Source organism: Bos indicus x Bos taurus, chromosome 21 (assembly GCF_003369695.1).
Source record: "Bos indicus x Bos taurus breed Angus x Brahman F1 hybrid chromosome 21, Bos_hybrid_MaternalHap_v2.0, whole genome shotgun sequence".
Classification (NCBI taxonomy): Eukaryota; Metazoa; Chordata; class Mammalia; order Artiodactyla; family Bovidae; genus Bos; species Bos indicus x Bos taurus.
The window spans coordinates 66224400-66295613 of record NC_040096.1 but is presented as its reverse complement, the minus strand read 5'-3'; the positions used below and the strand labels follow the sequence as shown (position 1 = coordinate 66295613).

Here is a 71214-nt window from a genome sequence, read left to right as displayed (position 1 = left end):
AGCACTGCAGTAATACAAATAATAATCAATCCACCGTTTATGGGGCTGCTGCTGGACGTGAGTGGCTGAAATTTGCATGGACTGTCTCATCCATCCAGTCCTCGCCACCACCTGGTGTGTGAGGCACTATCATCGCGTCTGTTTTATAGGTGACAACACAGAGGCTCTGAGAAAGAGCCACAGGGACCCAGAGCACACAGAGCACTCCTGGGGGGACCGGAGGGGCCTCAGAGGAGGTGCTGCTGCAATGGGACCTGCAGGATGTGGTAGATCCGGTGGCCAACGGGGGAGGTGAGGCTCTCCAGGCAGAGGGGAGGAAAGAGTGGGATCTGGCTGGACCTCAGGATGCTCAGGCCTGTGGGGGATGGGGGAGCTGCTGGAAATCAGGTAAGGGGATAGCTGGGGCCTGGAGTGCCAGCCTGGGAGAGGCGCCGCATGACCGGGGCCAGCTCGCCGTGCAGATTGGCCAAAGCTGAGGCTGCAGCTGACCCTGGGGCAGGGTGGGGGGGTCGGGTGCCACGCCCCCCTGCCCAGATGTCTCTTGAGGCAGAGGCGAGGCAAGACCACAATCGGAGCCCTTGGCCTGTGGCCACGGCAAACAACTTGTCCTCATTGTCATTGAGTAACTGCAGTTGGGCCCTTTGGTCCGGGCCATTTCAGGACAGCGGGCTGCTGGCAGCTCGGGCGGGGTGGCCGGGGACCCCCTGGCTCACCAGCCCGGGGCCAAGCCCCCTGTGGCTGTGGGCCAAAACCTGCTCCTGGAGGGGAGGCCCGTGGGCCAGCTGGGCCAGGAAGGCTGAGTCTGGACGATGGCTATTCCAGGGAGCCCTGGTTGTCACTCAGCGGGGGGAGGGTGGACATGGAGCTTACGGGGCAGCCACTGGTTAAGGGGGTGCGGGGGAAGGAGCCCTGGGTCGGGGCGGGTGAACCTTAAGGCCAGGGTGACCACTTCTGCCGCTGGCTGGATGGCAGCAGGAGACCCTCATCCTGGAGGATGGTGGCCGGACCCATGAGAAAGGACTGAGGGGGAAAGCTGGGTGGTCAGACAGCCACCCCCTACCCTCGGGGTGAGCTCTCAGGCGGAACCCGCCCTGCCTCAGTTTCCCCATCCATCAAATGGGTACAGTGTTCTCCATCCTTTGGGGGAACCGTGAGAATTAAGAGAGGATTCGTGCAGAGTCCCAGGCCCGCGGATTTCGCAAACAATTAAAATTTCAAAAATCAACTTTAGTTCCTGTTGTCGGGTGCCAGCTTCATATTTTGCCAAATGAGAACACTGAAAACAAAAACAGAACATCAGCTACCATCTACTGTGACCAGCACTTCCCAAAAGAAGCGGCATTTGGACACGGAAAGGGTTGGAAGCCTCTGCAAGGAGAGGGAGGGCCCGGAAGTCCTCGGCCACGTCCTTATTTTTTCCCTGCACACCTGGGACCAGGTGCTGGCGGCCCCAGCGCCGGCCTGGGGCTCAGTGGGTGCGTTCTTGGTGGAGCTGGGTCTCTCCCCACCTCCTCACCAGCCACTTCCAGCTCAAAACTGGAGAACTTACCGTCTTTCAGGAGGAGTCTCTCTGATCAAAGGGCCCCCCCCAGACCCCCTTGTGTAGTTAGTCCCACCAAGACTCGCCCTGTGCTTCCTCCCAAATTTTCTCAGCAGATGAGGTGCTTTGGGGAAGAAGAACCTGGCCACACCAGGTCCACTGCAGGAGACGCTAGACTGAACACTCAGACCCCTGAGGTCGGGTGCCTGCCAACCCCTTAGTGCCCTGGGGCTGGGATGACACCCGGAGGGTGGGAGACCCGGGCTCACAGAGGCGCTGAGTGGCACAGCTGAGGTCCCCCCACCACCCGCCAGGCAGGTTCCTGAGGCAGGTGATGGAAACCCAGGTGGAGAGCCCTCCCTCCCCTGCAGAATCCAAGTTGCCGACGAAGGTGGGCATTAGCCCTTTGCTTCCTCCCAAGGTCACTGGCTCTGGGCTCTCCTTCCTTCCTGGAGGATCTCCAGGGTTCTGTGGGGCTTGGGAGGCTAAGCCTGGCAGGGACCTGTGGTGTGGGCCTCCACGTGGCTAGTGTTACAGCTGGACGCAGGCACGCGCGCGTGCGTGCGCGCGCACACACACATGCACACACTTCCTCTTCAAAGCCCCCTCCCCTGGGTCGGGGTCTGCACACCCATGGCACTGCCTTCCTTGGGGGGCCCTTTGGCTACGCTGCAAGGAGAGAGAGAGAACTAATTTCAGGGAGAGAACTCGGACAGACCTGGGTTTGAGACGCATGCCTTTCCAAGTCTGCAGGCATTTCTCGGGGCCCTGGAGCAGGACGCCAGGCCCCCGCCGATTACAGGTGGGTCACAGATGCTGGGTGAGTCCTGAGCGGTTGTGCAGCTTCAGGACACCTGTCCACCACGAAGCGGGGGAGGGGGGCGGGGGTGTCACGTCAGCTCACCGCTGCAGCGAAGGACCCTCGGCGGCTCACACACACAGGGGTTTACCTGCTCGTGTCTCAGTCCATGCAGGTGTGCAGAGATGGGGCTGAGCTCCTGGGTCACTCAGGATCCCGGGTCGACTCCCATCGGTGGCTTCATGGACAAGAAGGATTTTCGGAAGTGGGCTGGAGGGGCGTACTTGGGGAAGGGAGGTGGGGGAAGCGGGAGGGGGCAGAGTTCAGCCAAGCCCAGCCACGTTGAAGCCTCCGCAAGTCCTCCGCCCACCCGACTGGGAGCTCCGGGGCGGGTGGGCCCTTCCGCGGGTCCTGAGTTTGCAGGAGGATGGCAGACCTTTCCTCTCACGCTGGCCACTCCCTGGTGTGAGGGGTCCTGCGGGAGAGGGGTGACCCTGGGCAGCTCTCTTCAGGTCACGTGTTCTCAAAGGGCTGGAAATTGAGGCCTGTCTTTGGTGGACAAGGTCCTGCGGGGGCATCCGGGCAGCGCCCCGCGGTCCCAGGGCGGGCGGCCCCGTGCATGGCTCAGGCCCTCCTGAGTTCTGGGAGGAGTCGCTTCCTCTGGGCTCCGCGGCTCTCTCTCCCTAACAGAAGTCAAAGGAGGACAGTTCCTGGACAAACAACCGCCCCGGCCGCCGCTGCTGCTGCGGGCCTTCAGGCGGCAGTGCCACTCGTCACCTCCTTTCTCTGCTCACAGTTCTAGGCTGCCGGCGTCCTCTGGCGGACCACGTCTGCTCAGCACCTGGGGGTTAACTTGGGGCTCAGCCGGACCATCATCCCTGGAGTATCTAAGCCCCGGGTCACCAAGTCTGCTTGACTGTGGCGGCTGCACCTCTGCATTTTACTGTTAACGCTAGGTAAAGGGGGTGCCAAGGCGTGGCCCGTGGCACCCCCTGTGAGATCCCCTGAGACCCAGCCAGACTACTCCTCATCTCCACCAAGGAGCAGCAATTCTAGTTCCTGCTACTGAGGCTCCATCCACCCTGCTTGGATAATGATGCCCCTTCTCTCTGCAGGTCCCTTGGCACAAGAGGCCAAAGTGCCCGGCATCCTCTGTGGCTTGGAGGTCAGTGAAACTCTTACTGTGTCCCCGGTGGAAGCTCTAACAGAGCCCCGGCCTGCAGGGACAGGAAGCACGAGCCCCCAGCGGTCACCAAGCGACGTGGTAAACGTGACCACTCCTGCTTCTACCCAGCGGGGACAGAGAAATGCTACTGACTGAGGTGTGCACTGAATCCTGGGGACGTCACCCCATCCTGGCAGGGAACTGCCTTGAGCGGCCCTTCACTCTGCCTTGGACAGGCCATCCCGTCACACCATCAGGCCGGCAGCCCCTGGGTGGTGTGGTCCACGATCTGACAGTGGACTCTACGATGGTCATAGGCGCAGGCCAGCACCCCACTTCCTACAAAGTGGGTCTGTGGTTTGATGTGATGGTCCATGGGCCTCACGCCAAGGGACTTTACATTCTGTGAGCTCGAAGATGGTGATGCCGACTGAGGCCCTGTGGAAAGAAAAGGTAACCTGCATCTCTTATACTGTTTCTTGATTCCTCATTGCCTCTTCCAGGATGGAAGAAGGCCAGGGTAGTTAACTTGCTTCTAAGAGGCTGGTGGGATTCCTTTAGGAATGAGGCCCTACTAGGGTCTCAGCATGGGGCCCTGTTGCTGGAAGGTTGGACAGACAGCGTGGCACAAGCTAGACCACAGGGGCTGGCTGCGGTCCGAAGGCTGTCTCTCTCTTTGTTGTTGCTATTCAATTGCTAACTCATGTCTGACTCCTTGCGACCCCATGGATTGCAGCTCCCAGGCTTTCCTGTCCTTCATTATCTCCCGGAGTTTGCTCAAACTCATGTCCATTGTGTCGATGATGCCATCCAGTCATCTCATCCTCTATCGTCCCCTTCTCCTCTTGCCTTCAGTCTTTCCCGGCATCAGGGTCTTTCCTAATGAGTCATCTCTTCGCATCAGGTGGCCAAAGTATTGGAGCTTCAGCATCAGTCCTTCCAATGAATATCCAGAGTTGATTTCCTTTAGGATTGATTGGTTTGATCTTTTTGCAGTCCAAGGGACTCTCGAGAGTCTTATCCAGCACCACAATTCGAAAGCATCAATTCTTCAGTGCTCGGCTTTCTTTATGGTCCAACTCTCACATCTGTACATGACTACTGGAAAATACACAGCTTTGACTATACAGATCTTTGTCAGCAAAGTGATGTCTCTGCGTTTTAATAAGCTGTCTAGGTTTGTCTTAGCTTTCCTTCTAACAAGAAAGCATCTTTTAATTTCATGGCTACAGTTACTGTTTGTGGTGATTTTGGAGTCCAAGAAAATAAAATCTGTCACTGTTTCCAGTTTTCCCCCATCTTTTTGCCATGAATTGATACTGGATGCCGTGATCTTAGTTTTTTGAATGTTGAATTTTAAGCCAGCCTTTTCACTCTCCTCTTTCACCCTCATCAAGAGGCTCTTTAGTTCCTCTTCACTTTCTGCCATTAGAGTGGTATCATCTGCATATCTGAGGTTGTTGACATTTCTCCCGGCAATCTGGATTCCAGCTTGTGGTTCATCCACCCCAGCATTTCACCTGATGTACTCTGCATAGAAGTTAAGTAAGCAAGGTGACATACAGTCTTGACGTACTCCTTTCCCAATTTGGAACCAGTCCGTTGTGCCATGTCCAGTTCTAACTGTTGCTTCTTGACCTGCATACTTTTCAGGGTGATCCTGGACTGGGTGTTTTCTAGTGGATATTTTTTTAAATCATTAAATCATTATGTATTGGGCTGCGCTGGGTCCTAGCTGTGGCATGCGAGATCTCTGGTTGTAGCGTGTGGACGCTGGCTGCAGCGTGAGGGATTGAACCCAGGCCCCTGCGTTGCGAGTGTGGAGTCTTAGCCACTGGACCATCAGGGAAGTCCCTCTGGTGGGTATTAACATATAATACCTGATGTTTTCTCCACATATGTCCACTCCATCCACACACTTCCACCCCAGAATCCCTGATCTTCTATTTCTACTCCCAGGCCTCTGGCCAGGTGACCGAGCTGTTTGTCACTGCCCACGAATCCAGCTATACTCTAACTTTGGGCTGCTTCTCCTTCCACACAGAGTGGACGACTGCCCCGCGTCTTGCAGCTTTATTTGGAAGATTCTCCCTTTCTGTTATTTTCAAGGCCATTACAAGTGGTTTGAAACAGCCAACGTCCGTTTTCAGTTTGCATCCATTTCCTGAACCATCACTGTAATCACCATATACTATTCCCTCCACGAGCCAAGCTCAGACTGTGCTCCATCAGTTGGTCATAAAAGTTTCATGTGGTTATAAGTGTGAGCTGGAGGAGAGGAAGCTGCATCATCTAGTCCTTAACTGCTGCTGCTGCTAAGTCGCTTCAGTCGTGTCCGACTCTGGGCGACCCCATAGACGGCAGCCCACCAGGCTTCCCCGTCCCTGGGATTCTCCAGGCAAGAACACTGGAGCGGGTTGCCATTTCCTTCTCCAATGCATGAAAGTGAAAAGTGAAAGTGAAGTCGCTCAGTTGTGTCCGACTCTAGTGACCCCATGGACTGCAGCCCACCAGGCTCCTCCGTCCACGGGATTTTCCAGGCAAAAGTACTGGAGTGGGGTGCCATTGCCTTCTCCGAGTCCTTAACTAAACTGTGCTTAATCTGAGACGTGGCACTCAGGTGCTTTATGTTGGAATACTGCTGGGCTTTCCCATTCTACTGTTTTCCTCTATTTCTTTGCATGTTCACTTAAGAAGGCTTTCTTATCTCTCTTTGCTATTCTCTAGAACCGTACATTCAGTTGGGCATAACTTTCCCTTTCCCCTTTGCCTTCACTTCTCTTTTCTCAGCTATCTGTAAGACAAATATGGGGAAAAAGTGGAAACAGTGACAGATTTTTTGGGGGTGGGGACTCCAGTCACCGTGGATGTTGACTGGAGCCATGAAATTAAAAGATGCTTGCTCCTTGGAAGAAAACCTATGACAAACCTAGACAGTATATGAAAAAGCAGAGACATTGCTTTGCCAACAAAGGTCGATCTAGTCAAAGCTATGGTTTTTTCAGTAGTCATGTACAGATGTGAGAGTTGGACAATAAAGAAATCTGAGGGCAGAAGAATTGATGCTTTGGGACTGTGGTGTTGGAGTAGACTCTTGAAACTTGGACCCTTGGACTGCAGGGGGATCAAACCAGTCAGTCCTAAAGGAAATCAACCCTGAATTTTCATCGGAAGGACTGATACTGAAGCTGAAGCTCCAGTACTTTGGCCACCTGATGTGAAGAGATAGTTGAATGGCATCATCGACTCAATGGATATGAGTCTGAGCAAACTCTGGGAGATAGTGAAGGACAGGGAAGCCTGGTGTGCTGCAGTCCATGGGGGTCACACAGAGTCGGATGCGACTTAGCACCAGAACAAGAGCAGCAACTGCTGGACTTAACTGACCTTATGTCTTGGTAGGTCTGACAGAACCCATTTCATGATAGCAAATTCCGACCACATGGCCACTTGGTTTCCCATGGCTGAGCACTGTCTCTAGGAGGGTCCACACCGTGAGCTATTTATTGAAAGATATATAATTCTCCATTGTCGACGCCATGGGCTTGATCCAGAAATGGAAGCATTTGATTTGAGATTTTCCCAGTGGGGTTTGCTGTAAAATCTTGGTGTCTTTTCCTACTGCTGGTAACCTCTAAGATCATAACATAAGGCAGATCATATGGTCAGGGGGCAAGGATGCTTGCTCTGCAGCCTGAACCTGCTGCAGAGCCTCTTCCTGCTTCCAGGTCCCACTAGAGTTAGCATTCTCTTGGGCCAGCAGGTATGGGTGAATATTGTCGTTGTTCAGTCACTCAGTCGTGTCTGACTCTTTGCGACCCCATGGACTGCAGCACATCAGGCTACCCTGTCCTTCACCATCTCCTGGGGTTTACTCAAATTCATGTGCATTGAATTGGTGATGCCATCCAACCATCTCATCCTCTCTCGCCCCCTTCTCTTCCTGCCCTCAGTCTTTCCCAGTATCAGGGTCTTTTCTAATGAGCTGGCTCTTCTCACCAAATGGCCAAAGTATTGGAGCTTCAGCCTCAGCATCAGTCCTTCCCATGAATATTCAGGGTTGATTTCATTTAGAATTGACTGGTGTGATCTCCCTGCAGTCCAAGGGACTCTGAAGAAGATTTTTGAGAGTGAATCCAGAAAAGTATTCCCAGGTGTGGAACATGCTGCCTCGAGAACTCAGAGACCTTCCGTGCTTCGTGTTTCCCTCCACATGGAGCAGGTGGAGGAGGGGTGCACGATGCAATGATTGGTCCTTTGCTTTTGAACAGATCCTGAGAGCACTGCCCTAGACCACTGGATCGCTAACACTTGCTGATCCAGCAGGCATGTGAATCTTCACAGGGTTTATCTCTCACCCTCTGGAAACGAGGCCTCCACTGTGTCCATCCAGCTTGTGTTGCATGGTATCCCCTTGGGAGTGGACCAGTGTGATGTTCTGTGGGGTGTCCAGCCAGGAATGTGATGGGGACTTCGGACTGTAATGTGTCAGGGATGAGAGAGAGAGCAGCCCTAGTGCAAGACTAGACGTGTACTATTGTCCTTTCCGAGTCCATGAGAACTGTTTTGTACCCTCATTTCTTATGGGGATGAAAAGAACACAGTGATCCTATGCCTGTGCCCAGGCCACATTCATCGGTGCTAACAAAGACCACATCTGCTACAGGGGTTGCGGCTGGGGCAGCTACTGGCTTGAGTTAGTGGTAATTCGTCACCACCGTGCAAGATCCTTCGGGTTTTCGGGGGGCTGACAGGCAGATGAAATGGAAATATGACGGGGACCGCCACTCTGCGTCATTTACCTCTTGAAAGGTGGCATTGGTTTGTGCCCTTCTCTGGTGTGTGATTTTGTTTGTGGTCTACTCTCTTGGCCCAAGTAGGGGAAGGCAGTTTCAGATAAGGCGAAGGTGGGGGTGGTACCAACCGCCAAACAGGTCTGTCCGAATTGTTCATTCCAGCTCCAGGGAAGTGACCGCTGGACCACAGACCTGGGGCCTCACAGGAAGCCACACCAGGGTCAGGACTCTGTCGGCTCCATCGGTCTCATTCTATCAGGGTCATTTGGTCTCTGGTATCATCATCAACTTGAATCCTGTGTCCAACAGCCTTTGGGGTGTCTGGGCATCCTCCTTTCTCAGTCTAAAGATGCTCAAGGCGCTCAAATCAGTAGCCTCACCCTCATGTGTGGAAGGACTGGGGCGTTACCGCCATGGATACTTGTGGTGGCCCAGGGCCCTTCCTCCTGGAGAAGTGTCCGCCGGATTCCTGGTCTGAAAACTAGCTCCAGAAGGAAGCCAGGAGGGGAGCTGAGACTTTTTATTGGGGCAGCTACCATCAGCATCCTGATCAGTCATTCTTGATTTTCATTGCTGTGCAGATTGCACTTTGCCCTCCATGGCTGCCCAGCTGTTCTGCCCCCTGCTCCAATAACCAGGTTAACAATTTCCAGAGCCCCCTGACTGCCACTGTGATCCTGTTGCTCATTAGACTGGTTATTGTTGTTGTTTAGTCACCAAGCTGTGTCTGACTCTTTGCGACCCCATAGACTATAGCCCACCAGCCTCCCCTGTCCACCCAAGAATACTGGAGTGGGTTGCCATTTCCTTCTCCAGAGATCTTCCCAACCCAGGGATTGAACCTGAGTCTCCTGCATTGCAGGCGGATTCTCTGCCACTGATCCCCCTGGGAATCTCCATCACAGTGGTTCTTCTGTCTAGTTTCCTACAGCTCCACGTTGCCCCCCTGCCTCTCCCACGTTGCCCCCTTGCAGCCAGGGAGCCTGGTTCTGCAGGGTTAGCCCTGGCTGTCACTAGCCCCGGATCTGGAGGACAGACATCACTGTGGTGTTCAAACTTGCCTTCCATTCCTTCCTACTTTGGTGAACGGTGTACTTTTCAGGTCTCTGGATTCATTGTCAACCTGAATCCTGTCCAACCGCCTTCCACACGTCTGGGCGGCACTTCACGGAGTCTATGCCTATTGTACTGGTTTCACCACTCTCAGAGCCCTGGGCCTCTTCCTGGGTCTCCCTCATCTGAGCAGCAGGCAAGGGGACCGCGGGTGTAGGACAGGTGAGACTTTGCTGTGGAGGGGTGAGTCTCACATTGCATTGGGCACAATTCAGCATCGGGAGAGGGGAATGATTCAATAACTACCCAGCTCGTCCCTGCCACCCATCTCCAAGGTATGCCGGGCAAAAGAAGTGAGCTGGCCTTCAGTGGGCTGAACTAGGGGGCCTCACAGTCGGGCCCCCCAGGACACCCTGCCAGCCTTCCCTGAGAACCTGCCTGCTTGAGGGCTTGGGATCCAGCGGGGCCCCAGCCTGGTTGGGAGGTTGACTCCTGAGTAGAGGATGGTCACCCTGGGGCACGGCTGAGCCCCTGCCAGAACAATCTGAAGGAGCAGTAAAGCCTTCCAGGGGAGGGGTGGACGGGGAGCATGCCAGGACGGGCACTCTGGCTGTCCCTGGGCACAGGTCCCACAGGCAGACGGCGAAGCAGGGCACACACAGAGGGAGCAGCTTAGGCAAAGGTTCAGGGAACTGCGGCGACTCCGAGAGGCCGGGAGGCTGGGGAGGGGGCCGGTGGGGAGGGCTGGGAGCACTCTGCTGAGGATCCAGAGGGGACACTCCCTGGTTCCCTGGCGCTGGCCTCCCTTTTGCCACCCTACGCCTTGAGCGCATCAGAGTCAATTTTCCAAAACAAACCTGGGCTGTGTCATGGCGGGATCGAAGCCCTCCCCGGCTCCCACCCCTCCAGAGCCCACACTCCTTCACTGGCACAGACTCCCCATCCGGGCTGAGTCCGCCCAACACGGTTCCTGGACCCACCTCTCCATGGGGTTCCCAGCGGCTCTGGCCCTTATGTGGGTGTTCTGTTGTGGCTCAGCTCGTGGGGCCCTTCTGCTCCCCACTCGAGGCCTTTGCTCCTCTGTTCCCATCTGCTGGGATGCTCATTCCCCATTGGTTTTCTAGTTAGTTCCTACTTGGCCCTCAGGAGCCGCCGCCTCCAGGAAGTCTTCTCTGATTCCCTCCCTAGCACAGTGCCTGGCCCATTTGGTCATCTTGAAAGATGGCTGCCGTCGTTGGCCAGGACCATCTCCTGCTCCAGGTGGAGACTCTGCAGGCAAGGCCAGGGGCCACGCTGGACTCCTCTCCAGGGTCCCAGCCTGCAGCCTGCAACCCAAAGCTGAGCAGCCCACAGGCTGAATGAGAAGAAAGCGAGGAGATGACGCCCTTAAGCTCTGCAAAGACATTTTCCCAAGCAGCTGGCAAGGCCCCCACCCGCTCTGGGGGATTTTCCAATCTGCTCCAAAAAGGCCCAGCTCTGAGCATACTGGGATCATTCCGGGACACGGCGAGGCCCACTTCGCTAGCCCTGGCCACGGGCAGAGCATGTCTGAAGGTCCTTTCTCCTGCTTTTCCTTTTCCCCCCTTTTCCCTCCTGCTTTTCCTGGCAGTGGGGCAATTGGAGATGAGGCGAGATGAGCCTCCCAGAGCCCTTCTCTCCTTGGCAGCCTCTGGCCCCATCCCAGACCTCATCCCAGCACAGGCAGCATCCTTGTGTGGCATAGAGGCGAGCACAACCTGTGTGACTCTCAGCGCCAGGGACCTGCAGAGACGATGCTGGCAAGGGGTGGGGGGTGCGACTGAATCTCGGAGGGTGGGTGCCAGGGAACCCGGGCTGCCTGCCCTGCTCCCCTCTGTTTCGTGTTCCTGGGCCTGTGTGTTGGGGACGGGGGTTGCTGAGAGCTGGCTGCTGGCAGCTGGGGTGTTCCTACTGGCCCAGGGGTGGAGGGGGAGGCTACGGGTGGCCAGGAGCAGGGAGTGGGCGGAGGCAGAGGGAAGAAGGGACCAGGTCAGCTGTGCCAACGTGACGGGCATCTCCTGGGATTTCCAGAGACCGAGCGGAAACTCTTTGCAGAGGGGCTTGTTCCTCGCTCTGTCTGGCACCGCCTGGGACCTTCTGGGAGTTGTTTTGCTCGTGGTAATTGGTGAGAAGTTTGTTTCTAAAAGTCTGCCCAGAACCCCAAAGTGGAAGCAGGCGGAGGGCCAGAATGAGTGGAGAATGTTCTTTTCAAACACATTTTTATAAGAATGTGTTCAGGTCTGCTCTTTGGACTTTGCGAGTTTAGAATTTGGAGTTAGTTTAAACAGGGCTGGGTGGGGGCTCACCTTTGCCCCCTGAGGCCCCAGAGGACAGAGAGGGTGTCCCTGACCCTGGGGAACGGGCTGCCCTGGGGAAAATGACCACATGCTTATCACAGGCACTTCTTATCTGTGCGGGGGAGCCCACCCCTCAGGGTGTCACTGCCTTGGTGTGGGTCCTGCTGCTGAGAGTAAGGGGGAGGGGATCTGCCTGGCCTCCTCTGTGGTCAGAATCCAGTGCCCTTTGCCAAGTGCTCAGCCCGGGTAGAAAGGCAGGAGTCTGCCCATCGCAATCCCGGCCCTGACTCTGAACTCAGCTGGTTTCTGCTGTTCAGACAGCTGCCACCCAGCCAGACTGCCCGACCTTCACGGAGTAGGCTGTTAAATGCAGAGAGAGAGAAATGAGACCCCACGTCTTCTTTGCAACAGGGTACAACCTGGGAAGAGAAGTCCCCAGGAAAGTGATTTTTTGAACCTGAGGCAGCAAGGCAAGCCATCAATTTCTGCCCTGCTGGGTGATGGCATTCAGTGTCTTGCCCTACTGGGCCTCAGTTTCCCCATCTGTCAAATGGGGGGAGAGTGTCAGAAGGGGTGACTTTTCGAGTTCCATCCTCCTTAAAATATTGTCCTGTGATGCCCCCTGCGTCAGTTGCCCACCTGTGAAAGGAGGCAATTTGGGAAACAACTTCAGAAAAGAAGCGTGATACTTGATTGGCAGGTCCTGGTAGCTTGGAGAGAACCAAATGTAAAAAATGGTGAAAAATAGGAGAGATGGTGTGTTTCCAGCCTTCACCCGGGGAATGAGGGCCGCCTCTGTGCCAAGCTGTTTACCCCCGGATGGGCAGGGCCCAGCCACCGTCTAGAGCATCCTTTTTTGGGAGGTCCTCAAAGCAGCTGGATGTCACCCGGGATAGGATTGGCACACACAGGGTCTTCCTCTGCCTGTGTTTGGCAAGGAGGCTCTGAAGCTCGTGGTGTGTAATACATTCCTGAGTCTAGCCAGAGAGAGGCGGGCTGGACACGGGCACCCTGGTGTCCTGAGGGATCACAGCCTGCCCCGATCTTAATGACCCAGTCATGATACCTACTCCTGTGTCTGGCAGTTGTTCGGTTAACCCAGTGCTGTCTCCTGTGGGCTCTGGATCATCGCCTCCATTCTCACCCCCAGCTTGAGACAGAGCGTTGTCTCCATTCGAGGAGGTGGAAACCTGAGCTCGGAGAACCTCCGTCACTTACCTGAGGTCACTCCGCTAGTGACAGGTGAAGCCCCAGGGTCACTGGACTCACAGGACTGCCCCTGTGTCCCGTCCTCCACCCCAGTTAAAAAAAGGTGGTAGGCCCAGTGGGTTCCGAGACCGTGTTAGAGGCGTGCGGATGGATTTTTACATACTTGTGTATTACAAACAAATTATGCCATCAAACCTGTGGTTTCAGTGAGAATATTGCCTAGGAGAAAATCAAGGTTTAAGAAGCGAGATTATTTAGGATTGAATTTAAGAACAATTGCTGTTGTTCAGTTGCTCAGTCGTGTCCAACTCTTTGCAAACCCATGGACTGCAGCACATCAGGCTTCCCTGTCCTTCACCATCTCCCTGAGTTTGCTCAAACTCATGTCCATTGAGTCAGTGATGCCATCCAACCAATCCATCCTCTATCACCTGCTTCTCTTCCTGCCCTCAATCTTTCCCAGCATCAGAGTCTCTTCCAATGAGTTGGCTCTTCACATCAGGTGGCCAAAGTATTGGAGCTTCAGCTTCAGCATCAGTCCTTCCAATGAATATTCAGGACTGATTTCCTTTAGAATGGACTGGTTTGATCCCCTTGCAGTCCAAGGGACTCTCAAGAGTCTTCTCCCACACCAAAGTTCAAAAGCATCAGTTCTTCTGTGCTCAGCCTTCTTTCTGGTCCAACTATCACATTCATACATGACCACTGGAAAGGAAGTACAAATTTGGTCTAGACTGCAGCATGGCAAAAAGTCAGGGACTTGGGATAAAACCCAGTGCTGTATAAGTCACACAGTCAGCCCGCCTCCCTCCTGACCCTCAGCTTCCATCTGCAGCCCGAGTGCCTTGATGCTCCCTCTCAAATCCCTCTCCCTTGGACCTCAACCTCGGGCCAGCTCCCCACACCCCATTCTGTTTCAGAAATGCCTGTAAAGAATGACCTCCACCATATGTCCCTCTCTTGAACCCTCTGCACTCTGAACTCTGCTTCCTGCCCCCGTTGAGGCTGCCGTCTTCGTGGTCCAGTGGCCTCCTTTGGAATGACCGTCGGTGGCCCTGATGCGGGTGGCGCCTCTCTCTCAGGACTTCTGGACCCCACGCTCCTGTGGCTTCCCCCCTTTTCTCTGGATCCTTGCCCCCAGGCTCCTCTGAGGATCTGCACTTCCACTCACCTTGGAATTCTGTTCCTTAGACCCATTTGGATGCCCTCCTTGCTCCCTGCTTAGCTGGTTCACTCCCTCCCTTGGCTTTAATATCAACCATGAACTGATAACCCCCCTGCTTACATCTGCACGCCATCTCCTGAAATCCCGACCTGCCTGCTGGGCGTCTCCCCTCGGGCCGCTCACAGGCTCCTCCCACTCGACTGCCTGAGCTAAACCCTGGACCACTCCCACCCCCCTGCCTGAGCTGGCTCTTCCACCCACAGTCTCACTGGCAGATGAATATTGGGGCTCCACGTGTCTGGCCTCCTCTCGCCTCGGGAATGTGTCTGGGATCTAACCTCTTCTCTCTCCTCCCCACCACCTTCCTACTCAAAGCATGGTCTTCTCGCATACTTCAGGGACCAAACTGCTCGCTTCAATCTGCTTGGATAGTAACAGCCGGACCTTTTGAAAGACACAACTGGAGTCAAATCACCCCCTGCTTAGAGTCATCTCCTCCACTCTCATCCCGTCCCCTTGGGATACAATCCAGACCCCTCAGCATTTACAAGGCTCCCACGGAAACAGCTGCAGCAACGAACCTCTGTGGCCAGAAGCTAGTTGCAGAGGGTGGGGGCCGGTCCCCTTTTTACCCGCTGCTGAAGCAGACACGTTCGGGCGCTCGTGGCCGCTCCTCGGTGTCAGCAGCCCAGGCCCCTTCCGCCTTGTGGCTCTGCTGGTCTCGTGGGTCCAAGGCGACTGTTCGAGGTCCTGTCATTCCATGGGGCAGGGGAGGAAGGGAGGGAGAGAACAAGCAGCAAGTCGGATGCGGTCCTGCTCACATCCACGGACCAAGCTGCATCATGTGGCCACGCCTGGCTGCCAAGGAGGCTGGGAAATATTGTGTTTGGCTGGGTGGTCATGTGCCCAGCCAACTCTTCTCTTACGACAGAGGAAGGGGAGAAGGAAGTGGGAGGACGGCTGAAATTCCTTCTCAGGAAAGGACAGTTTGCCCCTATCCTGGGGAACCTCTCTGAGTCTCGGTGCCTGTATGTAAAACGGGTAGGGGGCTGCGGGGATGCCCTGAGATGGTAAATGGCGAATGAGCGCGCTGAACCCTGTCAGGGTGCTTCTCCACTGTCGTCTTTCTCCTTCCATCCCTGCCCCCGGGGCCTGGGATTTGGCATCCGTGGCTCGTGAACCTTGGGTACTGTGACTGAACCGGCACTTAGTAGGGCCAAAGAAAAACAGCCCTGCAGCATCTGCCTTGTTGCCTTGTCTGTGCCGAGGTTTTGGCACAGGCGGGGCTGGGGGGAGGGCTGGGGGCCTCAGGAGGCGAGGCTGGCAGGGCAGGCGCAGTTGGTGCGTGGCAAACCGAACCTGTCAATTCCAGAAGCTTTTGGCACGCTGTGGAAGCACTAGATGACTTTGAGAAGTGTCTGTGTGTTTTTTCCCCAAGTGCAGTTATTTTTGCCGCTGTGAAATGTTCTGAAATCTGACAGTTTTGTTTTGAGTCTTAGCCCGATGGGAAGATGGAAAGGAACACTGCCTCCCAGTTCTGTGGCACTCGCTTCTCGGGGTCTCCTGAGGACACCCAGATCCTGGCAGAAGTGGCCAAGGAGAAGCCAGGCAACCAAGATCTCCTGGGGACGGGCGCACAGTGGGTCAGGCGTGCAGTGGGTCATGACCAGGAGCTCTCAGACCCACTCAGGGCATGAGACCCAAGGGCTGACTTGGCCGATGTAAAAGCACCTACTGTGAGTCAGGCCCTCCCCCACCAAACATTTGTTGAGCACCTACTGTGTCTTCACATGTCAGATGTAGACTGTGCACCTACTGTGTGCCAGGCCCTCACCCACCAGGCATTTCCTGAGCACCCACCATTGGTGCGGGGGCATGAGAGGGCTCTTGGTGGACAAGTGGGTGGTGGTGGGGGCGGAGATGGATGGGGATGATGCTGAAGGATGTAGACCCCAGAAGACAGAGAGATGACTCAGATGCAGACCCTGGTCATCTGAAATCCATGGGGGTCCTGCCAGGCTGCAGGGAGGATGGGGGGAGGTCTGAGTGCACCAGGGGACTGGGCGTATCCTGGTCTCATTGCTGCCCCCATCCCTTGTCTGTCTCCTCCTCTTCCCAAGGTCACGGCTCTCCAGGCCTGGGCCAGACACCTCTGCTCTTCCCGCCCGCCTGCCCTCTAGCTGATCTCAGATGCATCTTCACAGATGGCATCCTCACTGCCAGGTATGCCATGTGCTTCTCCACTCTGGCATCTTCAGGCCCCTCTTGTTGGGTCCAGTCACCCGTGGGCACCTCCAGTCATTTCTCCCTGCGTGTGGTTGTCATGAGCTTGTCACGTGCGCCCTAACTGCCCAGGCTCTGTTTCGGTGCCCATCACAGGCACTGGCCCCACTGTTTCTGGATCAGCAGCATCTCAGCTGCCTTCTGACCTCGGGAGTCCCAGGATCCCGGCACATGGATTGTAATGCAGTCGGTGACTTCCCTGAGCACCTGCTGAATGCCAGGCATGGAGCCAAGGGCTTTACCTGCACCAGAATCCCAACAACAGCCCTGGGTGGCAGCAACCACTGTGATCTCCATCTTCACAGATGACAAAACCAAGACCCAGATGAACAGATTACCGGATGACGCAGAGTGCATCCAGTATTTCCCAAAAAAGCCAGTCGTTGACTTAACCCCGGATGATAGCTGGGGGAGTGGAAATTAAGCTATAACAACAGTGATCTCGTACACGTGTACAAATGGTTTTATGTTTACAAAGTACTTTTCTACATTGCTATGGAGACTGAGGATGTAGCCTTTCCCTCTGAGAGGTAGACACAGAAGTAACTGACAATCACACTACAGTGTGTTTCTGGTTAAAAAGGCAAGCAAAAACAGGGCAAGGTTCCTGCCCTCTCTCCCCAGCCTTCACTTTGGGACCTTCATGGAGAGACACTGCTGCTCTGTTAGTTACAGGACTGGCGGCCTTAACAAAGATGCTGTCACAGTGAGCAAAATCAGAATGTTTCCTTTTCTTCCTTTCAATATAAGCTGTGCAGGGCTGATACTGCAACTTCCTGGCTCCTGGGGCACAGGCTCCTCCCACCCCAATTCTTCCACTTTCAAGTACCTTTCACTTTGTAGCTCAGGAAGGTCGTGCCTACAACCAACCACACGATGCAGCCCAAGAAAGAGGAGGCAGAGTGCAGAGTGCATGGCTCTTTCCTTAAGGAGCTGCATGTGCTGCTTCTGCTTGCATCCCACTCACTGCAAGTTGCTCACATGGCCTCATCTAGCTGCAAGGGAGGCAGGAAACATTGTCTTGGGGGGCGGCTCTGTTCCTAGCTCAAACTTAAAGGGCTCTGTTTTTAAGGAACAAGGGGGCAAATGGACATTGGGGAACAACTAACAGTCTTGGCCATGGTCCACCCCTGTGGGCCCCCTGATTTCCATGCAGGCTGTCCCTTCCAGCCCCTGGACACATTCAATCCCTTCTCTTGAGATCAGTCCTGAAGTCCTGCCCAGGCATTGCATCCAGCCATGTCCAGGGTCCAAAGGGAACGTGCAGACCTCTTATCAAGACCAGATGTGAAGGCTCATGGACAGGGAAACTATTAATGAAAAAGACAGTGGTTTATAGCCGCCCTTAGGTGATGATGGGGCAAGAACAGCAGAACTGCGGTAAACTTGCTTTTGGAACAGATGAGCATGGACAACACAGCTGCTGTTGTCCAGGATGACGACTGAATCTGGTTGGGCAGGCGTCACCACCACTCTGCTGCAGCTGACCCCTTTGGTGACCCAGCCTCTGCTTCTTGGAGGAGTGCATTGTCCACCATCTCCCGCTGGCCTTGCTGGGTCCTCTGAGAGCACTCTCCTTTCCCACCCCTGTCTCCAAATCCACCCTAGTAGTGGGCGTGGCTGACTACGCCCTTCCTGGTGGCCACCAAACCTCCACAGCATATTTCTGGCTGTGTCTACATTTCAGGAGTGTCTAGGGATCTCTTTGGGGCGGGAGTGTCAAAAAGTAACAAGCTTCGGGAAGCTGGGCTGTGGTTTATTTGGCAACACAATTCCGTCCCAAACTTAGTAGGTCTATTTGCATCTGGCTATTCAATATTGCATGTAACCCCACTTAAGGTCTTGTCCAGGTCTTGCTTTTTACTCTGATGAAGCTGCTCTTTCGTTTCCAGGCCTCCGTTTTCAGTTCATTTCACAGCAGCTACTTTGATGTTATCTGAACCACAGGCTTGAATGGGGAGACGGAACCACATTCAGACCGTGGCCCCCAGGACAGCTGCCCTTGCCTGTTTGAGAACTCTTTATGGGAGGAGCTGGGAAGGGATGGGGTCATCTCTTTCTCCACCAGGACTGCACCTCCAAATCCATCTTCATAATTTTCCTGTATTACTTCCTAAAGGCAGCGCGCCACAGCCAGCACACCTGCACTGAGTCTCAAGCCAGTTTTATATTATCAGGGGCCATCACGATGTATTCAACCTTCCAGACATCTCAGGGAGCATTTTTATGACAGGCTTTCGGCAGCACCGGGGCCGATAGCTTTCCCGTTCACAAAATCTGAATCCTAGACTCTGGAGGCCAACTTTGGAAGTCTGGGTTTGTTGTAGCAATGCCCCAGCCCCAGTACGTTTGTGTAGCCAAATCCGTTAATAGTCAACATATTGGCTTGACTGCTAGAACAAATACCTAACCCTGAGCCCCCCGAAGTGGCTTAAACATGATGGGAGTTAATTTTTTTCTTATGTTACAATCCAAGTGGTTCAGGATGACATGGTGACAGCAGAACCTCAGGAACCTAGACACGTGTAGCCTGCTGCTCTACTGGCCTCAAAAGAAACTTTGAGTTCACGGTCTAAGATGGCTGCTGCAGCTCCATCCATCCCATCTGCATTCTGGCCAGGGCCGAGCAGAGAAGAGGAAGAAGACGACATGCCCTGCCCCTTCCTCTCAAGCCGGGGCCTGGAACATGCACATGTCAGCCTACTCATATCCCGTGGCGAAAAGGGATCTGAGGTTCAGGGCACTGAGTCGCCCGTGCGCCTGAGTGTTTGTGTGTGTGTGTGTATGTATGAGCTAGTGTATTGCCCAGGCCTCTCTCCCTCTTCATCCAGCGCTCTTTCTTTAAGCAGCGACACTGGAAAGAAGCAGGCCTGGGAGAGAAATGAGATCCTTTGTTCCAACTGCGAAATGCCTGTGCTTGGAATTGGGAACCTGGGGAACAGAATGAATAGCTTGTGCATTGTGGTCATGTACTCTCAAGGCCCAGGATGCCCGCTGGCTGGGCAGCCATGAGCCAGCCGGCTTGTGGGTGAGTGGTGCCTACTGCAGTCCTGGCAGGGCCCGAGCCCCACCTTCCTGCCCGTCTGGCTCTGATGTTGCCGGCTGTGCCCGTCTCAGGTTTTTCGCCTGTTGTTCAGTCACTCAGTCTTGTTCGACCCTTTGAAACCCCATGAACTGCAGCACGCCAGGCCTTCCTTGTCCTTCACTATCTTCTGGAGTTTGCTCAGACTCGTGTCCATTGAGTCGGTGCTGTTGTCCCACCGTTTTCACCTGTAAGATGGACTTAATGCTTTTGTCCTGTTACATCCCACATTGTTTTCGGACCTCAGACGGGAGACTGGAGGCCAACAGGCCATCAGCTGGAACGTTGCGAGTGGTTGAACAGGGGCCCCCAAAGGGACTCTGCAGATGAGATGAAGCTCAGGATCCTGAGGTGGGAAAATGGTCGTGGATCACCCAGAGCGGGGCATGTAACCTGGAGGGTCCTTAGGGAAAGCGGGAGATGGTGGGATCAGAGAAAAGAGGATGTGATGATGGAAGCAGAGGCCATAGTAATGTAGTTGGCAGAGAGAAGGGCCACGAGCCCAGGTGTTGGAGGGCTAGGAGACTTCTCCCCAGAGCCTGCAGGAAGAACCGCCCCAGGTCACGCCTTGGTTTTAGCCAGGTGAGACCACTTGGACTCCTCAGCCGAAAGTACAAGGGTTTGTGTGGTTTTCGGCTGCAGAGTTGGTGAGGTCTTGTTACAGCAGCAACAGGAGTCAGATATGTGAAGGCCTGGGGTGTTGGGACCCTGTAGGATTGCAGCTGGCAGGATGGGAAGCAGTGGGTGGAAGGAGACTTGAAAGGCCCAGAAGGACAGGCAGGCTCTTTGCTGGATGGTGAGCGGCCTCTGGGACCAGCGTGTGGGGGTCTGGGAGGGGCTCCCAGGGAGGCCAGCCAGGAATGCCCTGAACCCGCCTTCCACCCCCATCGAGGGGGCTGTACTTAATCTCGAGGAAGAGAGACCCACAAGGGTGGTGTGGGGGCCCATGGAGATGCCTCCGGGCCAGGAAATGACTGGCCTGTAGGAAGGCAACCGGAAACGGCCTCAGCCGGAGTGCTTGCGGTCGCGGTGTTGTGCAAAGTTCTGGAAGCCGGTGCGTCTCAAGAAGTACCCGGGTGTGCAGGGCCGCGGAACGAATCTTGGATCAGCCAGATCAGAGCCCCAACAGCACAGGGAAACCAGAGGCAAAGACCCGGAGCTTTTTATTGAGAGTGCTTTCAGAGACACCCTACACAATCCAGGGTCCAGCGACCTCTGGCTCTCGGGGGAGGGGCTGTCGAAGTGCAAAAATGCTCTGCAAGCGGAGCCCAGGAGGGTCCCTGGGAATTGGAAGCGTGGCTCAGCCAAGGCGCACAATGAAAAGAAATGTGTGACCATGAAAGAGACACATTCAAAATCGCATGTTTTTCGTCTTCAGTGTTCACGGAAACATGCCCATTAGCGGGGGTGGGCGCAGTGTGGGTGGGGGAGGCCCGGCGGAACGCGGCAAAGGGCTCCAGGGAACAGGATTTCTGTGCGCGGCGAAGACGCCACCCTGGAAAGCCACGTGTAGACGCGTGCGTCCAACAGCCCCACGGATGGTTTCAGATCCTGCAGGGAAGAGAGAAAAAAACATTCTGAACATTGCCAGAATGGTATTTGAGTAAACAGTGTGGACAGCTGCTCCTCGCTGTCGGAGCCAAAGAAATTCTGCTGTCCTCCAGGAGGAAAACGCGTTTGACCAGGGACCCATTAACTGGGGGCTGATCTGCCTGGCAGGATTGGCGCTCCTGCCAGGGGCACTCCGGGGGTCTCTGGACTCCACCTCGAGCACCCTCTTTTCAGCTGACTGTGGGTTCCCTGACTTGCAGATGCGTTTTCCCCCCTTCCTAGAGAAAGTGTTAATTGTGCGTGGGAGGGGGAGGCGGCCCCCTCTGGGGGCTGCAGCCTGGCTTGAACCCCAGGTGGAGATGTGGGAGGTGCTGGGAGAGCCGGGTGCCCCCCAAAGTGGCAGGTGGGGGAGGCAGGGAGGCCCGGGGAGGCCATGCCAAGGCCTGTCCGGCCCAAAGGTCAGAGGCACACAAAGGATGCTGGAGTTCGCCCTCTCCCCCGGGAATGACCCAGTGTGAGAGCCGAGCTGCTCCTCCAGCAAAGCGCCTGGGGATTAATTAGTTTAATTGGTCCCTGCTTTAGGCCAAATAGTCAGTGTCAAAAGAGAAAAGTAAAAGATACTTTCCCATTTGGGAAGACAAAAACGGCCCCTGGCAATGGCGGAGGGTGGTAATAACAACAAAAAGCCTTTGCGGGAGTTGACTTGAATGGCCTGGGAAGGCGGCTGGACCCCAGCTCGGACCCCCCTCGCATACCAAGCAGAGATGGGAGCCCTCTGGGAAAGGCCGGCCCAGGAACTTGTTCTGGCCAAGGCGCCACCCCCAGCCTCGGGCAGAAACATCTCGGGGTGGGGGGCCATTGAGCCTCGTTATCAGGATTTCTACCCCTGGCCACGAATGCCCCCAACTTTCCCCAACCTCATTTGCAAGAGGAAACCGGGTCCCCAGAGGACTGGTTGGTCCTGGCTGCGCCACGCTTGGGGCGGTGGACTCTGGTTTTCATGCAGTAATTGTTGTGGGGCTGGGGAGCCTGGTGGGGAGAGAGGCTTGAAGCAGGTCCGTGGGTGTTGTTAAGATGCGCAAAGACCTGTCTTATGTCTTAGAGGGTGGAGGTGTTGGGGGGGGGGCAGGGCCAGAGCCCACAGCCCAAGGTTAGGCTAGCTGTGTGACCTTGGACAAGTCACTTGGCCCCTCTGGGCTCCTGTCCCCATGCCTCAGGTGGAGATCATGCACGTGCCCTGATGCAGCGCCGGTGTGCGTTGTTAGGATGGTGAGCACAGACGCCAAGGGCATCTCTTGCACGAGGACGGTGTGCAGCCCCAGGGGAGCTGGGACAGGTGAGGGAATCACGGCCGAGGCTGGAGGAGCGGCCCCAGGTGCATTTTCCCAAGTAAAGAAGGTTGAAAGAGTCGGTCGCGACTGAGCGCGCACGCTCGCAAGACAATACGAGAGTCGGAAAGACTGGGGAACAAAATGTAATGACTTTAAAAATCACACTGGATCTTTTCTATTTATATTCTCTTACCCAAGCTGAGGTAGAAAATATTTATCTGTGCTGTTTTACAAGAAATGGCCTCTGGCCAGATGAGACGCAACTTTGGTCCACAGAGCTCAGAAGACAAAGGGAGGAAGGGGGCTCCATCATGAACGTTCATTGTGTCAGACTACCCCGCAGAGACCAGGAGGCCACTCTTGTTTTGTCTTGTTTTACAGCTTAAAAAAAAAAATTGTAAAATCTACTCTGTTGTTCTTGTTTAGTCACTGAGTTGTGTCCAACACTTTGTGACCCCATGGACTGTAGCTTGCCAGGCTTCCCTGCCCTTCACTATCTCCCGGAGTTTACTCAAACTCACATCCATTGAGTTGGTGATGCCATCCAATTATCTCATCTTCTGTCTTCCCCTTCTCCTTTTGCCTGCAGTCTTTCCCAGCATCAGGGTCTTTTCCAACGAGTCTGCTCTTTGCCTCCGGTGGCCAAAGTATTGGAGCTTCAGCTTCAGCACCAGTCCTTCCAATGTATATTCAGGGTTAGTTTCCTTTAGGATGGACTGGTTCTATCTCCTTGCTGTCCAAAGGACTCTCAAGAGTCTTCTCCAGCACCACAGTTCGAAAGCATCAGTTCTTTGGCACTCAGCCTTCTTTATGGTCCAACTCTCATATCTGTACATGACTATTGGAAAAACCGTAGATTTGACTATACAAACTTTTGTCGGCAAAGTAATGTCTCTGCCTCTTAATATGCTGTCTAGGTTTATCATAACTTCCCTTCCAAGGAGAGTGAAAAAGCTGGCTTAAAACTCAACATTCAAAAAACTAAGATCATGGCATCCGGTCCCATCACTTCATGGCAAATAGAAGGGGAAAAAGTGGAAACAGTGACAGATTTTATTTTCTTGGGCTCTAAAATCACTGCGGATGGTGATTGCAGCCATGAAATTAAAACATGCTTGCTCCTTGGAAAAATCTACATAGCATATTATTTACCATTTTAATAATCTTGAAGTGTATACTGAAGTGGTGTTAAGTACATTTCACATCATTGTACAACCGTGACCACCATCCGTTTCTAGAACTCTTTGATCTTTCCCAACTGAAACTCTGTCCCCATTAAACAACCCCCGCCCCCGCTTCCCCCTGGCACCGACCCTAAAGTCCTGTCTCTGTGAATCTGACAGCTCCGAGTACCTCATAAGTGTGGAATCATACGCTCTTTGTCCTTTTGTCTTACTTATTTCACTTAATGTTCTCAGCGTTTGGCCAGGTGATAGGATAAGTCAGATTTTCCTTCCTTCTTTAAAAAAGTTGTATTTATTTCTTCACTTGTTTGGCTGCCTTGGGTCTTAGTTGCAGCTCATGAGCTTAGTAGTTTTCGGTGCTCGGGTTTAGCTGCTCCGTGGCATGGGGGATACTATTTCCACAAGCAGGGACTGAAGCTGAGCACGCCTGTGTCCCCTGTTTTGCAAGGTGGATCCTCAACCGCTGGACCTTAGGGAAGTCCTTTCTTCCTTCTTAAGGCTGGAAAATATGCCAAGAGGGCTTCCCAGGTGGCATGAGTGGTAAAGAACCTCCTCCTGCCAATGCAGGAAACATAAGAGATTTGGGTTTGATTCTGGGGTCAAGAAGATCCCCTGGAGGAGGGCATGGCAACCCACTCCAGTATTTTTGTCTGGCGATATTCCAAGAGGCCTTTGGTTTTATTCTGTGGTGTGTTGGTGGTGGGGGATACAAAGAGAGAAGGAGGGGTTGGCCCAGATCCAGTGGCCAGAAGGGAGGTGGCCGTGGGCTCTTCTGGGGGCGGGATGAAGTTGCCGAGGTTGACTCTCTGTGGGAGGACTGGGGGAGATTTCATTTTTTCAGTAGCTTAAACGGAATACCTTAGGGCCAGATCACAGGTGAGGCACCGGGACTACATGCAAAATTTCAGGAAGCGTCCTCAGTATCAGTGACCCAGATAATTCACATTTTACTGCAGTATTTAACAAAACAGAAGTAATCAAAAAAGTCTGTGATGAACAAAATACCAAAATTTAAAGTGAACACAGGATTAGTCTGGTTCTGTCTCACTCAGGTTCTCCTAAGGATTGGCCTAGCACAGATCTTGTCTTTATTTTAAATTTTGGTATTTTGTTCATTAGGGGTTTTTTTCCATTATTTTTTGTCTAAGTTACGGTCAAATATACATAACACAAAACTCATCATTTGCAACCATATTTAGGTGTACACTTCAATGGTATTAAATACATTCAACTGCGTGCGTTCTCAGTTGCTCCGTCCTCTTTGCGACTCCATGGACTGTAGCCCACTAGGCTCCTCTGTCCATGGAATTTTCCAGGCAAGAATACTGGAGTGGGTAGTCATTTCCTCCTCCAGGCAATCTTCCTGACTCAGGGATCGAACCTGCGTCTCCTGCGTCTCCTACGTCTCCTGCATTGGCAGGCGGATTCTTTATCCTTGAGCCACATGGGCAGCCCGTTAAATACATTCACATTGTTGGGTAACTCTCACCACCATCCACCCCAGAAATTTCTTACTTCCCCAGCTGAAGCTCTGTCCCTATTACACACAAACTTCCCTTTCTCCCTCGCCCAGCTTATTGGAAGCTACCCTTCTACTATCTGTTTCTATGGATTTGACTACTCTAGGGAACTCATGGAAGTACAGTCAGAACTATTTGTTCTTTTGTTATTGACATTTCACTCAGCGTATTGTCCTCAGGGTTCGTCTGTGTTGTAAGAGTACCAGAATTGACTTCCTTTTTAAGACTGAGTAACATTTCCTTACTCAGTGGATAGACCACATCTTGTTTATCCGTTCATAGGTTGATGAACTTTGGGGTTTATTTCCACCCTTTGGCTATTGTGAATAGCGCTGCTATGAACATTGTTGTACAAAGATTTTCATGAGTCCCTGGCTTCAATTCTTTCAGAGCAGAATTCCTGGATTATATGGTAATTCTGCGTTTAGCTCTTTGAGGACGGGCAAAACTGTTTTCCGTGGTAGATGCTCTGTTTCTTATTCCCATCGGCAATGCACAAGGATTTCAGTTTCTCTACACCCTTCCAACACTTGTTCTTTTCGTTAAAAAAAAAAAAAAAAAAATTAGCCAGCCCGACGGGTGTGAGGTGGTATCTCACTGTGGTTTTGACTTGTGTCTCCCCAGTGACTAATGATGCGGAACATCTCTTCATGTGCTGCTTCGCCATTTCTGTAACTTCTCTGGGGTAATGTCCATTCAGTTCCTTTGCCCATTTTTGAATTGGGCTGTTTATTTTGTTGTTGTGATTGAGTTGTATCTGCATTACTTTTGACTTAAAAATTATTGCCTTAAATGCAACTAATCTTCATTGCTGAGCTTTTTGGTGTTTCCTTGAATTCTGCATGAAGGGAGTACCTCATTTGCCTCGCCCTGGTTCCAGACCTGGTTCTCTGGGGGAGGAAAATTCCTGGAGGGGTGGGTGACAGCCAGGGTGGGAGAAGGACAGACGAGGGGGAGTGGGCTGGGGGGCCGGCCTGGTGGGAAGGGCAAAGTGGAGGGCTGAGGAAGGTCTGACCCTTGGTGTTCTCAAGGCTGCCGTGTAACAGCCCCTGTCCTCCAACAGGAGCCCTCCACGAGTGGTTTCTCATCGAAAAGGAGGAGGAACGGCTGAGTTTGTGAGTTCGATGTTTGGGCCAGTGCCTGGGAGAGGTAACAGAATAGCTGCAAATGTGGTGTTGAGGATGGGGAAGGACGGGTGACCGGGTGAGGTTGGTGCTCAGCCGTGCTGGCCTCCTGGGGATGTGTGCCCAGCCACGTGGATCCTACGGGGATGAAGAGACAGTGCAGACCCACTCTCCTCCCTTACCCTTTGACCTGCCAGGCAGCTGGGGCTGCATAGGAGGTCCACTCAGCAAGCTCAAACAGACTGCGTCCCTCTTCTAAAGGACGGGTGCCCTTCCTGCACCCTGGGTACCACGTGGTATATCCATCACCAGTTGTGCACGTGTGTGCAGTTGAGTCCGACTCTATGGTACCCCACAGAGAGAAGCCTGCCAGGCTCCTCTGGCCATGGGATTCTCCAGGCAAGAATACGAGGGTGGGTTGCCATTATCTTCTCCGGGGGATCTTCCCGACCCAGGGATGGAACCTGCCTCTCCTGCGTCTCCTGCATTGGCAGGCAGGTTCTTTACCACTGAGCCGCCTGGGATGCCTTATCCATCACCACGGCCAAGCCCAAAGGCAGTGGTGGTGATGTGTCGAGTCTCCAAGGAAGTGGGAGAACCTCAGATTCTCACCAGAATTCAACCCACATCACAGCATCGTTAGCATCAGACTGGGATCTGCTTGTTCGGATTTCTGGACAGCATCCTAAGAAGAGTGGTTATTGGGGTCATTAATAATAATCAGTTGGCCTTTATTCTCAAAGACAGAAGTGCTCCTTCTGGGAAGCCTAGCTGAAATGCCACATCCCAATTTGATAAAAACTATAAATATACAAATCTGAGTTCAATGAATATGAAGTAGAATAAATAAAAAGAAAAGCACACTGAGCTCTATCATAATTAATTTTCTGAATTCAGAGATAAACAGAAAATACTAAATGCAGCCAGGTAAGAACGAGACCTACAGAGGAACAATATACAAATGCCAGTAGCAATCCTTTTGGAAACAGTGCAAGCTGGAAGTCAGTGGGTGAATATCTTTAAAATAGAGAAGGAAATGGTTCATCTAGAATTCTATTTTCTGCAAAAATGTCTTTCCAAAATGGAAGGCAAAATAAAGAGGTTTTTAAGACCCTAGCAGACTGACACTACAGGAAATATTAAAGGAAGTTAATATTAAAGGAAGCAGAAAGAAGATAATATTAGATAGAAATCTGGATCTACAGAAAAAGAGGCAAGAGTATTAGAAGTGGTAAATATGTAGAGAAATGTAAAAAAAATTAAAAACAAACAAAAGCTCATTTTAAGGCTGATTATTCACAGTGATATTTGTGGCATTCTGGCGGTTCATAAGTTTTATTTAAAAACTTGAATTAATACATTTAAATTATAGATGTCATGTATACTCATTTCATTCAGATTCAAATAGAAACTCAATAATAATAAAATCTTCAATCTATTCCCTGAAAGAAGTAATGTTTGATAATCAACATCCTGTACATTTTGTATATTAAACATTAAAATATACAGACACGTATGGAATATTAATTTTTACATTAAATATTTAACATTATTCTGCTAATTGCATTTATTTTTGCTAATTGCATTTAAAAACACTTACTAAAAGAAAAGTTTTCTTCAACTTTTAATTTCCTTAGAAAACAACTGACCATTTAAAACAAAATATCAACAATATACTCTGGGGCTTATTATATATTGCAAAGTAAAATCTATGACCACAGTAGTACATAGGACAGGGGAATTAAATGAAAGAACATTGCAGGATACTTACATTATATGTGAAGTGGTACAGCATTTGACGGTAGACTGTGATATGTACATTTAAATTCTGGAGCTACTTCTGAAAATTAGAACAAAGAGATACAATTGATTAGAGAGAATCAATCTGTGGAGAGAATGGAAATTAAAAAAACGTAATTAATTGCAAAGAAGAAAAGAAAAAAAGAACAGAAGACAGATGGGACAAATAAAAAACGAGTGGATAGGGCTTCTCCGGTGGCTCAGTTGTTAAGAGTCCTCCTGCCAATGCAGAGAATATGAGTCTGATCCCTGGTCTGCGAAGATTCCATATGCCCTGGGGCAGCTAAACCCGTGTACCACAACTTCTGAAGCCCGTGAACCCTGGGGGCCGTGCTCTACAACAGGAGAAGCCACCGCAACGAGAAGCTTGTGTACGGCATCTAGAAAGTAGGCCCGCTTGCCACAGCTGGAGAAAAGCCACCAAGCAGTGCAGACCCAACACAGTCAAAAGGAAAAAAAAAAGTGGAAAGACGGTAGACCTACAGCCAGTGATTCTGATAATTACATTAAATGTTTACATTTCCAAACACTTCAGTAAAAGGCAGAGATTGTGACACAGGATGAAAGAGCAAGGCTCGACTGTATGTTGCTTGAAAGTGAACATGTTAGCCGCTCAGCCGTGTCTGGCTCTTTGCGACCCCGTGGGCTGTAGCCTGCCAGGCTCCTCTGTCCATGGAATTGTCCAGGCAAGAATACTGGAGTCGGTAGCCATTTCCTTCTCCAGGGAAGCTTCTCGACCCAGGGTTGAACTCAGGTCTTCTGCATTGAGGGTAGATTCTTTACCATCTGAGTCACTAAGGAAGACCCCATATGGTGCTTATAGAAACCTATTTTAAATATTCAAAAATCAATTATACGTTCACATACTATCAAAAAAAGTTGGTAAGTGAAATTTTAAAATGCTGTATTATAAATGAATTATATAAACGAAAAGCAAAAGAATGAGGGAATATTGAAAAGGCACAGGAGCCAGTCTGAAAGAGCTCCAAATGGCCAACGCTGTAACAATATTAGAAACAGAATGACCATGAGAGCATTGGATTCTAGAGGAAAACAACAGAATGGGAAAGACCAGCGATGTCTTCAAGAAAATTAGAGATACCAAGGGAACATTTCATGCAAAGATGGGTACAGTAAAGGACCGAAATGGTATGGACCTAACAGAAGCCAAAGATATAAAAAATACACAGAAGAATTATACAAAAAATATCTTAATAGCCCGGATAACCTCGATAGTGTGATCACTCACCTAGAACTGGACATCCTGGAGTGTGAAGTCAAGTGGGCCTTAGGAAGCATCACTACAAGCAAAGCTAGTGGAAGTAATGGAATTCCAACTAAGCTATTTCAAATCCTAAAAGAGGATGCTATCAAAGTGCTGCACTCAATATGCCAGAAAATTTGGAAAACTCAGCAGTGACCACAGGACTGGAAAAGGTCAGTTTTCATTCCAGTCCCAAAGAAGGGCAATGTCAAAGATGCTCAAATAACCACACAATTGCACTCATTTCACATGCTAGCAAGGTAATACTCAAAATCCTTCAAGCTAGGCTTCAACAGCTCATGAACTGAGAACTTCTGGATGTACAAGCTGGATTTAGAAAAAGCAGAGGAACCAGAGATCAAATTGCCAACATCCACTGGATCATAGAAAAAGCAAGAGACTGCCTGGATTGCAACAAACTGGAAAATTCTTAAAGAGATGGGAATATCAGACCACCCTACATGTCTCCTGAGAAACCTGTATGCAGGTCAAGAAGCAACAGTTAGAACTGGACATGAAACAATGGACTGGTTCAAACTGGGAAAGGAGTACGTCAAGGCTGTGTATTGTCTCCCTGCTTATTTAACTTATATGCAGAGTGCATCATGCAAAATGCCATGCTGGATGAAGCACAAGCTGGAATCAAGATTGGCGGGAGAAATATCAATAATCTCAGATATGCAGATGACACCACTCTTACGGCAAAAAGAACTAAAGAGCCTCTTGATGAAAGTGAAAGAGAGTAAAAAAGCTGGCTTAAAGCTCAGGATTCAAAAACGAAGATCATGGCACCGGGTCCCATCATTTCATGGCACATAGATGGGGAAACGATGGAAAGAGTGACAAACTTTATTTTCTCCAGAATCACCACAGATGGTGACTGCAGCCATGAAAGTAAAAGGCTCCTTGTAAGAAAAGTTATGACAAACCTAGGCAGCATTTTAAAAAGCAGACATATTACTTTACTGATAAAGCTCCATATAGTCAAAGCTGTGATTTTTCCAGTAGTCATGTATAGAACTGAGATTTGGAGCATAAAGAAGGCTGAGTGTGAAAGAATTGATGCTTTCAAACTGTGGTACTGGAGAAGACTCTTGAGAGTCCCTTGGACTGCAAGGAGATCAAACCAGTCAGTCTTAAAGGAAACCAACCCTGAATATTCTTTGGAAGGATTGATACTGAAGCTGAAGCTCTGGTACTTTGGGCACCTGATGTGAAGAGCCAACTTATTGGAAAAGACCCTGATGCTGGGAAAGACCGAGGGCAGGAGAGAAGGAGGTGACAGAGGATGAGATGGTTGGATGGCATCACCAACTCAACAGACATGAGTTTGAGCAAACTCTGAAAGATGGTGATGAACAGGGAAGCCTGGTGTGCTGCAGTCCATGGGTTCTCAAAGAGTCGGGCATGACTGAGTGACTGAACGACAACAAGCATTGGATTCTAACCCAAATAATAAACTGAATATATTTTAGTCTGAACAAATATAAATTAATAATGTAATAGATAAATAAATGAAATTATATGAAAAGGACTATCACTGAAGTGAAATGAAAAGGAATGATACCTATATAGAAGAAGCCCAATTAATTCATGTAAAAAGGAATAAGGGGAAATCGAAAAATTGCCATTAGAATTTCATAGATATCATGGAGGCAAAATACACCAATGGATGCCAAAATTAGTGGGAGAAAGTTTAAGAAGAAACAGAACCTTTGCATTGCCTCAAAGTATCTCCCTGCTCTATTACAAAAAGAAAAATAGTGGCTACACAGTGGAGGAACCTGACAGACACCATGTTTACAAAGTGATGAAAGTTCCCATCACAAGAAGTAGGACACGGTGACGTCGAGGGCTCCCTGATACGGCACCGGGCACTCCTGCGGTATTCCTCTTGATGATGCAGAACCTCAGGTCACTATGAGAAGGCATGACGCAACACAAATCAAGGGACAGTCCAGAAAACACCTGAACACTGCTCTTCAAGGGTGCCAAGTCCTGACGGATGGGAATACTGAACAATTGCACAGACTGTCGGGGACTAAGGACGTGCCAGCTAGGAGCAGTGTGGGACCCTGAACTGCGCTCCGGAAGTGAAGACCATTTGTGAAAAAGTGGTAAAGTCCAAATAAAATCTGTAGTTTAGTTAATAGTATTTTACCAATGTTAATATCTTGGTTTTCTTAATTGGTCCATGACTTAGGCGTTATCATTAGAAAAGGTGAGTAAAGGGTATACATGTCTTCTGATATTCTAAGTGTCTAAAAAAGAATATATATTCTTTTTATGTACATATAAATGTATATATATTATATATGTATATAAATGTTATATACTATATATATGTATATAAATATATATATATATGTATGCTGCTGCTAAGTCACTTCAGTCGTGTCCGACTCTGTGCGACCCCACAGGCTGCCGTCTATGGGGTCGCACAGAGTCGGACACGACTGAAGTGACTTATATATATGTGTGCATATAAAGAATGTATATATGTGCATATATATATGAATATACAGATACATACACTAAATCACTTTGCTGTATGCCTGAAACTAACACAACATTGTAAATCAACTGTATGTCAATTGGCGAGAGTAGCGTGGAAACATACATACTACCACACGTGAAGCAGACAGCTAGTGGGAGCTCGTTGTATAATTCACATAACTCAAACTGGGACTCGGTAACAACTTAGAGGAGTGGGAGGTGGGAGGGATGTTCGAGAGGGTGGGGACCTACATATACCTATGGCTGATTCAGGTTGATGTATGGTGGAAACCAAGACAATATTGTAAAGCAATTATCCTTAAATTAAAACAAAAGCAAAAACACACCCAAAGTACATGCCACCTAAGTAAAGGCTTTAGATATTACAGGTCTAGACAATCGCTTGACTGTGACTTTGTGAGAAGCCTTGAGCCTGAACCACTCAGTTCATGGATTCCTGATGCTCAGAAATTATTAATAAATGTTGTTGTCTTAAGTCCCTATGTTTTGGGTTACTTTTAAAATGTAACAATAGACACCTACCTCATAGTGAGTTTTAGGAAATCGTTAATATAAACAGAATAAACATGTGGTCAAGACTGCAAAAATAATTCTACGTCAATAAAAAGTTGTTTGTTTTGAAAAAAAAAAAAAAGCCTTTACGATAGCATAAAATACATGAATGCCTAGGGATAAATGTCACACAATATATACCAGACCTGTACCCTAAAAGCTATAAAACACTGAAATTAAAAAGAAAAATAAGAGAGAAACTAAAGGATGATATGAAGAAATAAAAAGATATATCTCGTTCAGGGATCCAAAGATTCTATATGGTTAGATATCAATTTTGCCCTCAGCAATCTATGGATTCAGTGTGAATCTCAATTATAATCACACTGGTCTTTTTGTGGCAATTGATAAGGCAGTTCTAAAATTTACATGGCAATTCAAGGACCATGAATAGCCAAAGCAATTTCGAAAAAGAACAAAGAAGGAGGATTTATACCACTGAATTTTAAGCCCTACTGTGAAGCAATAGTATGCTACTGGTGTAAGAACAAATATCTAATCAATGGGACAGAATAGAGAACCTAGAAAAAGATCCAGGTATGTATGGCCAACTGATTTTTTTTAAAATGGGCATGGTGAATCTTAGAGAGAAGGAAAGTCTTTAAAACAAATATTGATAGGCATACATAAAAATACGAACCTCAACCCCTACCTCACATCACACACAAAAGTGATTTTGAAATGGATCACAGACCCGAACATAAAAACCAAAAATATAAAACTTCTAGGAAATGGAGATAAGTGATTTGTGCCCTGGAGGTGGGCAAAGGGTGTTTAAATTCTTTGAATTTTCTCTCTATTTTTGGGGCCCTGGGTCGTTGTTGCCGTGAACAGCCTCTCGTGGTGCTGGCTTCTCTGCTTGTACAGCACAGGTTCTGGGGTGCAGGCTCTGTGTCTGTGGCACACAGGCTTAGTTTGTCCCATAGCTCCCGGAATCTTCCGGGTCCAGGGACTGAACCTGTGTCCTCTTCATCGGCAGTCGGATTCAAATCCACTGTACCACCCGGGAAGTACTTGGCAAAGGGTTCTTAATAAGACCCGCACTGTCACAAAACGCAAAATGGTAAAAATGGGTGTTATCAAAATGAATATCCGCCTTTCAAATGACCCGTTAAGACAACGGACAGGCAAGCCAGTCTGGAAGAACAGACTTGCAGCTCACAGTCTGATAAGGGACTTTAGCAGAATTTAATAAGAGCACGAACAACGTAATTAAAACATTGGATGAAAAACTTTGAACAGATACTTCATACAAGAAGCTCTGCAGACAAGGGAGCCCTTGGCTGTTCCCTCTGCTTGAAATGTCTCCTCCCCGATCCGTCTCACTAACTCCCTCTTCTTTTCAAGTCTTTGCTCAAACTTCGCCTTCTCAGAGAGGCCTCCCCTGATATTTTATTTAATATTACACTCTGCCCCGGCTCCTCCCCACCACACACATTTTCCAAATCCCCTTTTTTCTCCTTTTTTTCCCTTGGCACGTCCATCACTTTCTAACACACTGTAAAATTTACTTACTTATGCTTATTCATTATCTCCGTCCCCTGTGAGAATGAGCATGAACTCTGTGTATTTTTCCACAGATGCATCCCGAGCGTCTACATGAGTGCCTGACACATAATAGGTGTTCAGAAAAAAAAAAAAATCTCTCTTTTATACGTGAGTGAATGAATAAAAGGCTGCTTTTATGCTTCCGCTTTGTTTTTGGTCTCCAGCAGTGTTACTTTGATGTGTCAGGCATGAATTCATTTTTATTTATCCTGCTACAGACTCGCCGTGCATCTTAAATGTAAGATTTCCGTCCATCATCAGTTCTGGGAACTTGTTCGTCATTATATCTTCACGAACTTCACCTTTCCGTCCCGTTCTGTCTAGTTGCTTCTAGAACGTCAATTAGATAACATTATGCTATTTATTTGATCCTCGTGTCTCTTAACGGCTTTCTTTCTTTTTTTTTTTCTGACCTCCTTTTTTCTCTTTGCATCAGTAGGTAATTTCTTTCACTCCACCTTTGATTTGACAAATTCTGTTTTCAGGAAACAGGTCTGATCTGCTGTTTTACCAAATATGAAGGTTTTCATACCATCAGTAAGATTTTCACAGCCAATTCTGCTTGGTTCCTTTTCAAATTTATTTGGTCTTTTTTTGTTTGTTTGTTTTCGAGAGTGCTTTATTAACTTCCCATAATTTTGGTTTCCAGTTTCAGTTCTTTAAAACATTTAATGCTATTCTCTCACATCATCCCACCCTCTCCTTCCCCCACTGTGTCCAAAACTTTGTTTTCCACGCCTGTGTCTCCTTTGCTGCCCTGCATGTAGGCTCGCTGATACTCTCTTTCTAGATTCCCATAGATGTGTTAACGTACAATATTTGTCTTTTTCTTTCTGACTTCACTCTGTACCATAGGCTCTAGGTTCATCCACCTTATTGGAACCGACTCAAATGCGTTTCTTTGCAGATAGCCAGTGGGAGTTTGACGTACGATGCAGGGAACCCAAAGCCGGCGCTCTTTGACAACTGGAGTGAAGGATAGCAGTGGGCTTGAGAGGCAGGGGACCCATGTATGCCTATGACCGATTCACACTGCTGTATGGCAGAGGCCATCACAATATTGTAAAGGAATTATCCTCCAATTAAAATAAATAAATTTTACAAACATTAAAAAAAAACGTTTATTTAAGTTCCCTAATTAGTAGTTGCGTGTATCTGATGAACTTGGGGTTCTGACTTGGGACTGTGAACACCTCATTGGTAGGTTTATATGGTGGGGTCCTTTGAGGCCAGGTTGTGGAGGAGGGGGATTTGTGTTTGCTTCCAGCAGGAGAACCTTATTGGAAATATCTTTAATTTTACCATTAGGGGTTTTCTGGACCAAAACGTAGTGTAAATATGACCCACAAACTTTTGTGAAATAAGAACACAGGAGACTGGTTTTCTCCACCTAGATTCCAGATGGAGACAGCGAGCTTGCTTGTCATCTCCTTTGCCAACTTTTTAGTCAGGAAGTCCTGCTTCACTAAAGAACAATCCCTCTCTCTGGCTAAACCCAACAGAAGCTTCTTGCTCCTGCAAAGTTTTCAGGGAATCTGAGCAACTGTCCAGACAGCTGCCCTACACGGAGCAACTCAGTGACCCAGGCTGCCTCAATCCCAACACAGCTCTGCCATCTTGACGCGTGGCGTGCAGAGTCTGGTTTTGGTCTAGAAGTCATTCACCTCTCTTCTCAGCATCCATTGGCCAGAACCAGTCCCGAGGCCAGGCCAGATGGAAGAAGGCCGGGAATGTGTCCATCTGTGCCTGGAGATGCTGGCTCCGGGGGAGGGGGGTGGGTACTGGACATCTTCCCTGCTCCAGAAGGGGGAACTTCCGTCTTTGCTCATCCCTACAGAAGAAGCCTCTTAGGTCCTGGCTGTGGGCAGAGATGCTGGTCCCAACATCTCATCTCGCAGGTGCCATAAGCCCTCTCTCCTGTCCCCGACAACCACTGAGACCCCCACTGCCAGGGCTTGGGCCTGCCTGATAGCCTGGAGTCACTTCAGCTTCAGGACTGGCTAAGCCGTCACTCACTTTTACCTCTCCCTTAAATTCTGGATGACTTCTTCACCTTCTTGCAAGCTTGGTTGCACATTGCAAATGATGTTTCTTATATTTTATGTAACATCCACAGGCATTTCGTTTTAGGGGGTAAGTATTATCTATTTATGCTTTATTGACTATGCCAAAGCCTTTGACTGTGTGGATCACAATAAACTGTGGAAAATTCTGAAAGAGATGGGAATACCAGGCCACCTGACCTGCCTCTTGAGAAACCTATATGCAGGTCAGGAAGCAACAGTTAGAACTGGACATGGAACAACAGACTGGCTCCAAATAGGAAAAGGAGTATGTCAAGGCTGTATATTGCCACCCTGCTTATTTAACTTATATGCAGAATACATCATGAGAAACGCTGGGCTGGAAGAAGCACAAGCTGGAATCAAGATTGCCAGGAGAAATATCAATAACCTCAGATATGCAGATGACACCACCCTATGGCAGAAAGTGAAGAGGAACTAAAAAGCCTCTTGATGAGAGTGAAAGAGGAGAGTGAAAAAATTGGCTTAAAGCTCAACATTCAGAAAACGAAGATCATGGCATCTGGTCCCATCACTTCATGGCAAATAGATGGGGAAACAGTGTCAGACTTTATTTTTTTGGGGCTCCAAAATCACTGCAGATGGTGACTGCAGCCATGAAATGAAAAGATGCTTACTCCTTGGAAGAAAAGTTATGACCAACCTAGATAGCACATTGAAAAGCAGAGATATTGCCTTGACAACAAAGGTCTGTCTAGTCAAGGCTATGGTTTTTCCAGTGGTCATGTATGGATGTGAGAGTTGGACTGTGAAGAAAGCTGAGCACCAAAGAATTGATGCTTTTGAACTGTGGTGTTGGAGAAGACTCTTGAGAGTCCCTTGGACTGCAAGGAGATCCAACCAGTCCATCCTAAAGGAGATCAGTCCTGGGTGTTCATTGGAAGGAATGATGCTGAAGCTGAAACTCCAATACTTAGGCCACCTCCTGCAGAGTTGACTCATTGGAAAAGACCCTGATGCTGGGAGGGATTGGGGGCAGGAGGAGAAGGGGACAACAGAGGATGAGATGGCTGGATGGCATCACCGACTCGATGGACGTGAGTCTGGGTGAACTCTTGGAGTTGGTGATGGACAGGGAGGCCTGGTGTGCTGCGATTCATGGGGTCGCAAAGAGTTGGACACGACTGAGCGACTGAATTGAACTGAACTGATTATTTATTGACAAACCTAGACAGCTTATTAAAAAGCAAAGACGTCACTTGGCCGATAAAGGTCCATATAGTCAAAGCTATGGTTTTTCCAGTAGTCATGTACAGATGCAAGAGTTGGACTATAAAGAAGGCTGAGTGCCGAAGAATTGATGCCTTTGAACTGTGGTGTTGGAGAAGACTCTTGAGAGACCCTGGGACTGCAAAGAGATCAAACCAGTCCATCGTAAAGGAAATCAACCCTAAATATTCATTGGAAGGACTGATGCTGAAGCTGAAACTCCAATACTTTGGCCACCTGATGCGAAGAGCTGACTCATTGGAAAAGACCCTGATGCTAGGAAATATTGAGGGCAGGAGGAGAAGGGGATGACAGGATGAAATGATCAGATAGTATCACCGACTCAGTGGACATGAATGTGAGCAAACTCCAGGGGAGAGTGGAGGGCAGGGAAGCCTGGTGTGCTGCAGTCCATGGGGTCACAAGAGTCGGACGTGACTTAGTGACTGAGCAGCAACAGCAGCAAATGAGTATTATCCGCACTTTGCAGACGAGGGGAACTGGCTGGAGAGCTCTGCTAACCCGCCCCAGGACGCACGTGAGGTAGCCTTGCTCTTAGTCAGGCCTGTGTGGCCCGGGTGTTCCAGCTGGCCCTCCGTGGGGAGGGAGGGCGGGAGGGTGTCTGCCACAGATCAGGTGCAGGCTTCCCAGAGGAGGCAACCTTCGACCGGGTCTGGAAGGGTACGAGGTTGGGGCGCAGGGGTGTGGCTGTGACCCAGACCAGGCAGAAGCCTGGGGTGTAACAAGGTCAGGACACAGGTGAGCCGCTCCATAATATTTACTGAATAAATGAGTAAATAAATAGCCTACGAGAGGGCTGAGGGGGTGAATAAGGCTGTCAGTAAAGCCTGAGTCAGTCTCTCTCGTGATGGCTTGTGTTTGACCCCGAGTATTTCTACCTGTTCTTGCCTCATTTCCCAAGCTAAACAAGCCGGGAAGGACTTGTGGGAGCGCCAGGGAATGAGTCCCTCTTCCACTCTTAGCAACTGCAGTTACCTAAAATTGCAAGCCTGTCTGATCTCATTAGCGAAATAAGACTCAGAGGGGGGCCTAAGGTGGAAGTTCAGCCCTGATGTGGAGACTCGGCCTCTTTGTCTCCGGAGAACCCCAAACGCCATCAGGCTGGCCACCAGGCTGGCCCCGCACCCGCGCCCAGAGCCCGCCCCAGGGAGGAGGAGAAGGCAAACAGAGGGCAGAGCCAAGTTCAGCCTGGACCGCACTCAGAGCCTGGCTCCATCATAAACACCCTCCCTCATCTTTAGTATGAAGTGGGAACTTGAGCCCCGGGGCCTACAGGAAGGGCTCCGTCCAGAAAAGCCCACTGAGGCAGATACCGAGGGGAGACCTAGCAGCTTGGGCCTTGGGTGAGCAGTGAGGGGCTCAGACAGAACTCGGGGCCAGCAGTCGGCGCTCCGGACACCTTGACATTCAGGCAGTGAGAGAGCTGAATAGGTGGAAGCTCGCAGGATCCAACTCGGAGGTCTTGTTTGCAGCAGCAAGTTGCTTCTCTAGGGAGCGTTTCAGAAGACAGAAATATTGTGGTCTGCTCGGGTGGCTAGGATGCATCACAGAAACAGCTGTTTATCGATCTCTTCCTGGGGGCCACTCTCAAATTAGTGCTTTCACACCCATTAGCTTAGGCACTCCTCGTAAAAGCCTGCAGACAGGTATCATTATCCCTGGTTTTTAGATGAGGGATCGAAGAAGCACTGGTTAAGTAACTCGCCCCAGGTCACTTAGCCAGTAAGTGTGGCTTGGGGAGCCTCTTCCCCATCAGACTCAGAGAAGGTAGTCTGCCTCAACATCATTTTTTTTAAGGAGCCGCTGAACACCTATGCTGCTGCTGCTGCTAAGTCGCTTCAGTCGTGTCCGACTCTGCTCGACCCCATAGACGGAAGCCCACCAGGCTCCCCCATCCCTGGGAGTCTCCAGGCAAGAACACTGGAGTGGGTTGCCATGTCCTTCTCCAATGCATGAAAGTGAAAAGTGAAAGTGAAGTCGCTCAGTCGTGTCCGACTCTTCGAGACCCTATGGACTGCAGCCTACCAGGCTCCTCCGTCCATGGGATTTTCCAGGCAAGAGTACTGGAGTGGGGCGCCATTGCCTTCTCCAGAACACCTGTGCAGTTTTGCCTAAAGCAGAAAAAATAATGTTCAAGGACTCGAAAGCTTGTAAAACTTAAAAAAAATTCTATTATTTTTAATTTTTACAATGTTGTGTTGGTTTCTGCCAGACTACAATGCACATCATTCATAACTATATATATCTTTCCTCTAAAGGAAATCAACCCTGAGTGTTCACTGGCAGGACTGATGCTGAAGCTCCAATATTTTGGCCACCTGATGCCAAGAGCCAACTCACTGGAAAAATAAGACCCTGATGCTGGGAAAGACTGAAGGCAAAAGGAGAAGGGGACGACAGAGGATGAGATGGTTGGATGGCATCACTGACTCAATGGACGTGAGTTTGAGCAAACTCTGGGAGATAGTGAAGGACAGGGAAGCCTGACGTGCTGCAGTCCACAGGGCTGCAAGGAGCAACTGAACAACAACCCCTCCGTCTTAAGCCTCACCCCCTCCTGCTCTATCCCACCGCTCTAGGTCATCACAGGGCACCAACTGGGCTCCTTCTGCTATACAGGCAATGTGGGAGGGGCTCATGGGAGTCACAGCCCCTCTCGGAGGGATTCAGAGTGGAATCCCAGGCTCTCTGGAGGTCAAGGAAACCGTGGGGATGAACCTGCTCCTGCGGGTGAGGGGTGGTTCCGCTACCCCCACGTCAAATGCACTTATTTTTGTTTGTTTCTTCTTTAAACTTTTAATAAGTGAAACCTCCTGAGACAGCAAGCCAAATGTTCTCACCAAAAAGTAAAAAAAGGATAAATATATGAGGTGATCAGTTCAGTTCATTTGCTTAGCCGTATCCAAATCTTTGTGACCCCATGGACTGCAGCACTCCAGGCCTCCCTGTCCATCACCAAATCCTGGAGCTTACTCAAACCCATGTCCACTGAGTCGGTGATGCTATCCAATCATCTCATCCTCTGTCGTCCCCTTCTCCTCCCGCCTTCAATCTTTCTTTATGTGAGGTGACAGGCATGTTAATTATCTAGATGGGGAGATCCTTTCACGATGTTCGTACATGCTAAGTCGCATCAGTCATGTCTGACTCTTTGCGACCCCAGGCTCCTCTGTCCATGGCATTTCTCTGGCAAGAATACTGGAGTGGGTTGACATACTCTCCTCCAGGGGATCTTCCAGACCCAGGGGTGGAACCCACATGTCTCAGGTCTCCTGTATTGGCAAGTGGGTTCTTTACCATTAGCGCCACCCAGGAAACCTGTGTAAGTGTATCAAAACATCATTGATGTATTCTTCAAATATCTCGCAATCTTACATATGTCAATATGTCAATAAGGTAAAAAATAATTTTAAAAAAATGGAGCGTTGTAGATTCACAGGAAGTTGCAAAAGTAGTAGAGAACCCAAGAACCCATCACCTAGTTACTCTCATAGTTAATCTTACATTTTGTAGTGAAGGAATTTGATGTTGGTGTGGTGTTCGAGTATAGTTCTAGATCATTAAATTTTTTTTTATTTGGAGTAGTTGCTTTATGATGTTGTATTAGTTTCTACTGTACAGCAGAGTGAATCAGCTATATGTCCACATATATCTCCTCTTGTTTGGATCTCCTTCCTATAAGGAAAGGTCACCATAGAGCTTTAGGCAGGGTTGCCTGAGCTATGGAGAAGGCAATGGCACCCCACTCCAGTACTCTTGCCTGGAAAATCCCATGGACGGAGGAGCCTGGTGGGCTGCAGTCCATGGGGTTGCTAAGAGTCAGACATGACTGAGTGACTTCACTTTCACTTTTCACTTTCATGCACCGGAGGAGGAAATGGCAACCCACTCCAGTGTTCCTGCCTGGAGAATCCCAGGGACGGCGGGGCCTAGTGGGCTGCCGTCTATGGGGTCGCACAGAGTCGGACACCACTGAATCGACTTAGCAGCAGCAGCAGCAGCAGTCTGAGCTATGCAGTAGGTTCTCACTAGTTACTATTTCATGAGTGGTATCAATGGTGTGTATGTGTCAATCTCAAATGTCTCGATCCATCCTATCCCTTCTGGGTACCCTAGGTATCCAGATGTTTGTTCTTATGTCTGTGTCTCTATTTCTGCTTTGTAAATAAGATCATCTACACTAATTTTTTCAGATTCTACATTTATGCGTTAGTATACAATATTTATCTTTCTCTTTCTGATTTACAGTTCTATGTCATATTTATCATTGGCTTCTCAGGTGGCTGTAGTGGTAAAGAATCCACCTGCCAGTGCAGAAGACATAAGAAACATGGGTTTGATCCCTGGGTTGGGAAGACCCCCTGGGAGGAGGGCATGGCAACCCACTCCAGTATTCTTGCCTGGAGAATCCCATGGACACAGTCCATGGGGTCGCAAAGAGCTGGACACGACTCAGTGACTGAACAGCGAGGCTAGAAGGGACGTGAGCGAGGACAGCTCTGGCTGCGGGCAGCTCCGGGTCTGAGGCAGGTGGCTGCGAGCAAATACCTGCATCTCAGTGAGACTCTTGCAGGATGGAGTGGTCTGGGCCCCACAAGCTTGACACCAGCAGCTCTGCCTCGGGAGATTAGCATGCAGTGCTTTGGAACTGTTTTGAAAAAGGGGGTTTCTGATTGAGAAGCTAGCTTGAATAATAACATCTAGTACTGTATTCTGAAGGGATAATTGTTTTATATTTATAAAGATTCTTAATTATCTGCAGCAAATGCATTTAGTTCACTTGGTAATTGAATTAAGGAAAATGTCTTTTCCGGCATTGTAAGTCGTTGCAATCATTAAAAAAAAAAAAAAAAAGACAGAATAACTTTAAAGTACTTCCCTACATGACCTAGACAATCTCGTTATTACTGAAAGCTGAGTAATTCCATTAAGGGCCCTGTCGGCTCTAATATAATGGGAATTCTGGGGATATGAACCAAATTAAAATCACAAGAGGTGATGGAAATTTCCTTTCGTTGGGGAGCCTGTGTTGACCCCCATCTAGAAATGGTCCTTCCCCTGTGGGCTCTGGACATACTTGTTTTTTTCATACTTACCACACTGTACTGTGATTATCTCTGGGTTCTCTGTACCCTGTTTATGCCCCAAATGCGTTTTTCTCTTGAGAGCTAGACCACGTCTTGCCTGCTTAGGAATCACGAAAAAGAACCCCAATGTTCATAGCAGCACTATTTATAACGGCTAGCAAGCAACCTAGGTGTCCACTGGCAGAAGAAAGGATAAAGAAGTTTTGGTACGTAAATACAACGGAATATTATTCAGTCATAAAAAGGAATGCATTCTAGTCAGTTCTGGTGAGGTGGATGAACCTAGAGCCTGTTATACAGAGTGAAGTAAGCAAGAAAGAGAAAAATTTTGCATATTAATGCATATATACAGAATCTAGAAAACTGGTGCTGATGAACCTATCTTCAGGGCAGGAAGAGATATGCAGATGTAGAGAACAGACTTTGGGCAGAGCAGGGGAAGGAGAGGGTGGGACGGATTGAGAGAGTAGCGTTGACATATATACACTGTCATGAATAAAACTGATAGCCAGTGGGGATTTGCTGCATGATGCTGGGAGCCTAGCTCTGTGCTCTGTCACAGCCTAGCCAGGCAGGGTGGGGTGGGGGTGTCAGGAGGGAGGGGACTTATGTGTACTTGTGGCTGATTCACATTGTTGGATGGCAGAAGCCAACACAATCATCTCCCAATTAAAAATAATAATAAAAAGAAGTCTAACCCTAACTGTAACACCCAAACTGAGTTTACACCTCTCCCTCCACACCTGTGAAGTTCTTCAGAAAGCAGCCTCTCAACATTTTATCTTTGGATGGACACATCTTTTAGTGGACTCCAACAGCCATATGGGGTTGCAAGATCCAAGTCATGGAATGTTGTCGAGGACGCCTTGGCCAGGGGACCCTCAGGCCCCAGGGGACTTGGGCCTTGATGCCGGAGCCTGGGCTTGTCAGGCAGCTTGGGTGGCGGTGGTGGGCGGAGAGTCAAGAGGAGCCCAGACCAACAGGCCCTGGACTTCGAAGAAAAATCAATACGCGTCTGGCTTTTATTGTACCATAAAGGTGTCCCTGGTTGCACGGCCACCTCCTGGCCCCCTGCATGCCCAGTGAGCTCTGCCAATTAGGGAGCTGCCTGCCGCACCCTTACACGGCCCCCTGAGGCCATCGGAGGGGCCCGCGTCTGCTCTGGTTCTTCATGGTGGTAAAACCCACTGGGATTTCCCACAGCAGCGGGGCGGGGATGGGGTGGCTCCCTGGATCTTCCAGAGGAGCATGAATTCAGCCAATAATCACCCAAGTGCCAGACCAGATGCTGGATCAGCCTCTGCTGATGCCACAGGGACCCCACCAGATGGGCCACTTAATGCCCGGAGCCTACAGTCCAGTGCGGAGATCGATGCTGAACTGGTAAATGACTCAAAAGCAGGGTGAGTGCAGACTGATGTGTTATCCACCAAGCAATAAACCGGGGCGGGGCGGAGGGCGGTGATGGAGGCGCAGAGGGCGGGGCAGGCGGGCGGCTGCAGACCGTTGGGCTGCTGCCCGCACGCTGGGTGCTTGGCGCTGAGCTGGCGTAGCCAGTTACCCACCACTCTCAAAGGGGACCGTCTTCTCCTCCCCGACTCTGGGCTCTTCTCCTGACCCCCCTTCCTCTCCCCATCACCTTCCCATGCTGACTCCAACACACGCCCGTGGCTCTGACGTGCTCCTGCCGTCAGGGCGCCAAGCTGCCGCCTCTCTTTCATTTCTTATTTCAAATGCTCGGGCGGAGACTGAGATCCCCATTGTCCAGTCTGCGCATCGGCTGTCCCAGGCAGGTCCACCCTGGGGCCATCGGCCAAGGCCTGTGCGGAGTGGACGACCCACCCGCCCGGGACACAGGTGCCCGGCAGGGGATGCCATGCTGCAGAGAGGCACGAGGCCTGGGATCGAGTCCTGATCCACCCTTATCAGGGGTGTGGACTTGAGCAAGCCTCTTGCCTCCGCGCCTCAGCTCTGTCACTGGGGCCCGGGATGGAAACCAAGGGAAGTTGTGTCCAACCCCGGGCAGGGTGGGCAGGGCACACGAAGGGGTTTTCTATACGGATGGGCAAGATGTAAGGGCTGCTGCCGATAGCCAGGCACTCACAGGGCAGTTCCGGATACGTGCTCGCTACCCATTTTTATAGAATTCCACATCCTTTCTGGATCCTGGGATTACAAAACAGCCACTGGGAAATCACGCACCCCATTAACACTGAGACTTTTATGTATTTACAATTCAGCTTAAATTTTTACCAAGAGAGGTTTTCAAAATGTAACATGTGTTAGTCACCACGTGAATTGCGAAACCAAGGAAATATCTCCAAAGTGCTGGCCTTGACAATGTAATCTGGCAGGGCTTGGGGAGGAATAAAAATAACGCTTCTCAGCATTGCCGCCTTGACCGGTAGGTGGGGCACATGGAGCCCTCCCTGGGCTCCCAGGTAGATTGTTGGCATGTGTGCAGGTCTCCTCTCCTCCGCCCTGGCCATGCCCAGCCGTCAGTGGGGAGTGGGGAAGGAAGGAGACTGGGGAGTCAGGGGGCCTGGTTTGAATCCTAGGGGAGCCACCCACTGGCCAGGTGACCTCGGGCATTTTCCAGACCCTGTTGTGCACAGAGAAGTTAGGGGACTGCCCACGGGGGCACTGCAGTGATGAGAGGTCCTCACCTCTGGCCCCTGGCCTCCCAGGTAGGTTCAAACCCAGAGGCACTGTGGCCCCCGAAAGCCTGAGGCAGCCTCTAGGGTTGGAGCCCCGTTTGGGAGGATGGAGGGGCGGCGCCCGGACGTCCCCCGCAGCTGTATGGCCAGCTTGGTTTTCTAAACACAACAAGCCAGCCCTTCCCCACGGAGCTACAAGCCCGCAGGTGGCTGGAGGAACATGTGGTTTCTGGATGTGACATGAAAGTTAGCATTTGCAAGCTCTCTGTCTGGGTTCTCTGGGTTTGTTTTTCTTGCTTTTACGGCCCTGAAATATTCCCGATCATGTTTATGTTGAGGCAGGATGCGTGGAGGCCAAGCGCTGCCGTATCACGATCGGCTCCATCATCCCTCCAAATAGCACCAGCGGGGTCCTGAGCCAGCTGAGCACAGAGCCCACCACACAGGCGCCAGGCTTCTGGGCACCTGTCCACCACCTCACCCCTGCCTGCGCCAACTGCATCCCGGCCCCCACCTGGGAGCCCCTATCCATTGGTGGTGTCTGCTTCCCCCGGGCTCCACGTGAATCATTTCTGACCCTCGCTGCAGATGGGGAGTGATGGTGTGTTCAGTCGCTCAGTTGTGTCTGACTCTTTGGGACCCCACGGATTGCAGCCCACCAGGCTCCTCTGTCCATGGAATTCTCCAGGCAAGAATACTGGGGTGGGGAGCCATTCCTCCTCCCGGGGATCTTCCTCATCCAGGGATCGAACCTGTATCTCCTGCCTTGGCAGGCAGGCTCAGTGGATGGCTCTACCACTGAGCCATCATCAGGAAAGCTCCTCCCTGGTGGCTCAGACAGTAAAGAATCCGCCTGCAGTGCAGGAGACCCAGGTTCCATCCCTGGGTTGGGAAGATCCCCTAGAGGAAATGGCTACGCACTCCAGTATTCTTGCTTGAGAAATCTCATGGACAGAGGAGCCTGGTGGGCTACAGTCCAAGGGTTGCAAAGAGTTGGAGAAGACTGGGCAACTAACACTGTTATGGAGAGTGGGGACCTGGATTAATTATTCCTATGCTGCAGAGGATAAAACTGAGGCTTGAAAGTGACTTTCTGTACATCCTGAGGCTCAAGGTCACACAGCAGTGCAAGATGAAGTTAGGGTTGAAAGCGGCCACTGTTTCTATCCTCTTGTTTCTGTTCTGCGTCCCCCCGCCACGCCCGAGGGCGACGCCTCAGTTTCTCACTGCAGTTCCGAAGCTCTCGGAGCCTCCGCTGATGACACCCACTGTGGCCAACAGCCTTCGCCCTTGGCTCCGTCTGGGCCTCCCCTTTGGCTTGGATTATATGCCACCTAATGCCCCTCTCCCGATCACCAGCTCTGCTTTTTAATTGTCTATGTTTTGCCTGCTCCCCGAGACTGTGAACCCAGAAGGACAGGAACCATGGGCCTGCTGCCCTGTGCCTGGCCTGGGGTGGCCACATAGCTGACTCTTAACCACGCTTGTTGAATGATGACTTGTTATTATTCCCTGAGGCTGGGTTCCAGCCTGTGTCTGGCCACAGGAGGCCAGAACCTCCCCTCCCCCCCACCAACCCCCCACACACCCCTGCTCCCAAGTCCTTGGCTGGCTAGCATTTCAAATGATATTGTTTCATATTAAATTATTTTAAATTCCATGGACCCGGGTTTCACAATCAAATAATTCGATCTTGTTTACAAATGGAATTTTTACTTTTTGACAGTTTCTAGCTTTGCTGGGCTGGATGGTCAGGAGAGCGTGTCCTCTCGTGCCCTCCTGTCTACCTCTGCTGCCTTCCCTGGGATGCCGTGGAGCCAGGGAATGGTCTTGGGGGGTGGGTGGCGGGCACCCAGCATGGCTGTGGGGGAGGCTGCCCCTCCAGTGGGCACTGGGCACAGAGGCCTCCCCTGCCTTTGACCTTCTGTCATGAGTAAACCCATAAATTACAGAATAGGAAGGGACCACTGATACCTGTCATTCCAACCCCACTTTACAGACTAGGACACTAGGGTTCAAGACCACAGTCCCTGTGGGTGGCCGGGACCCTATGCTTGCTCTTTGGACGCCTTCTCCAAGGGCTATTCCACATCCTGTCTTCCTCTGTCTATACTGATGAAATCTTTCCATGTTGCTTTGAGCTATGGAGACATAGACGTGGGGAGACATGACCTTTGATCCCTAGATGCTCATAATCTGGGTTCTGGGGTGGGGGGTGGACAAGGAGACAAAAAGTGGCCATGCGCTGAGGCTGGTGGGCCCCTGGATGGAGCAGGGGCAGGTTTGTGAAGGCACAGACATGGGCTGAGCTGGGTGGTTGCCGCCCACCCCTTCTTAGGAGATGGTTGGACTCAGCATATGAGTACGTTGACCAACGTGCAAAACTTTAGTCTCCCAGAGAGTCCCCATCACCCTGGAGGCTGCCTCCTCGCCCCGCAGCGCCGTCACCACTGATCACAGATTGGCAGCCTCTCCTCCAGAACTTGGTCTAAGCAAGTGACGGTCCCGGAGCGGGGGACGTGCTTCCTTGCTTTGTGGCCACTCGCGAGGGTGACCTGGGTTGGCCCCAGCAGCAGCCCTGCTGGGCTTGGCTCAGAACGGTATCTGGCTGTTTCCAGAAGTCTCCGGATCTCTGAGTTCGGAGCTAAACCTCCAAGAACACGCCTGTGCGGGCCGCCCCCACGGGGCAGCAGTGCTCGCGTCTCCGCCAGCCCTGGGGGTTGCGGAGGGCTCCTCAGGAAGGGCCTAGAGGAGGTTGGTTGACAACGTCCCAGCTAACTTCTCAGCACAAAGGCAGGCACTTCATGCTGTGAAGGTCCTGGGAGACGATTGCAGGGAGGGCCCGACAGGCACTGTGGCTCCAGCCCATGCTGCTGGGGCCCCGACGTGCCCTGGAATCCTGGAGCCCACTCCCCACCTCTCTGTCTCGTCACTGTGACCTTTGTGGTCCTCACACATCTCACAGGGCTGACCCCATCTGGGCACCTGGGGTCAGAGTGCAACCTACGCGGACAGTGGAGACGCCCTGGGCCGGCAGGGGACGCCTCGGGCCGGAGGAAATGTACATCCAGCCAAGCTGAATGTGTGTCCACACTTTGGGCCAGAATCGACGTTTCTAGGACTCTAACTTCTGGATGTCCTGGTGTCGGTAACCATTCAGGATGTCACACGGGCACCTAAAGCCTCCTGAGAGAGAGGGAGGTGCGTCTACCTGTGTGTGTTGGGACAGACAGGTCTCCAAAATAAACAAGGTGAAAAGAGCAAGATGCCAAACAAAGTGGGATCCCTTTTCGAGTTTGAAAAAAAGATAGAGGGTCTTCCTTACTGGTCCAGTGGTTAAGAATCAGGCTGCCAATGCCGGAGACGTGAGTTTGATCCCTGATCTGGGAGGATCCCACCTGCCCGTGCATCTCAACTACTGAGCCTGTGCTCTGGAGCCCAGGAACCACAACGACTGAGCCCACAAGTCACAGCTACTGAAGCCCAGGCGCCATAGAGGCTCTGTAACGAGAGAAGCCCCCACGGTGGGCAGCTATGCACGCAATGAAGCGTGGCCACGGCTCATGGCAACCAGGGAGAGCTTGCAGGCAGCAACGAAGACCCGGCAGAGCCAAAAAAACAAACCAGTAAGTTACTTAAAGAGTTAAGAAAAGATAGCTAGATAGATGGAGGTATATGCTCTGGACGTACCCCAGCGGCAGGCGCATGGACACAGGCCACTGAGCACCCAGCTCCTAGGCTCTACACGTTGTTAACTCACTGAGTCCTTGGAAGACCCCAGGAGGTAGATATTGCCATCCCACTCACTTTGCACATAAAGAAACTGAGGCCTGGGAGGCGAGGAGTTGAACCCCTGACCAGGGTGCTGCTGGGGAGGGTGGCTGGAGAGGGCGGTCAGGGCTTCCAGCTTTCCATGTTCACCTTTGTGTCCTCCGAGTTTTCATCCCAGCTGAGTGTGTGACTCTATTTGAGAAAACATCAAAGGGTATCCTGGACAGAGGTAGGAAGCCTTTAATTCCTTTACTGTGTTTTTCTGTATTAAAGAGGAAAACAATCATGTCATTTTAAGAACTCACCCTTTGCCCAAAAGAGAGAATAACTCTAGGAGCAGGCATAGAGAACAGACGGACCCCAAGGGGAAGAGACGGGGGGAGGAGTTTGGAGATTGGGATCGACACATACACACTATTGATAGTATGCATAAAAAAGGGCTTCTATTTTATAGGCTTGGGGCTTTTATACTATGCATAAGATGGGCATAGTATCAGGGCTTTCCTGATAGCTCAGTTGATAAAGAATCTGCCTGCAAAGCAGGAGACCCTGGTTTGATTCCTGAGTCAGGATGATTCGCTAGAGAAGGGATAGGCTACCCACTCCAGTATTCTTGGGCTTCCCTTGTGGCTCAGCTGGTAAAGAATCTGCCTGCAATGCAGGAGACCTGGGTTTGATCCCTAGATTGGGAAGATCCTCTGGAGAAGGGAAAGACTACCCACTCCAGTATTCTGGCCTGGAGAATTCCATGGACTGTATAGTCCATGGGGTTGCAAAGAGTTGAACATGACTGAGCGACTTTTGGAGAAGGCAATGGCACCCCACTCCAGTACTCTTGCCTGGAAAATCCCATGGATGGAGGAGCCCGGTGGGCTGCAGTCCACGGGGTCACTACGAGTCGGACACGACTGAGCGACTTCACTTTCACTTTTCACTTGCATGCATTGGAGAAGGACATGGCAACCCACTCCAGTGTTCTTGCCTGGAGAATCCCAGGGACGGGGGAGCCTGGTGGGCTGCCGTCTATGGGGTCACGCAGAGTCGGACACGACTGAAGTGACTCAGCAGCAGAGCGACTTTTACTTCACTATAAAATAGGTAACTAATGAGAACTTACTGCATAGAGCAGGGAGTTCTATTCAGTGCTCTGTGGTGACTTGAATGGGAAGGAAATCCAAAAAGGATATATATACAGAGTTGATTCCTTGTGGCTCACTGGTAAAGAATCCTCCTGCCAATGCGGGAGACCCTTGTTTGAACCCTGGGTTGGGAAGACCCCCTGGAGAAGGAAATGGCAACCCACTCCAGTGTTCTTGCCTGGAGAACCCCACTGACAGAGGAGCCTGGCAGCCTACAGCCCATGGGTCACAAAAGAGTTGGACAGGACTTAGCAACTAAACAGTAGCTGATTCACTTTACTGTACACCAGGAACTAACCCAACATTGTAAATCAGCGATACGCCAATAGCTATTTCTCATAGAGAAGAAAATTAAAAAGAAAAAAGCTAGGACTGCAGTTAAGTGATCCCCAGTCTTGGGGGGAGGGCGTCCCTGGGTGTTTGCTTATGGAAATCAGCTGTTTCCCGTGATTTCCAGAATGTGGGATGTGAGAGATTCCTGCCTGACTTCTACTCCAAAGCGGGCAAGAGGAGAGGGTTGGTGGCAAGGGAAGGGGCTGCCTTGCTCTAGGAGTCACAGGGGGTCCACCTGGCACCCACGCTGGACCCCCGGGGGGCTGCCCTACCACCCTGAGCTGGAGCTGGGAAAGATGAAGCCGGGTATTTCTTGCCATCGTAGCTTGATAACCAAGATCAAACCTGCCCAGGAATTATATTTAGTCCAGGACAGGATTCCGAGGCCACCTGGCCCCCAAGCAGGGGGCCCTAAGCCGCCCATCTTGCCTCATCCAGTCTCTGAATCCAGCGCACACTTGAGCTCGAGGACACTGCTCTGTGGCTTGCATGGCTATTGAGAGGGTGACGTTGCCATTGGTGACCACAGGTGTCCTGGCAGCCTGAACAGAAAGGCTACTTCAGGCTCCAACAAGGCCCAGGTTTCCAGGGGCGACAGCGGAGCCTCAGCCTGGCAGGCGTCCAGCTCTGCCCTGACCAGCTTGGCGAGCTCCCTAGAAGCTCCCCTCCCCCAGTCCTCAGTTTCCCCACCTGTAAAACCCTGGGAGTGACTTAGGTGGCCTCAGGCCTTTAAGATGGTGGCAGATGCCAGCCCCTGGCCTTGCTCCTGCTTCAGGTGAGAGGAAGGATGAACCGGGGGGCCTCTGGGATGCTGGTCCAGTCTCCATGGAGACCAGCTCACTTTCTCTCCTGGGCCAGCCTCCGTATGGTTACCTCGGAAGACGGTGGGCTCTAGCCATATGCCTCCTGCTGGGGGCTGGCCTGATTTTTAGAGCTCTGGAACGCCAGAGATGGAGGTACCCCAAAAGATGAAGGGCCTCCCTTCATAGAGGATAAAACCAGGCTGTAGAGGAGCTATGAAGGCAGCCCCCAAGTGCTGGCCTGAGGCCCCCACCCCCTGAGGCTGAGCAGCAAGACTGCCCCACCCCCATCAGCAGCTTCCTTCATTCTCCACGTCTGCCAACCTGCACAGTGAATCTTCTGCCTCTACACGGGCCTCCCCCCGGACCCAGACTTCATGTCCTGAGCCTGCCCTCTTATGCCCAGTGACGGCGGGGAGGGTGGCAGGGCAAGATTCCCTCCAAAGTGTCCATGAGGCTGTTTCTGTTTTGTATGTAGATTCATCTGCATTGCTTTTTTTCGTTCCACATACACCCACTCCAGGATTCTCGCCTGGAGAATTCCATGGACGGAGGAGCCTGGCGGGCCACAGTCCACCCAGTTGCAAAGAGCTGGACGTGACTGAGTGATGAACACTTTTACTTTCATAAGCAACATCAGATAATACTTCTCTGACGTCACAGTATGAAAAACTCTGAGTCTATCCCTGTCGCTGCAAATGGCAACCTTCTTTTTAATGGCTGAGCAACATTCTATCATGTGTAGGTACCACATCTTCTTTCCATTCATCTGTTGATGGGCTAGTTCAAGGTTGGACCATATAAGAGCCACTTCAAAGCTATAAAAGGCTGTCAGATCAACAAAACCAAATGAAAGGGACTATCAACCCAGAGATTGATAGGTTGACTATCAACCCAACAGTCATAAAAGCCACAAAAGATGGGTTTGGCTGCACAGGTCAGGTCCACACATCAGTGGGTCCCTCTGGGAGGGCCTCTCAGAACCCCTGGGCTCCGGGGTGGGGGAGGTGGAACATTCTGGGTTGGAGGGGAGGCCCCACTACTCCTCTCCTTTCTTCCCCCTTCTCTTGTCCCTTTCCTGCATCTCTGGTGCTGGCCAGGTCCTCCACTGGGCCTTTGCACATACTGATGTCAGAGCCATCCTGCCTTAAAGGGCAGTTTTGTCTTCAGCAACACTTCCCTGGCCACTTGATTGATGCAAACACGGTCCCTCTCAGCTGCACACCCTGCCCTGCCGGGCCCTCTCCACTCGGGAGTCAGTGCCATTTTAAGGGACTTGGTGGCGAGGGCAGGTGTCTGGCCACATCTGGTGGGCACAGAGCTCCCCTGCCCACTGTCCCCCACTCAGGGGCCACCAGAGACTCGTGGAGCCTGAAACAGACCTGAGGGGAAAGAGCCAGGCACAGACCTGTCCCACCAGATCCATGTCCCGCCCCCCACAGCCCCAGTTCTATTACTCGCCCCAAGAGTAAGTTGGTGATCCATTTCCTAATTTTCACTTGCTGCCTACAGAAAGGCTAGAAAGGTTGAAGTGTTTGTGAAAGCAATCTGCCAACTAAAATGCACGGCGCAGGTGTGTGTACACGTGCACGAGTGTGTGTGTATGTGTACGTGTGCATAGGTGTGTGTGTGCACAAATGCACATATTCCTCCTTGTGTGTACAGAGGATGCAGGGGCAGCCTGTCCTGGCCACGTGATGGTGACGATCATTGAGGCAGCAGGAGAGCCCACTGAGGCTGGAGCAGGGAGGCTGCGGTTCTGCCCCCGGGCAGCCGTCAGAAGCAGAGGAAAACGACTCAGCTCTCCCAAGGCCCGGGAGGGGAACGCAGGAAGCCAGGGAACAGCTCTCCTCCATGTTGCCAGGGGACCTTCCTCCTGGAAGACAGGAGCTCAGGGTCTCTTCCTCGGTAGAAGGATGCTGGCCGTGGACCCCAGGGGCTCCTCATCAGGCAGAGTGTCATGGTCTTCCAAGGCTAGGAGAGCCGGCCTAACCCCAGCTCTGCTCTTGCTGTGTGACCCGTAGTTATGTGAACACCCTCTCTGGGCCCTGCATGTACCACCTGCAACACAGGGGCAGGGTGGGAGAAGAGCAGCACCCACACCCCCTAACTGCTGTCAGGGCTGGCACCAGGGCACCAAGCAAACAGTGGATTGTCTGCAGAGGCTGGCATGGGTGGTACAGACCCCTTGTCTGTCCCCTGTGCCTTGGGGTCCCATGGGGGCAGCATGACTCCATCCAGGCTCTGAGAATCTTGTGCTGGACTGCATGGGCTCACATCTGCCGTGGGGACCCAGGAAGTGACAGGAAGAGAAGCCTGGAGCTGGGCTGGCAGCAGGAGAAGGATTTTGCTGGGAGGCTTATTTGGGGGCAGGCATCCTGGGCAGGACCAGAGGTGTGGCAGGAAGGCCTGGGGATGAAAGTGGCCGGTGCGTGGGTACCTTGAGCCCAGCCCTTACCTCCAGCATGACTTCCCTGGATTTGCACTGTGACCCAAGGAGGTGGGTGCTGTCAACCCCACTATGAGAGGAAGCCCATTGAAGGGCGGTGACACCCTCAATGCCAGGGTGCTAGGAAGTGGTGGCCTGAGTGTCAGCGGGATGCTCTGACTCCGGGGCTGGAACCCAGGAAACAAAGCAGCTGGGGACTGTGGGCACCCTGGGCTGTCTCCAGCTCCTCCATCCACCCCCGCAGCTCTGAAAACAGGGATCTATGAACTCCGCGATGCAGCCCACTGGGATGAGGGCATCACTCTGGCAGGTGGCAGCCATCGTTGGGAAGGAAAGGGTAACAAAAGTCAGAATTCACGATGCGGTTAGAGAAATCCTCTTCTGGGGAAGTGTTTTGGTTCTGTGTGTACAAAGAGCTCACCCCTTATTTCACGTGAAGCCGCTATGAGTGCCCTGGGATGAGACTGGCCGTCTCCTTTCTCACCCCAGCCACCGTCAGCAAGCCCTGGAAGCCACTGCGTTCGGCCTTTCTCGGCTCCTCAGGGGCCTCCGGGCTTTTGTTCTCTGAACAAGAACGCCGGTGCCGGGCACAGGACAGGAGCCAGGCCGTGCTGGAGGGTTTCCGTGCCGCGGCCCTACCCTCATGCTGGCGCGCTGGTTGGGCAGGGGGTGGCGCCCCTGTGTGAGGTCTGGGTGTTCAGCGTGTTGAGGTTTGGCTGCAGCTGAATGAGGGGGACCCCAAGGCTCTGGCACGGGCCATGTTGTCCTCTCTTCGTGAGTCCCACGGAGTCCCTCACCTGCTGGCCAGAGGTGCCCCGAGGTCCCTAAACCCCAGGTCCCAAAGCTGTTCCACCAGGGCGCTCTCTACTCTGAGAGGCGCTAAACCCTGTGTAATCACAGAGGGTGGGCAGAGACAGAGACCTCCCACTCTGGGGCCACACTCCATGTGGGTGATGAGCAGAGTGCCTTGGGGAGGAGGTGGATGTCCAGATGATGTGGAGATGGGGGGTCAGGGGCCAAGAAATGCCAGGCTGGCCTGGGAGCCTGTGGGGAAGAAGCCAGCAGTGGGCACCTGGAAGGCGGCCACTGGGTGATCAGATTTGTTTTCCAATCAGGTCACTGACTCTGGCTGGAGTGGGGGGCTGGCCCCGTGTACCTGACTCTTTCCTAATGACTCTCCTCTAACCAGAGGAAGGCCAGACTTGTGTTGGAAGCCTGGGATGTGAGCAAAAACCACAGTGCATCCAGTTTCAAGTGAAGCTGTCTCCCCTCCTTTGGGCATTGCCAGACACTGCCACTCCTTTTGTTTATTATCTCCATCAAGTTTTAAGGTCTCCCAGACTGGAGGCCATTTTTCTAAATATCTTTGAACATTCCGATGTTCAGAACACGTGGGCTGGCTGTTTTGATCTTAGAGGGTGCTGGGGGCCAACCTCCCCAAGGAAGGCTGGGGAGAACCTTCAGATGCCAACCCTGCAGGGGGGTTCCTTCCCTTCCTGGTCTCAGGCCTCCTGTTTGGGCAATTCTAAGTCCCTGGAAGGTGGCTCAGTGGTAAAGAACCTGACTGCAATGCAGGAGACGTGGGCTCAATCCCTGGGTCGGGAAGATCCCCTGGAGGAGGGCATGGTAACCCACTACAGTATTTTTGCCTGGAGAATCCCATGGACAGAGGAGCCTGGCGGGCTACAGTCCATAGGGTCACAAAGAATCGGACACGGCTGAGCAACCGAACACACGCACACAGGCCCCTGGAAACCTTCAGTTGTAATAAACAAGCACAAAGCAAGCTGGCTTTCCCACAGGAGGCCACATGCTCCTTCTGCCCTCCTGGTTTTCCCGTTTGCTACACTGCCTGGCCCAGGTGCCACAGAAGGGGCCTTTGTTTTCCTTCTGTGAACTAAACACATAGAACAAAACAAAAATAGAAACAAACAAAAAAAAACCCCCAACACTCTCACACACACATAACTCCACCGTGTCCATAGTCAGGACGGAGGCTGGAAGCACTGTCACCTGGCTTCACGTGGCGTGAACAAAGACAGCCGTGCTGGTCAGGCTGGGCCTCTCCAGGTGCCAGGGGAGCCCAGGGGTTTCTTGCATCCCAGGTCTGGGTCCATACTTCGGTCACTTGTTTTTGTGAAAATGACCAATGGACCCCCAACGAGGCTGCTGAGGGGGCCACCAGATTTTTAAAGGAGGGAAAACATCATAAAATGGAGGAGGAGGGTCCTCCAGATGGGACCAAAACGTGGACACAGGGGCAGCAGGGTACGAGGTGCCCAGGCTTGCCGTGTGGGTCTGTTCTGCACGCCCGCGGCACCTCCTGCACCCCCACTGCACACCCGACCCTCTGACCGCCTCCCATCACACCCTCACACACATAAGGGGTCCGAGCCGCGTTGGCATAGATACAAACAAACGTTTTGGCCTGGTACTCCATCCAGTAAGCCCCCACCTGCGGAACCGCAGGGTCCCTCAAACTGCAGTGCGACCAGCTGCCTCTCAGCTCTTCTCCCGCGTTTCCAAGAGACAACAAAACACGTTTTCCCCTTTCCTGTCCAGTTTAAAGGTTGTTCCTAAAAAGCCATAGTCAACTTACTTTTGGTTTTTTGAAGCAGAAAATTATTTACCAAGAACACACGGCTTATTTGTTTTACTCTAAGCTACTCCTTTATTGAAACAATATCACTGGAAAAGCCATTTCAGTACAAATGGAAGATGAATTGAAAAATGGATTTTTTCCTTTTTTTAACCATCACTGGAGTTACTGATTTAAGCGCAGTTGTAGTTCAAACAAAGCCAAGGTCACTCAGTTTGTTACATAATAGTGAAATAGTGCTGTTTTGTACAAAACAAAACCAGATATTCTTTCAGTTAAAAAAAAAAAATTGGTGATTTTGCCTGTGCAACTTTTATCTCAAGTAGAAGATGATTCTAATTTTATCTGTGTTCAATAAGCAGATATTTTAAAAAAATCATGAGGCTGGACCTGTTTACTTTTCCTTACAGTTCTCTGAGCAGCTGGAGAAAGTAAAATCACCTTGAATCTAATGTTTTCTGAGCACACTACAATAGCCAGGTCCCTTAGACCCATCTGGAACGAAATTAATTACATCTATGTGTTAGTTTAATAGGAAACAATTTTATTTTCGCTTGTATTTTCCTCCGGGATCTTAGGGAAAAAAAGAAAAAACAAAACAAAAACCCAGGATATCAGGAAAAGGCTTTGGTTCCTCATGGCCCATTTTCTCTTCAGGCTTTTTTTGGTTTCCAGCTTCTGTTTTTTTAAATTTTTTACTGTTTTTTTTTTCTTTTTGTTTGAAAAATACACAAAATGGGTATTTTAAATATCAAATAATTATAGAATTTGAACATGACAAAATTTGAGAGCCACTGTACATTTTGACAAAAAATATTATTAAAAATTACCGTCTGCTTTCACTCTATTTACATTCAAACGCCATCCTTTTCATTTCATATCTTCTGATCTGTTCAACCTACCATTTGTTACATATGTAAAAGTTCTGCCGACTATTTCAGAGAATATTTGGGGGAAGAGTAAACAACCGACCTGTAAAATTTCTACGGAAGCACGCTTGCTTAGTTCACATTAGTTTTAAACACCGTGTCGTGCTTGAAATGGCAAGTGTCGCTCGTGGGCACCGTGAGGCGGCTGCCCGGACTCGGGGTCGCGGCTCTTGGCGCGGCGCGGCAGGGCCGCCGAGGACCTTACCCTCGTCCCGAGGCCCGGCTCCGCCCGCAGCCCCCGGGCGCACTCCCGCTGTCCCCCGGCCCGGGTGCCGCGCGGCCTTTGGGTCTTTACCGAGGCGAACGGAGGCGTGGGAGAGACCCCCGCGGGGACGAGATGAAGGTGCGCGGCCTGCGTTTCGGCTCCAGCCGCGGGTCCCACCTGCTTTGCCCGGCCCCCGTGCGCCCCAGAGCCGCCGCCGCCACCGAAGCGCACGGCCAAGGCCAGCTGTCGGGACACCCTGAGCTCGTTTGGCTTCCACTGGGCTTTTTATCTGCCTCCTCTATCCCGACTAGTTCCGGATTTGCAACCTCACAGGTGTAGGAACTGGGCTGGGCCGGGCTCTTGGTCTTTCGGGGACCCCCCCGCAGGGGACTCCACCTCCACCCCCCAGCAATGACCCCTGTGAGCGCACGGCCGGGCCCAGGGCCACGGGCAGGGAACGATCTAGGAGGCCGGGGCTCCGAGCTCGCACTCCGCCGCCGCAGGCAGTGGCTCGACCTTCGCCTAGCGCGGCGCCCCGGAGCTGTCCTGGGAGCACGGCCTCCGTCAAGTCGGGCAGGCTAGAGGAGGAGACCCCAGAACGTGTGGGCACAGGGCAGGAGCCCGCGGGCGCCATCGGAAGCAGGTGCGGCAGGGCAGCGCGGCGCAGACACTTGCTCTCGGCCCCCCGCGACCCTTGAAGGCTGGGACGCCCAGCCCTCCCGGGAGGGCGCGACCACCCACGCCGCCGCGGCCGTGTGAACCTGGCCCTGACCTAGGCCTGGGGGCGCTGCGGGTCGGGGCGCGGGCGGGGGCGGGGGGGGGGGCTCTGCTTGGCCACCATTTGCCAGCCCCGCATCACCATCCCGAGAGACCTGTCCTCAGTCGGGAGACCCCCAAATCGACCTGCTCCGACCGAGCCCAGCCGACCCCCAACGCCCCGAAACCCCAGGCCAGCCTGGGCGGCTGGGCCCCGCGGGCGCCAGGCACCGGAGGGGGAGGGCCCCGAGGGCCTGGGGCGCCGTTCCAAAGGCCAGAAAATGGAAACTGTGCGAAAAGAATCTCCAAATCCGGCCGGGCCCAAAGCCCACCGGCTTACATAAAGCCCCAGGAGCCCGCCCGCCCGCCCGCGGACTCCCCTCCCGGGGGTGAACAATCGGCCGGCCCCTGGCCAGGCCGTCCTGGGGTTGGCACCACCACCGACCCCCTGACCAAGGGCCTGGCGTGACCCCGGGGAGGAGAAGGGGGTCTCGGTCTCTTCCCACCGTCTGCCCCGAGAAACATTTAACTGGCCTTTAATCACATTAGCAGCCGGCCCCAATTAAGGCCGCGGGCGGGGGAGGCAGGGGAAACCGCCGGCCGTGTCACTTGAGGATAAAGGTCCTTTATGCCCCAGGCCTGGCCTGGGGCGACGCGGCGGGCCGCCGTCCCCAGCCTTTGATTGCAGGCGCCTGGGCCTCGCCGCCGCCGCCATCTCTTTGCCCCTTCAAACTACCCCCGCCCCCGATCCCCCTCCCCTGCCCCCACTGTGCCATCGCCCTCGGGTGACCCGGTGGCCGGGCAGGACAGCGACCCAGGCCCGGACTCGAGCCCGCGCCCCCACGCCGGCCTGGACGGGCCCTCCTCCGGCCTGGGCCTGCGCCTGCGCGCTGGGAGCGCTCGAAGGGGCGGCTGCGGGGCTCACCGAGAGCCCTCGGGACGCGCCGCCTGCCCGCCGACGCCCAGCTCCCGGCCGGGACCCTGGTAAGGCCGCTGCCCACTAAGTGGTTCGGAGGGAGGGTGACCCTCGCCGTGGGCGGCCCGGGAAGGTCACCCGCGGGCTTTCTGGGCTCTGTCTGACCTCCTGGGCTCGCGGTGAGCCCCGCTGGGCCCTCCGGCCTGGCCCAGGACCAGTCGGGAGCCAGGCTGGCTGGTCTCCGGGGTCCCAGGCTCCGGCGGCGGCGTCGGGCCTCTGGCGCACAGGGAACACCAGGCCAGGGCGGTGGGGCCGGCCCGCGGCCTTCTGCTTGGCTCGCCGGCCCAGCGCGGCGGAAAGCGCGCGCTCGAGGGCCGAGCGTCCCCGCGCAGTGCTTACCTTGCTCGGGCGCCCGGACCGCACTCGTTCCCCTCGCTCCTCCTCGAGGGTCGCCCGGGGCGCGCTCTGGACGGGTCGGGGTCGCGCGAGGACAGCGGCCGCCCGCGCCGCCGGAATGCCTGCCGAGGCTGCCGCCGCCGCCGCCGGCCGCGACGCCCGGGGGGCCGCCGGGGACCCCCGCCCGCCCGCCCCACGGCGGCAGCTGCAGCCCGGAGCCGCGTGACCCCGGCCCCGACCTCCCCGCGCTCGGCTGTTTGTCTCGCACAAAAGAGAACACTCATATTTTTCTTTCCCCGGCACCGATTTAACACCCGCCCCATCTCCCCTCCCCCGAATTACCCCCCACCTCCCACACGCTTCGCTGAGAACCGCTTTCTCTCCGCACACCCACTTTGTCTCGCCTTTCTCCACTCTTGAATTCCGTCGTTGTAGTCGAGGATGTCAGCATAGCTTAGAAAGTTTCATAGAAAGTCAGAAAGCAATTAGAGAGGCCCTATTATTGGAGTTTCGCTGGTGCCATGGAATCTTTTAAAGGACAGCCCGAAGCACCGAACACAATCCCATTAAGCCGCCCAGACTCCCACAGTCCTCAATAGGGGTGCTCAATACTTCCACAGACTTTCGCGGCTCATGGGGGAACCGCGGGGTTTCAGTCCCCAGTCCCGCAGCCCACTCAACAACAGCGCGGCCTTGAACCTCGCATTCCTTCCTTTCTCATCGAAATTTCCATTGGGAAAATGGCTTGCAGGGCCGGAGTGGACATTAATTAAAGTCTGCCGAGCGGGCCGAGGTCTCTGCTTGACAAGGGCTATGAAAACCTCAAGCAGTTTCATAAGTAACTCCCCATCTGGTTTATTTGAAGTTTTTATCTTTTTTAAGTTTTAAAAGTTTTTTTTTTTTCTTTTCCCCAGCCACTTTCTACAAATGTGAGTGCGATTGAAATCAACTTTTACCTCTGTCCGCTTTCAAATCGATCAGCTGATGTTTGGAAAATGGGTCAAAGAAATTATGCTTTGCTGAGATAAAGACCACGTATGACCAAAGTTTCAGCTTAATTGAATTTTAGTGCCAAATTATAACTCACTGAATAACTGGACTTGGGCGCAGGAGGGGTGGAGGAGAAGGCAGTGAAGGACAGGCAATTCTAATGGAAATCCAGCCACCCTGGACTGGGGTCCTGTGGCCGCACGGGTACAATAAGAACTGCAGCTCCATTCCAAGGGAGTGAGGTTTATCACACTGTGGCTTTCATGTGGGAAAACGGGGTTGGCCTTGCTTGGTTCTGTGGGTTTGGGTTGATGTTCCTGGGTATTATTTCATGTAGCAGGCAGCTCTTCTTTAGAGCATAGCTTCTCCTTTGTTGTTGTTGAGACTAACTTCTGTTCTTGCCAATAAAAATTAATCTCTTCCTTTAGAAGTCAATGTGTAGAGAAAGCAGGTGTTTTGAAGAGAGAAAGTATTTAAAAAATAAAACAGGTACTTGGTTGTCAAAGCAAAATGCCGGGTTTAGAACAACTAGGATTTTGCTCCTGGTGTGTCATCACAGATGTTCATTTTATTAAATAGACGTTTGTATCTGGCAGTTCCTGGATTAATTTCAGGAAGGGAGAAGAGGTGATGGGCTCATAATGAAAGAATTATAATTTAGGTGGTGGTGCACTGAGCCTCAGTTGCAGGCAGATGGGTTGTTTGCTAAATCTATAAGGGGAATAATTAAAAATGAGCATGCAAAGGATGCTTAATTTTTGGATAGTTTGTATTTGTCATCAATTATTTGGAGCTTTTTCTCAAAGTTGCCCCCTTTTTTCTTGTTTCATGGCCCATCTTGGCCATGCTGCCTCTAGGCTCAGCCCCCTGGCCTCTGACCTCTTGTTTTGAATGCATGCTGCACCCGCAGCCAGACTGCTGGGTTTTTACATCTGTTCTGCTTGCATGCATAGGGACCTCTCCTCGTCTAGGTGGTTCAAAAGGGCAGCAGGCCATGCCCCCTCCGCCCCCCACCCCCGACCCCCAACACACACACACACACACACACACACACACACACACACACACACACAGAGATCCAACCTCGGGCACTTTGTAGCTAGGCCTTCAACACTTCCTGCCTTGGCCGTATCAGTTTCTTCCCTGATTCTTAACCAGCTTTTCTTGGTCCTGCCTGTAGGCGTCCCTCAGTCCCTGTCCCCACCTGAAACACCTTCCGCCTTCCTGTCAACCTGTCCTGACTGCAGTTCTCAGACCAGGATCACAGCCACATCGACCTGGCCCCCATCGGGCTGCAGGGAACTGCCTCCTCTGCTTGGCCTCTAGGGAGGGCCCTGTGCTCCAGTCTGTATTTCATTGCCCCGTGCTTCTTTCTCCCGCTATAGCTGGACTTTGGGGATGTTTCCGGTAGAAGAGAAAATGACAGAGTGCCTTGAGAGTAGGTGTCATTTTACACTGGTCCCAGGGCTCTGTCAGCACCCTGCACCCACAGAATGGGCCATCCATCAGTCAGCTGCACGTGGATGTGTAAATCAGAACCACGTTTGGGTGGCAGCAACAGATGCGCCCAGTCCCTGGAGGTGCGAGCAAAGACAACATGCTTCTGCGCTGAACTCACAGGACCCGTCCCTGGACTTTTTCAAACAACATAAATCAAACTCTTTAAATTCAATGGAATTTTAAACTGTTTAAAAAAGTGAGTATGACTCAGTTGGACTGCAAGAGAAAGTGGAAGAAAAACAAACAAAAGCAAATCCAGAAATCCAAACAGTTGAGTCTGCTTTGGGTAGTCTTGATTTGCCCAAGAAAAGGAGCAGATTTCTGAGAAACAAGCAAAAGACTCCCAAAGCGCTGCGATGCCTCGTCTTCTGGCAGGTGACCTGCACGGGGTGTTGTCGGGGCTGGCTTCTAGAACGAGACTGTTCATCCCCGCAGTCTTGAATTGTTTAGGAAAAGTGCCATCCAGGACTGTCCCGGCGTGCCCGGGGAGGCGGAAGACAGGCACCTTCTTCAAGGAGCATGCCGAAAACCTGGTGATAGGGCTGACTCTGAAGAAGTTGACGAATTCCAGTCTGGTCAATAGCGCGTGATTAAAGTAACAAGATAAAAAATGATGTGAACCAAGCCACCTTCAAAACTCTTCAGGGAACAAAGAGATTAGCAATTGCTGCAGTACAGGAAGAAATGAAAATGATGAAAATAACTCAGGAACTTGAAGGAGGAACATTTAACATTTAGAATTCAGTGCAAATGTGTTAACAATCCATCTGTGGGCAAGGTGTCTTTTCTCACCACTTAATCAAATTAACCAAACCAGGAGCGTTAGCATTTAGAACTGCAGTGTGGTTTAGAAGGAGGCCGTCCCAAGAGTCTTCGCGTTCAACCAAGACACTGAACTTCTTTCTGGAGTAGCAGATTCTCAGCTCAACGTTTGCAAGGAACGGTAAGATACATCAAGAGAAAAAGCAGGTATACAAGACACAGAGCTGGTCTGGAGGACCGCCAGGTTAAAATGCACATGTGGCACTCTTTGCGAGCTGTTTTAAAAACTTTGGAAAGCTTCTTCTCTTTCTCCCTGAGAGGAAGTTTCAACAAATGGCTGGATGGTTTAAGTCTTTGCCATCCCTGAAACCCCTGACCACCTTCTCCTGTGTCTCTTCGACTGGGGCCTTAGACTGGATGAAACGCGTATTCTGCCCGCATTATTTTTTGGAGAACAGTTTCAGTGTCGTGATTTTGTTCCAATTCAGTGGTTTAAGAAAATATGTAGGCTCAGGTTCACTTTAAGTGGGTTCACTTGGTGTCCTTCTAGGGGATGGAGAAAGAAACAAAGCAAGGGAAAAGTTCCTCCTTGAGACTTAATAATTCAACACAGAGTTAATATTGGGATTTTGGGCTGGTGATGGGTGAGTGGGTGCCCTGTGTTGCGGGTTTGTTAAGGACAGCTGGGGGTCAAGGCAAGGTCATCCGTCTCAGTCCTAAATATCCCCCTTCTTATTCACAGTAATTTTGGGGCATCTTTGTCCTGATAAACCACCAGGCCCCTTACATTCGATTTTGACCTTACTAGTCCACACAACCTTTGGGACTTGTTTTCCAGAGCTTAGATTTTTTTTTTCTCACATTTTAAAAGGAGGGTACAGTGTAGAGACTATCTTATGGAATCCTGTAGCCTGGGAGTGTTCCCTTATCAAACCTGTGGGCATTTTCACAGAAAACATATGCATCTTCACTTTCAGAGGCATAAAAAAATTGAGACTATAAATAACCTCACGTCAGGATTGTGTGCTAAATTTAGGAAACAATGTTTGATTTTCAGGGTTTTTTTTGGAGTTTGGGGCTCGCATGTGAGGGACTGTGGTCCTGGATTACAGAACTCTGCCTCTTTTCCTTAAATAAGAAAGGCGCTGATTCAAGAATCCTTCAAGATCCTTTCGCGTGGGTCAGTTTTAACTGTAGCATTAGTCTTTGTTTAGAGAATGCTTATATATCTTGAGAGAATTCACAGTAATGTAGGGACCAAAGACCACGCTTAGCGTATCAGAAGAGCTCGTTCTGACATTTGCGAGTCCACGTGTCCTGCTGTAGGTAGGGGAGTGGGAGCTGGAGGCATCTTCCTGGCTGGACCAAGTGCCAGGGACAGCAGGTGACCTCCGATGGCCATGTCTCATTCCTCCCCCTGCCGGGAAAGTCTCTGAGGCTGAGAAGAGCAGCAAGTGACTTCATTTGCCTCTGACCTTTCGAACGAAAATAAACTGTACATGACTAATAGCACCTAAGGTACTAAGAGGTGCTTAAAATGATGGAAATTGGCCACCAGCATGTGGACGGACCTCCTGCAGGGGTAGAGGCTTGGTTACATAACCTCTACTATCCTGTCCAGTTTTGACTCAGTAAGCTGGCGTGACCTATATTAAGTTCTAATAAACATCAGCTGTTTCAAGAGATACACATACTTTGCACAGAAATAGCCACCATTCGATTCAAATGGGACTGGGATGTATATTTTAATGGTGACATTTTTGTTTCGTAAGAAAAGTCACCGGTTGTTTGTGAATTTGATTGCATTCTTTTAGACCCTTAAGGGCCAATTATTAATAAATGCACACAGACTGTGTGCCCTCTTGGAAATGTCAGAAATCTGCATTCGATTTTATGTCGTGTTGGACACAGTGTTTGACCTACAGGAACACGTGCAGGTAAAGTGGAAACCCTGGAGAGGACTGATCTATGAGGCCGGTGTTCAGTTTTGCAGGCAACGCTTCAGGAATCCATTCAGTAGCTCAAAGCAAAAATGGTCCTGTCTTAGTGATGGGGCTTTTGGGGGGTTGTTGGGGTTCTGTGTGCATTCCAGAAGTCCTGGCTTTAGGACCTGGAGGTCCTGGAGATGTCTGTTTACACTCATGAAAGAAGAGAGTTAGGGGGCCCACATTCCCTGGGTTGGAAAGGGTAGGGAGGGAGTGGACAGGAAGCATCAGCTGAGAGGCGCTCTCCTGGTGTGTCCTGGAACTTTCCAGAGAAACAAGATGGACTTGAGAAAGGTGGTTGAAGTGGTTGCATTCTGCCTGATCTCTCACCCACAGGTTTGGCGTGCTGCAGTTCACGGGGTTGCAGGGAGTCCGACACGACTAAGTGACTGAGCAACCATATATATTTAAGCACATGATGCTTGGAGGCACCGACCATAGAAAGCTTTAAAACCTGGCCGATAAACACCTCCGAAGGAGCAGAGGCCGTGCCTGCCCCACGGCAGTGTTTTCATCTAAACTTCTTCTTCATATTTTTCACGTCAGCACCGTTTCGACTGAAGATCTCAAGGTATTGTGTCCAGCTCTTTATACCAGTAAAGCATCTCTTTCATTTTGCACAATTAAGATTTGGGGAAGCAGGTGAAGGTGTAGACAGGAGAAGAGAGAGCCGGGTTATACAGAAGGTCAGAGGATCAGAGGACTGGGAGCAGCAAATCCAGAAACTGCCTGAGGCCGAGGGGTGAAGTCACTGCCGTCAAGGTCAAGAAGAAATTATCTCTGCCTCTTCTTGGCCCAAGGCCTGGTGATAGCCTCAGAGCACTGGTTACAGGGCAGAGGCGCTGTGTCAGATGCATCAAACGGGACAATTTTGGGGGACCCATCATCCAGGCTGAGCAAGGAGGGGACACATCCTTGGAGAGCTGGTGTCTGAGCTGAGGCCCATGGGATTAGTTGGCATTCATCAAGACAAGGGATGCTGTGGGGTGATGCACGAACAGGATGGTCCAGGGAGAGGGAACAGATGGCCCGAGAAGGGATGGTGTTGTCTCCAGGGACCCCACTCCATCACCAGGCCTCCATCCTCCACCAGGCTGCAAGCCAATGGGGTGATCTCTTTCCCCTACGGCTTGATTTGCATGGCTTCCCAGTGGTGCTAGTGGTAAAGAACCTGCCTGCCAATGCAGACGTAAGAGACACTGGTTCCATCCCTGGGCAGGGAAGATCCCCTGGAGAAGGAAATGGCAACACACTCCAGTATTCTTGCCTGGAAAATTCCATAGACAGAGGAGCCTGGTGGGCTACAGTCCACGGGGCCAAAGAGTCAGACACGACTGAGTGACTCTCTTGGCCTGTATAAGTCTATCCTGGATTGCAGCAAAGGTTTGCAGACTTTAATAGGTACTCACAGAAGAGAAGGTACTCATTGGAAGGACAGATGCTGAAGCTCCAATACTTTGGCCACTTGATGTGAAGAGCCGACTCATTGGAAAAGACCCTGATGCTGGGCAAGATTGAGGGCAGGAGGAGAAGGACAAAGGATGAGATGATTGGATGTATCATCGACTCAGTGGACATGAGTTTGAGCAAAGTCTGGGAGATAGTGATGGACAGGGAAGCCTGGCGTGCTGCAGTCAATGGGGTCGCAAAGAGTTGGATACGACTGAGCGACTGAACAACAACAGCCCAGAAAAGAAGCACCCAATGGACAGCCTCCCAACATTTGATGTGGAGGATCTTTCCAGATTCTGATTCGTGGGCCTTGTTGGCTTAAGCTCAGCATCTCTGTGTATTATCTTTAACTCACCTATTTAGTGAACCTTTATTGAGCATCTAATGGCCCAGGCACAGGGGTAAATGGTCAGTGGATGGGCACAGTTTCTGCCCTCCTGGGGCTTGCAGTCTGCAGAGGGAGACTTTTCAGGGCAGATTCTTCAGCAGCATCGTGTGACCCAGGGGGCTTTATAACACCTGCTGTTTCAGTGGCTCAGAAGGAAAAGACCCTTCAGCAGACATCTCCAGGAGCCCTGCCATGTGCCAAGGCGCCCTGTGAGGTGCTGTGAGTGTGTGAGGTGGTCCCGGCTCCCAGCGAGTTTGGGGTTGGGTGAGGAAGGTCAGGGAAGGTCATTTGAGTGTTAGCGGTGGTAGAGGTCGTGGGGCCATACGGAGGGAATATTCAGTGCTATGGATGGGGCATTCCAGGAAGAGGGGAGACCACTACAACGCTGACTAGAGCACAGTAGGCCCTTTTGGGGCTGGGGGAGAAGGTGGGACAGTAGTGGTGAGGGCCAGAGTCGGGTGGCAGGGGCTGGCCTCTCCTGGGCTTGTCTGCAGTCCTTGAATTACATGCTCCAGATGACAAGAATTATGAAGGCTGAGGTCGTCTCATTGAAGATGTTCTACTGAATTAAGTTCATGTTTTCTATAAAATGTTCTGCAACGTTAGTTATAATTGGACATCTCTTAAAAGAAAAATCTCATTTCCCAGATGTCACCTGGATAGCTTATTTCCATGTCCGGTTAAACTTCCTGCTGGATAAAGATTTCCAGTGTGGAATGCCAAGAGCTGGTAGGGACATGGTCCTTTTCCGGGACAACAGTGGGATCAGTCATGCTGATGAATGTGCCTGACTATCACAGGTAGCTCCGGCTGGCTTGCTTGTGCTGCACCTTTGGGTACCACTTCTGGGATGAGGAAGGAGGCGGTAATGTGAGGCTGGCAGTGGGAACCAAGGCGCTCACTTGTTCTGGAGCCAGCTGGTCTGAGCTTGCTGTGATGTGAGCTTGCTAACACTTGGGAACCAAGTGATCGCAGTTCTTGAAGGTGCTTTACTGCAAGTTTCCTATTTTCTTTTTCCCTCCTGGAGTGTGACAGAGCCTTCTACTCTGAAGCTGCGGATGGCAGTAGTGGCTGAAGCAGCTGGTCAGCTTGCCTGTGACTCCTTCTCAGCCCCAGAGAGCTCCCGGTCTATACAATGAAGTTGATTCGTGGGCTCAGCTGAATGTTTTTCCTTTCCTTTTTCTCTTTTTTAAAAGAGCAACTGGTTAGTAATTAGTTGTTCAATTCGACTGTTTTTCTCTTAAATTTTTTTTTTTTTTATGTGGTAGAAGTTTTATTTTTTTTCTGGGCAAATTCTCAGGGTTTAATTGCACTTAAAAATCGTGGAGCCTGTCAGAGTAAATTGCAGATAGAATAGTTTTACCCAATAAAACTAGTCCTGTGATTGTCACCGTTGTCAGGCTTCTCAGATAAAGTTGTGGGAAGGAGAATTTAAGTCTGCACGGTGAACCACACTTCAAATCAGTATTCAGCACAAGGCTCATCACGCTCAAAGACAGATACCCAGGGTAGCAGCTTTGATGTTGGAGAAATCAGACATTGATTTTAAAATGATTTTTCAAATGCTGCCCACCTAAAGAAAAGGAGAAATGCCTACCCCAATGGGCTTAAAGTTAAAGCAGTGCAATTAAAAAAATTTTATTGAAATATAGTTGATTTGCAATGCTGTAAAGTAGTGTAATTTGTGAAAAACGTTTTAAAAGGCAAAAGCCACTTTACAGCATGTTAAAAACAGTAAAGCATAAGCAATATTAGCTGCTAGCTTCATGTAAAGTTGCGTCTGCTCTTTGGCTCAGTGAAGTTTCTGTTTATTCCTGGGAGCAAATGAGATGGCTGAATGGCCTAAGTGGCCCTAGCCTTTTCTTGGGCCGTGAGAAAAGGTCCCCTGCCACCCACACTACACTTCCCAAGTAGTTTGTGTGTGTGTGTGTGTGTGTGTGTGTGTGTGTGTGCGCGCGCGCGCTCAGTCGCTTCAGTCATGTCCAGCTCTTTGCAACTCTATGAACTATAGCCCGCCAGGCTCCTCTGTCCATGGGGTGCTCCAGGCAAGAATACTGGAGTGGGTTGCCATGTCCTCCTCCAGGGGATCTTCCCCACCCAGGAATTGAACCTGAGTCTTCTGTGGCTCCTGAATTGCAGGCTGATTCTTTACTGCTGAGCCACTGGGGAAGCCCATCAAGTAGTTTTTAATCCCCTAAAAAATAGTTTCACCTTCCTTTCTTCCCTTTTTAATAAGGGAGCTTCTCATGCTAGATTTATCTTCCAAAAGACAGAACTTTCTAGAATATGCAGCTTATCTTTCAACCCAACTTGGATTTCTGAGGACAAAAGCGGACTCTATACTTTTTATTCTTCTTCCCAGAGTCCATCGCTTGTATTGACCAATAATAAACTTCAACCAATTATTGGATCTACTGAGGATGGGAAGTAGTTCCTCTACTGTTTGAAATCATTTTTAAGTTAACTACATTATGTCAGTCTATTGCTAATCTGTAATATGCATTTATATTTCATGTGGTTCCCTATAGACCATGATGGACAGAGAAAAGCACCTTCCTTACGTGAAAAGTATCAACTCGTTTCTGCTCTTCAGCATTGTGGAGAAGGTGAGTTAAATAATATGTGGCAGCGGGTATGGGTTCCGTCCCTGGTCAGGAAGCTCAGATCCCACGTGCCTGGAGGCCAAGAAACCAAAACCTAAAACAGAAGCAATATTATAAAAAGTTCAAGAAAGACTTTAAAAATGGTCCACATCAAAAAATCTTTAAAAAAAATCAGTGCAATTAAAAAAAGAGAGAGAGAGAATATGGGTATCGCCTGGGAACTGGAAGCCTGGGCCCCAGAAGCTGACTGCCTCAGGCCTGGCCAGGGTCTTCACCCTCGAGCTGTGCTATGTAAGTTCTGTGACCCAGACGAACTCAGTGTGACGCCCCACCCAGCACAGTGGGTAATCATGTATATGATCATGTTTATAATCAATCGTTAAGGAGAAAACAATATTTCACAAAAAGAAAACTAGGAGAATGAAGGTGACCGTGTATTTGTCTTACATGTGTTAGTTGCTCAGTCGCATACGACTCTTTACGACCCCATGGACTGTTGCCCACCAGGCTCCTCTGTCCATGGAATTCTCCAGGCAAGAATCCTGGAGTGGGTTGCCATTCCTTTCTCCAGGGGATCTTCCCGACCCAGGGATCCTCCATTGCAGGCAGATTCTTTACGGTCTGAGCCCCAGGGAAGCCCTATTTGTCTTATGAGTGATATATATATTTTTCCAAATGGGACATCAAGAGTACTAGCTATAATCAGTTAATAGAATTATGTACATTTTCCATATCCGAGTCCTAGAGATTTAAAATTGGTTGCCCATGGAAGTTCCTGGGTTATGTGTCTTGTGTGTCTTTGTCTACACATTTAGTGTATCTGGTCACTTCATGCATTTTGTATTCATTTTGTGGGCTGCCAAATAATAACAGCAGGGCTGGCATCAGCTCTGTATCTGCTTGGAAATGACCGTAAACACCACCACGGAAACTGAGAGCTCTTGCGTGTAGGCACCTGCCTCTCTGTCAGCTGCAGAAGAGCAGGGGGCTGTTTAGGAGAGGCTTGGGAGATGGGGGCTCAGAGCTGTGCCCCCTGTGCCCCTGCGGAAGGCGGGGGCAGGGCTTCCTTCCTCTTCCTCTGGGTAGAAGGGGGTGGCCGGGGCCCCGGAGCCGGTGCGCCAGAGGCATCTGGCAAGTGGTTCTGGTGCCAGCTAGTCCCTGGCAGAGGGAGTCACGAGCCAGGTGGAAGGGAGGAATGTGGGCCACAGAGGAGATCTGCCCCCCAGCCCTGGGCCCTGGACAGCCTTGGGACCTTGCAGAACTGCCTCTCCCTTCTCTTGCAATGACCTGCCATTCCCCTTTAGAAGCCGGGTGGGAGACAGATGCCACTGAGTATAATAATACCACATCCTAGCTGAAAAAGAGGCAATTGCTTTCTGAAATAGTTACTTCTCTATAAGTGCCCGAGGGAGGTAAAACAATTGGATGTCTGATAGAAGTGGTAACATGTTTTCTCCAGTCCTGCTTTCTATACATCTATTTCGCTGAGTGCGCCGTTTTTCACAAGAGCGTTTCCTACCTTGGGGTCATCTTTGTGCTGGAGATTACAGAAAGCCAGCTCACACCATAAACTGCTTCGCCACAAAAAGGCCCTTCCAACTTCTCACATTCTGGGTCAGAATTTTTTGTGTGTCAGGTTTTTTTTTAACTTTCAGATGCCTCCCTCCCCAGTTCATCCCAGATAACTGTGCATGATAATACTGTGAATGCCGAGGGTCTCTGTCTATGCACAATAGAATAGGCCTGGTGCTAAAATACCTTACATACCTCATATTTCAGGAAATGCACACAATATATACAACTGATTTACTCTCAAGCTATATCTTAGGTTCAAATCTGTCCACTAAAAACCTTTCTGATGACATATTTGAGATAAATATGGTAAAAAAAAAAAAATAGGTTGAGGGTTGGATCCACAAATGTAAACCAGTTTGTATAAACCACTGTTAACGAGCAGTTGTTTGATTTCATCTGGGTAATACTGAATGCCAGCTTGTGTGTGTAGCCAGACTCTAAACGTGAATCTTGTGTATGAAGAGACACTTTTTAAACAAATTACATTGACTTTGTATTGGAGTATAGTTGATTTACGGTGTTGTGTTAGTGCCAAGTGCATAGCACAGTAATTCAGTTATACTTACATCCACTCTTTTCCAGATTCTTTCCCCATATAGGTTATTACACAATACTGAGCAGCATTCCTTGTGCTCCATGAAGGTCCTGAAAAGACAACATTTTTGATGGAAGCTCTGAAGCAGGATTATGTGCTACATTTTTATATGATGTATCAAAAGTGTTTCATATTTTTTCCCTCAAAGAGAGTGTCAGGTTAAATTCTTCTGCAGCTCCTACTGTCTGTACCGGAGGTGTCTTCAGTTACTTTGT

The 71214-nt window shown here is 51.0% G+C and overlaps 1 long non-coding RNA gene across 2 annotated transcripts; it reads right to left on the bottom strand.

The window, feature by feature from the left end:
- Positions 1-20553: 20553 nt before the first annotated feature.
- On the bottom strand, positions 20554-61047 carry LOC113879730. 2 transcript variants are annotated; one of them, XR_003507440.1, is made up of 3 exons: positions 59544-61047; positions 27889-27957; positions 20554-20958 (listed from the first exon to the last, which is right to left on the bottom strand). It is a non-coding gene; the product is annotated as an uncharacterized LOC113879730 (long non-coding RNA). The 2 variants fall into 2 exon arrangements; XR_003507439.1 differs by lacking the exon at positions 59544-61047 and adding an exon at positions 59153-59277.
- Between the last annotated feature and the right edge of the window lie 10167 nt (positions 61048-71214).